Source organism: Mangifera indica, unplaced genomic scaffold (genome assembly GCF_011075055.1).
Source record: "Mangifera indica cultivar Alphonso unplaced genomic scaffold, CATAS_Mindica_2.1 Un_0003, whole genome shotgun sequence".
Taxonomy (NCBI): domain Eukaryota; kingdom Viridiplantae; phylum Streptophyta; class Magnoliopsida; order Sapindales; family Anacardiaceae; genus Mangifera; species Mangifera indica.
In genome coordinates, this window is record NW_025401095.1 from 398,530 (window position 1) to 459,477 (window position 60,948).

Sequence of the window (60,948 nt, forward strand, 5' to 3'; positions counted from 1 at the left end):
AGGATAAATATTAAATAGAATTAAATACCTGTTGACGTAACCGGGAAAATTTTTGAAGACAAACGATACGGGGAACGCCGCAACCCACTACGATTTCAATTCGTCTTCACACTCAAAATGGCGCTTTAAACTTCACTGGCATGGCTCAAATGGGGATCTGTCTGTAATGTAAGTGAATGAAGGACGAGGGTTGTTTTGATATTTTCACGTTTCATTGAGGGTATTATGGTCATAACATTTTGTATATGCCTATAGTATTGCTCTTTCTTTTAGAACTTATTTCTTAAACAGATAAATGGGGCAAAATAGTTATTCCCACGGATGGTTTAATACATTCCCATATCTATATTTATTAAGTTTCAAAAATTTAAAAAGCTATCTATAATCATTAAAATTAATAAAATTTATTAATTTTATAAATAAAAATTCATTTAATTAGTGATTTAAAAAAAAAATCTATTATATTTTTTTCTTTTAAACCCTAAAAATAATATTTTCTTTATAGATTAAATTTTGAAAAATTACATTTTCCTCTTTAATGTTTTAATTTTTCAATGACAATTTTCTAACGAATGACTGTCTTTTGTGACGCTCTCCTAGCAACGTCTCTCCCTCTCTAGTGCTATCTCTCCTTTCTAATCATCTCTCTTAATGCAACGCTCCACTCAATCGTCTGGACGATGAATGATTCGTCCAAACGAAGATGAAGACATCTTCATCTCTAATGCATTTGTTGTTTCACAACCATTATCGAATTGAGGCATGGGTCGATGAAACACATGACCTATGTTTTGATTCGATGATTCTTCGATCATTGTTCTTTAGGAAGAGCACTAGGAGGGGAAGAGAGTGTCGAAGAAGAAAATGGATGAGAAGCTAAAGTCGGTCGATGACAAAAAAGGTTGTTAGAGAAAGACGGAAAAAAATAAACCTTAGGAGGAAAATTGAAGTTTTCAAAACTTAGGTTTGGGGATAAATTGTTATTTTTTTAAATTTAGAAAGAAAAAGGAGATAAAATTTTATTTTTTAATATTAAATATTAAATAACAATTGTACCCTTCAAACTAATATATTTTATTAATTTTAACAGCTAATAGATGAATATTTAGATTTTTAAAATTTAACAGATAAAAATTTGAAAATACACTAAACTTTAGATGGGAATATGTCTTTTGGCCTGGATAAATGTCTATAATTGACACTAAATTAAATATCTCTTTTATATATTTTGTGTCTCGACCCATAATAAAGTGACTTAATAAAAAGATTGATTCACAGATTGAATGATTTCAAACGATATGATATAATTAAAATTTTAAAACAAATTTTAGTTATATATTATTAGTGTGACAATCAAACTAGTTTAACTTTAGGATTGAACTGTAATTCAATATTATTCACTTAGGTCAATTCAATTTAATAATTAAAATAGGTTTTAATTATAATCAGACCAAAATCCATCTCAGTTTCAATCCTACCGAGTTTTAAAACAGTGGTCACCATTTGTATAAAATGACTGTTTCTTCGCCATTTAGGAACATTCTCAGCAATTTTCTGTCTTATTAACAAATTACCAAGAAATTTTTGATTACATTTTTTTTTAAAGGAATTTTTGAACACTTAGGAAATGTTTGGTTTGGATAATATTTTATTATCAAAATAGAAAGATTATCTTAAAGATAAATTATTTAAAAGATTATTAGATATAAATAATTACTATGTTTGATAAAATTTGATAGGTAAAAATAATTATTGTGTTTGATTAAAGGTAATAAAAGATTACTAATAAATTATTTTACTTAAATATTTTTGAATATAACTATTTTTAAATTTTTTTATATTATTTAACATATTAATTAAAAATAAATTTATTTTTATCTCAAAAAATTAATAAATAATAATATAATTATAATAAAATCAAGATTACCTTGATAATATTTAAATACCTAAAGTGAAGATGAAAATTAGATTACTACTTATATTACCTCACATATTAGCATTGATAATAAAATATTACTGTAATATTTTATTACTGATAAATCAAATAAGAGAACAAAAGATATATTCCAAAATAATTTTAAAAAATTGGAACCAAACACCTTTATAACCCGCTAATTTCGATAATGATGGTGCATAAGCTCGTGCCTTTCCCGTGAGTTTTACCTTATAAAGTTTGTTTTAACCTAGAATGACAATCTTTGCATCAAATGAAGAGTTTTGATCTACCAAATTCGAGGCGCTGGGTTGTGATGCCATTTTATTATTAAAATTAAAAATTATTATATATAAAAATTATTATTATATTTAATTAAATATAATAAAAAATTATTAACATATTATATTATTTAAATATGATAAAAATTATTAAATATAATTTTTTATATTATTTATTATATTAATTAAAAATAAAAATATTTTTTTCTTAATTAATAACCTTTTTACCTTCAATATTACCTTTTATGTATAAGGTTAACTTATTTGTAATTAATATAAAGAGTAACATATAAAATATTTTAAAATAATCTTTAAATCATTTAAATAAAATAAAATCTTAATATTTTTTTATCATCCATGCTTTTTAATTTTTAAAGGGGATATTAATTAAAATAGACAGTAACATTTCCTCCTAAACTTTTTTCGGCAACAATTTTTATGTTTTACTTTTTTAAGCAAATCGTTATTTTTATTTTAAAAATACCCCTCGTCTAATTTCTCAAACGCAACGCTTGCCTTTCACTGATTAATTGATTAATTTTCACGAAAAGCATTAAGATTAAATTACGTGTAATGAGTAAAATTTATAAATTGAAATTCTTATATATTGAAAATAATGAATATATAAAAAATAATATATTTTTCTTTAAATTATCTGTAATGAATAAAATTTATAAATTAAAAAACAGATTAAATTTTTATAAAATAATTGATTTTTATATATCGAAAACGGTATGTTTTTTTTGAAACTATGCATTTTCTTTTCAAAGAGGTTGCAGTGAAGAGATCTGAGATTTTGGAAAGGGGCGCGAGAAAGGAATGGGTGCTTTTAAGAGGTGCGAAAATTTGAGAAAGGATATGGAAATGGTCGATAATTTGGAAAGGGGTGCAGAAACCTTGGAAAAGGGGTGTGGGAATTTCTGAAAGAGTGCGGCTGCGTGGAAGGTGCGATAATTACGGAAATGGTGTGTCAGTTTCTGAAAGGGTGCGATAATTGTCGAAAGGGTGCGAAAAGTACTAAAAGGGTGCGACAAGTGCCGAAAGAGTGCGAAAATTTCTGAAAGAGTGCGACAGTTTCTGAAACAGTGTGGCAAACATTGCGGGGTGCGTGAAAACCCTAATGTGTGGACGTGTGTATGCATGCATAACTTATCATCTTTAATGAAAACCTTTTATTAAGAAAATTTAATGATTAATTTTAATAAGATGAGAATTCAATTCTTCATTAATATTTAGTTAAGGTAGATTTGCGGTAGATAAAAGTATTTATTGCAATATTAATAAAACTACGATAATTTACTTCTTCCATAAAGAAATCCTTATTGTTATTTTACAAAGATCTCTTTCTTTCTTCACTTATTTTTAAAAGTCCAAATCTACGTTATAACTCCAATCTCATCTTTTTGTTCTTGAGTCCATCAATCAAAAAGAATAGTAGGAGTGATGTTTATGCTTGAATTCGGTGGAGAATGACACAACGAAGAGGGTAATAATCGCAAATATATCGGTAGATTTCAGAAATTATTTTCGGCCAATAGAAGAATCAATTACGAAGGATTTATGGAAGAAGTATATTCTCGTTTAGATATCAATCAAAGTTTTAATGAAATTAAAATTTATATGTCAAATCCAACAAAGTTTAGTGATTCGTCTTATTTATTGAAAGATGATTATGATATCCGAATGATGATGCAACTATGTAAGTCTCGCAAAAAGTCTCCATTTTTTCTTGAAGTGGTTTTACAGCAAAATGAATTTCGAGATAATTATCAGCAACATTCACAACTAGATCGAGAGATTCAACAAAACCCATCAACCGAAATTCATTCCATGGATAACATATATACACAACCAAAAAATATACCAGAAAGTTGCAGGATAAATATAGATCGTATTGAGAACGATATTGGTTAAAATTTTTTTTCTCAAGACTTGACACATGATGAAAACGGCCAGAACCAATATAAGGTACACCTGAAGGCTGTTATCAAACAGATGATTTACCAAAAAATAATATTAACCTTAAAAAAAAAAGATAAATATTGTGCTTGTGATAATGAGGGCGATAGAAATTATAATGGTGCGAAAATGTGTGATGATGTAGGGGTTGGTACGTCAGTGACAACACCTGAAAGCTTAGTTGATATTACTTCAATACATCATAGTTGCAATCCATTTTTTGGTGGTCCAGAACCCTATAGAGATGTTGAAAATGAAGGAATTGAAGTTCATACTGTTGCACAATCAGATGACAAATTCAAAGTGACAGACCAGTTTGCATCTAAACAAGTTTTAAAAGATATATTATATAGAGATGCAATAGAAAATTGGTATCAATTCAAAATCTCGAGCTCAAATAAGAAGAGATGAGATATAAAGTGTTTACATCAACAATGCAAATGGAAAGTGAGAGGGGTTAAGTTAAGTAATAGCAATATATTTGTGTTACATAAATTAAGAACACATACATATCACAGTGATATCATAAAACTTCACCACAGACAAACAGGTAAAAAAACACTAGGAAAAATCTTACAAACTTTATTTATTGCTAGTGACCGTGTGTATAGACCGAAAGAAATTTTAACAGATATGACAAATAGGTTTCAAATTGATATATCTTATGCACAAGCTTGACGTGCAAAGAATTAGGCGTTGAACGAGATTAGAGGTTTACCAGAAGAGTCATTTCGATTATTACCGATATTTTGTTATAACCTTCAACAACAAAACCCTAGTACTATTACACAAATTAAAACTGACTCAGATAATCGATTCCAATTTGTTTTCATATCTTTAGGACGCTCTATTAAAGTATTCCGTGAGTATTGTCGTTCTGTTATTTGTATTGATGGGGTATTCCTGAAAGGACAATATTGGGGTACTCTTTTTATTGCTGTGGACAAGGACGAAAACAATCAAATTTACCCAATTACTTTCGAAGTTGGCAGAAGGGAGGAAACGATAACTTAGATTTTGTTTCTCTGAGCGTTATATAGATGTATCGATGATCTCACAAATCTAACAATCATCTCAGACAGACCCCATACGATCACTCGTTCTATGAGAGAAGTGCTTCTAAATGTGCATCATGACTGATGTAACCATCATATAAAAAGATATGTGCGTGCTCGGTACAAGCAAACAAAACATATAGAGGGATTATTTTGGAGAACGACGAAGGCTTATCGAACAGAAGATTTTGAGGAAGCTTTGCATATGATTAAAGTTGAAAACCCACTGCAGCTGCTTATTTGGAAGGAATTGACAACACATGATGGGTTTGTGCTCACTTTCCTGGTATCCGATATAACATTATGACCATAAATATTGCTTAATCATTTAATGTTTTGGCACGATATGCACATAAATTGTCAGTGGTGATGCACATTGAATTCCTACGTTCGACCTTACAAAAATGGTTTTATACTCGTCGCAATATAGAATGTACAAACTATCATACATTTGTTACTCTTCGCAATATAATAGATACAAACCATCAATTTAGTTTTTTTAATTTTTTTAATGGTTATAATATCTTTCAGATACTTGCACTCATCCTCTGACTCCGTTGGCTGAAGAAAAGTTAGCAAATCACATTTGCAAATCAGCTAATATGATTGTCAAACTAATAACCATTGATAGATATGAAGTGTATAGTTTCGGTATACCTATTGCTATAGTTAATCTTGTAACAAAAAAATGTAATTGTAAAAAATTTCAACTATCACAAATAGCATGCACACATGTTGTGACAATTATCAGATTTCAAAACCTCTCAAATTGTTATCCTTGGGTAAATAAATATTACTCAACTGAATATTAAAAAACTGTTTACCAAAAGGTTGTTGAACCTTTGGATGATTCTTCAGAATGGGTGCAACCTGAAGATATTCGTATAGTTAATTCACCACAAATGCAACGACATTCTGGTCGTCCCTCAGAACATAATAGAAGACCATCAGAGGGAGAAGAAATACGTCAAATTGAATGCAGCAGATGCAATAAAAAAGGGCACACACGTTTAGTTTGTAAAAATCTCTTAACTGCGGCTACAACATCTTCAGCAGGTGTAACATCCCTCCGTAGAAGTACTATCCATCCAAGGAGAAATGTTACGAATTAATATTCGTAGCATTTATTTTTTTTCTTTTAAAAAATACTTTAAAATAAATGCATCATTAAAAGTGTTTAGAAAATATTCCAAGAAAACTGAAAATCTGGAAGCGAACAAAAGATATATATACTCATATGAAAACTCATCTAAAAACATCTGAAAACAAGGAGTAATCATATGCAACTGTACCATAATCTCAAAAAGTCAAAAGTCGATAAAAACATGCCACTATAACCAGAGATAACCCGCTCCAGCCGGATCTACCTACGCTGACCTGACCCTGCCTCGCAGCTACCTCGATCACCTGTACCTGCAATCAGGAAAGAAAAGGGAGTGAGTGATAAGAACACTCAGTAAGGGGAAAAATTAAGTAAAGTATCCATTTTTCCTGTTCTAACTCACTTTTGGGACTCAACCTCACATCCTAACCTCTATAAGAGATTGAAGGGATAATTTAGTTCACTTTTTACTATTTGGGTCATACTTTGTCCCATCTGGTGTCTATTTAATACTTTCTGGAAGCTAACTATAGGGATTTGACACTTTTCTAAGCTCAAGCTGTTTTTCTTTCACTACACTATTTCTGAATCTGAATTGAGCTCTACTGCAAGTATGCTCTACTGTGAGCGGACCCTACTAGGGGTCTATGTCCTACTACGGACGTGTCCTACTGAGGACGTGCCCTACTACGGGCGGTGTAGTGTAAAGTGCCCCTTCATAGTTTATAGCATGCATGCGAGTCTTATATCTTACTAATTCCGCTTCCATCTAAATTTATTCATAATTCACCATACATTACTCTGGGGACGACCCTTGAATCTTGAGTCCCAACCTTTTCCTACTTTTATTTCTTTTCTTTTTCTCTTCTTTCTTTTTTTTTTCCTTTCCTTTCTTTTCTTTTCCTTTCCTTTCTTTTCTTTCTTTTTTCCTTTCCAAACTGTGAAATACTGTTCACAGCCTTGTTCATTTGACAGGGCAGCCTTCTTTTTCATACAATTTCACAGTCCAAACGGTTCCTAATTCATACAAGCTATATATCATTGAAAAGAAGATTCAAATAGCTTTCTAACAAGCTATAATAGCACTCATAATTCATTCAATCAGGCAGTCAAAACAGCAGATAAATTCAGTGGCAAAAACTGCCTCCCTTGTTTATTTGATAAAATAGTCCTTGTGTTTCATGCAATATTTAACAATTCACATGATCCCCAATTCATACAAGCTATATATCATTGGAAAGAGGATTCAAAGAGCTTTCCAACGAGATATAATAGCACTCATAATTCCATATATAAGGCAGTCAAAACGTGAGATAAACTCAGTGACAAAACTGCCTCCTCTGTTTATTTAGTAAAACAGTCATTTCGGTTTATACAATCTTTAACAGTCCAAATGATCTCTAATTCATACAAACTATATATCATTGGAAAGAGGATTCAAAGAGCTTTCCAACAAGATATAATAGCACTCATAATTCATCAGATAAGGCAGCCAAAACATGGGACGAACTCAGTGGTAAAAACTGTAAATATTATGCAACTTTCTGCCATAAACAAAATCACATACATAGACATCCCAAATGGCAAAACAATATTCCTCAACATCAAAATCAACATCTATAACCTAGATCTAAGGAACCAAAAGCTTAAAACATGTCACATATCAAGGATGAGATCCCTTACTTTGTTTCAAGCCAAATCTTTGTAAGTTGGCTTCCTTTTCCTTGTTTTGCTTCCTTTATCACCAAGATCACTTTAAATCAATACCAAAACACATTAACAAATTCACATAACATGTATATAAACATAGATGAAAGGAAAAGGAAGGAGATCTTTGGTTACCAAAGCTTCCAAGGTGCTTTTTTTTTTTTTTTCTTATCTTCCAACTCCTTCAAATCCTTCCTTTTTCTTCAAGAAAGCAAAGGAAAATATGAAGAATGGTGACTGCTGGAATGTGGACGAAAATGATGAAAAAGTCTTGGTTTTGCCTTTTGTTTTTCTCCCTTGATCTTATCTCCTTTTCTTTTTCTTTTCCCTTTTTTTTGACTTTTTGCATATATATATATATATATATATATATATATATATATATATATAGTTATTTATGCATATGTATATATATATGTATATAAAAAAACACATCCATATATATATATATTTAAAATGAAAGATCTCAAAACAAGATCAAAAGACATAATTGCCCCTGAAATATACCTGAGGGTATTACAGCAGGTATGAGTTTGTCAAGAAGAATATAAATTCAGATAATGTACGTACTATACAGAAAAAATAAGAATATTCATAAGTTTATATATCAAGAAAAGATTGAATTCCCGCCATACTTTCATATTTTGGATGCACGCATACAACGCATATAAGAAACATTTTTTACCCTAAAATTTAATCTTTTGTCAGTAGCAAGATACTCTAAAATATATAATGAAAATATCCCGCAATCACCAGAGGCAGTGCCTTGTTGTGGTACATCCACGTTTCTCGTAATAGTTCTAACTTGGCTTAAGACCCCGTGACTCCCAATAGTTGGTCACATTAATAATAACCGGAAGATAAGAATAACGTTTCATAGCGTCCAAAAACCTCTCTGTAGAGTTAAAAAATGCTTTTGATGAGTCATACATGATCAAAGTTCACACATTTAGGTCCAATTCACCGCATGCACAATATTGACATTCATAATTGATCGAAATATAAACCTGTAATACAATAAATTCATTACTATTAATCAAATATTGTCTATATACTTACCAAAATAATATATAAATATCAATTTAGATAATACAAACTCGATCAACGTCAGCGCATGAGATATAACCTCTATGTAAGTCTGGATCATTTATCCTTTTGATCGGATCTAATAATAATCGTGACCATTGATAATTATCTAACCTATATTTTTTTCATTATTTTATTATATGCAGTAACCACCATCAAAAGAATTTTCGACACAAGTCCATTTAACTAATGAAAATATATATCGTAGTACCACAAAATAACTATCAATATATTAAAAAGTCAAATACTATTACTGTAAGTGAACAAACATTATAAAATAAAAATATAATTAACTTTTGCCTTTTAAAGATTAATATACTTGATCTAATAGTCATCGGTTATCTTCACATATTAGCTTCCACCACATAATTCTATCACATGATCTCTATAAATAAGTGTTGCCCCAATTCGGTTCTGGAGGGTCCTCATACCATTACAAATATTCCCACATTATTTTCTACATCCTTTTTAGAGGATGAGTAATACACCGCCTATGCACGACGATGTTTGAAAGGATCAGTGTATTGGCTCTGAAGTGTTTTACCCTTCCACGTAATAGAACGGTGTTCTAATTGAGTTTCATTCGTGACATTCGTTGTTTGTTAGATAACCACATCAAACTGATCAAAATACTCAAACAATACTTCTGTTGCCTCGTCTTGAAAATAAAAAACAAAACACTTGTCAATTTTCAAAATAACATTATTCAATTATTCAAAAATATAATATATCAGAATATAGTTTAAAGACATACCACTTCTGTTGGGCTTGCATGGTATGTATGTTGAAGCTCTATCAACTTGACTTTCATGGATGCTTGATATGCTTCAAATAGTGTTTGCCACTCATCGATATTTCCAAGTAGTTCATCAACTTTTTACATAAACCCTTGTAGAAGCTCTTGAAGTCTATCAAATTTATCATCATCTATCCGGATAGATGCACTTCAAATATTGCAAGTATGTGTTTCTTCAGCCAACTGAGGCGATGATGTAAAAGCACCATGCTCATATTGCTACATAGCCGATGACATACTTGCATGGTGCTTTTACATCATCGCCTCAGTTGGCTGAAGAAACACATACTTGCAATATTTGAAGTGCATCTATCCGGATAGATGATGATAAATTTGATAGACTTCAAGAGCTTCTACAAGGGTTCATGCAAAAAATTCATAAACGACTTGGAAACATCGATGAGCGGCAAACACTACTTGCAGCATGTCGAACATCCATGAAAGCCAAATTGATAGTGCATCAACATACGTACCATGCAAACCTAACAAAAGTGGTATGTCTTTAAAGTATATTCTGACATATTACATTTTTGAATAATTGAATAATGTTATTTTGAAAATTGACAGGTGTTTTATTTTTTATTTTCAGGGTGAGACAACAGAAATACTGTTTGAGTATTTTGATCAGTTTGATGCGACTATCCAACAAACAATAGATGTCACGAATAAAACTCAATCAGAACACCGTTCCATTACGTGAAAGGATAATGAGAAGGATAAAGCACTTCGAAGCCCATACACTGATCCTTTCAAACATCGTCGTGCACGAACGACGTTTCAACCATCCTCCAAAGAGGATGCAAAAAATAATGTAGGAATATTTGCAATGATACAGGAACCCTCCAGAACTAGATTTGAGCAACACTTATTTATATAGACCATGTGATAGAATTAAGTGGTGGAAGTGATTATGTGAAGATACACAATGACTACTGGATCAAGTATATTAATCTTTAAAAAGCAAAAGTAACATTATTTTTACATTATATTTTTATTTTATAATATTTGCTCATCGACAGTAATATTATTTTACTTTTTAACATATTGATAGTTATTTAGTGATATTACGATATACATTTCCATAAGCTAAATAAACTTGTCATCTTTTTTTGATGGGTGATTACCGCATATAATAAAAGAACGAGAAAATTATGGGTTAGATAATTATCAATGACCACGATTATTATTAGATCCGATCGAAGGGATAAATGATCCAGACTTACATAAAGATTATATCTCATGGGCTGACATTAATCGGGTTTGTATTATCTAAATTGATATTTATATATTATTTTAGTAAATATATAGACAAAATTTGATTGATGGTAATGAATTTATTGTATTACAAGCTTATATTTTAATCAATTATGAATGTCAACACTGGGATGCGGTGAATTAGACCTAAATACACAGACTTTGATCATGTACGACTCATCGAAAACATTTTTTAACTCTACAAAAAGGTTCTTAAAGGCTATGAAACGTTATTCTTATCTTCTAATTATTATTAATGCAACAAACCATTGAGAGTCACCGGAGCTTGAGCCAAAGTTAGACCCATCGACCATTACGAAAAGCGTGAATGTCCCACAACAAGGTACTGCCTTCGGTGATTGTAATACCCTCGGGTATATTTCAGGAGCAATTATGTCTTTTGACCCTGCTTTGAGATTTTTCTCATTTTAAAATATATATATATGGGTGTGTTTTTTTTATATACATAACTATATATATATATATATATATATATATATATAAATGCAAAAAGTCAAAAAGGGGAAAAGAAAAAGAGAAGGAGATAAGATCAAGGGGGAAAAACAAAAGGCAAAACCAAGACTTTTCCATCATTTTTCGTTCAAGCTCCAGCAGCCACCATTCTTCATGTTTTTCCTTTGCTTTCTTGAAGAAAAAGGAAGGATTTGAGGGAGTTGGAAGATAAGAAAAGAAAATGAAGCACTTGAAAGCTTTGGTAACCAAAGATCTCCTTCCTTCTCCTTTCATCTATGTTTATATGCATGTTATATGAATATATTAGTGTGTTTTGGTATTGATTTAAAATGATCTTGATGATAAAGGAAGCAAAACAAAGAGGAGAAAGCCAACTTGCACAGATTTGACTTGAAATAAGGTAAGGGGTTTCCTCCTTGATATATCACATGTTTTAGGCTTTTGGTTCCTTAAATCTATGTTATAAATGTTAATTTTGATGTTGAGGAATATTGTTTTGCCATTTCGGATGTCTATGTATGTGATTTTGTTCATGACAGAAAATTGCATAATATTTACAGTTTTTGCCACTGAGTTCGTCCCATGTTTTAGCTGCCTTATCTATGGAATTATGAGTGCTATTATATCTTGTTGAAAAACTCTTTGAATCCTCTTTCTAATGATATATAGCTTGTATGAATTAGAGATCATTTGGACTGTTAAAGATTGTATAAACCTAAAGGACTGTTTTACTAAATAAACAGAGGAGGCAGTTTTGCCACTGAGTTTGTCCCATGTTTTGACTGCCTTATCTATGAAATTATGAGTGCTATTATATCTTATTGAAAAACTCTTTTAATTATCTTTTCAGTGATATATAACTTGTATGAATTGGGGATCATGTGAATTGTTAAATATTGTATGAAACACAAGGACTGCTTTATCAAATAAACAGGGGAGGCAGTTTTTGCCACTGAATTTATCTGCTGTTTTGACTGCCTGATTGAATGAATTATGAGTGATATTATAGCTTGTTAGAAAGCTATTTGAATCCTCTTTTCAACGATATATAACTTGTATGAATTAGGAGCCATTTGGACTGTGAAATTGTATGAAAAAGAAGGCTGCCCTGTCAAATGAATAGGGTTGTGAACAGTATTTCACAGTTTGGAAAGGAAAAAAAGAAAGAAAAGAAAGGAAAGGAAAAGAAAAGAAAGGAAGGGAAAGGAAAGGAAAGAACAGAAGAAAAAAAAAGAAAGAAAAAAAAGAAAAAAAATTTGGGGCTCAAGATTTAAGAGTCGTCCCAAGAGTAATGTCTGGTGCGTTATTAATAAATTTAAATAGAAGCGAAATTAGTAAGATATAAGACTCGCATGCATGCTATAAACTATGAGGGGGTACTTTATATTACACCGCCCGTAGTAGGGCACGTCCGCAGTAGGACACGACCGTAGTAGGACATAGACCCCTAGTAGGGTCTGCTCGTAGTAGAGCATGCTCGCAGTAAAGCTCAATTCAGATTCAGAAATAGTGTAGTAAAAAAAAAGAGCTTAAACTTAGAAAAATGTCAAATCCCTATAGTTAGCTTCCAGAAAGTATTAAATAGACATCAGATGGGACAAAGTATGACCCAAATAGTAAAGAGTGAACTAAATTATTCTCTCAATCTCTTATAGAGGTTAGGATGTGAAGTTGAGTCCCAAAAGTGAGAACAGGAAAAAAGGATAGTTTACTTAATTTTTCCCCTTACTGAGTGTTTTTATCACTCACTCCCTTTTCTTTCCTGATTACAGGGACAGGTGATCGAGGTAGCTGCGAGGCAGGGTCAGGTCAGCGTAGATAGATCCGACTGGAGCAGGTTATCTCTGGTTCTTATTACATGCATACAATAACATGTTCTTATCGACTTTTGACGTTGTGATATTATGGTACAGTTACATATGATTACTCCCTGTTTTCAGATACTTTATATGAGTATATACATCTTTTGTTCACTTCCAGATTTTCAGTTTTCTTGAAATACTTCCTAAACACTTTTAATGATGCGTTTATTTTAAAGTATTTTAAAAAAAAAAAAAAATAGACGCTATAAATATTAATTCGTAACATTTCTCATTCGATGGGTAGTACTTCTAGGAAGGGATGTTACAGTGATTGCCGGGTATTCTCATTATATATTTTAGAGTATCTCGCCACTAGCGAGAGATTAAATTTTAGGACAAAAAATGTTTCTTATATGCGTTGCATGCTTGCATCCAAAATATGGAAGCATGACAGAAATTCAATCTTTCCTTGATATGTAAACTTATGAATATTCTTATTTTTTCTGTATAGTATGTAAATTTTATATATATATATATATATATATATTTTGTATTTATTAGTTAAGGCGTATTAGGGTTTCGTTGTATGAATGAATTGATTAATTACATTTCAGGTAATTTATATTGCATATTTTGATTGATATGTTGATGTGGATGAAGTTTGGGTAAATATATATATATTTGAGTGCAATTTTTTTGGATTTGTTATATACAGATTGGGAATTGTTAAAATTACCGAAGAGATGCGGCCCAAATTTTTACGTAATTGTGTAACTAATTGGTTAAATAATTCTGTTAATTTGCTAAGTTTGTATTTCTAATCTTTATTGACAAAGTAATGAATTATTTTCAGATTTAGAATAACGAAGAGAAAAAAATAACAGGCCGAATGAGTACGCTTTATTTTTCGCTGAAGAAATAGAATTTATATTTTGTTTATATTCACAAGACATTCAACATATATACCATATGCGCAAAAACAGTTTAATATACCTATTCAATATTATCTGAATTTATATTCTTCCTAACAAATTCATACCTACTGAAGATGTTGTAACCTTAGTTAAGAGATTTTTACAAACTAAACGTGTGTCATTTTTTATGACATCTGCTGTATTTAACTTGACGTATTTCTTCTTCTTCTGATTGTCTTTTATTATGTTCAGAAGGACGACCAGAACATCGCTGTTATATTTGTGGTAGATTAACTATACATATATCTTCAAGTTACACCCATTCGAAAGAATCACCCAAAGGTTCAACAACCTTCTGGTAAATAGCTTTCCAATATTCAATTGAATAATATTTATTTACTCAAAGATAACAATTTAAGAGATTTTGAAATCTGACAATTGTTGTAACATGTTTGTTTGCTATTTGTGATGGTTGAAATTTTTTACAACTGCATTCTTTTGTTGCAAGATTGACTATAGCGACAGGTCAATTGAAACTATGCACTTCATATCTATCAATGGTTATTGGTTTGACAATCATATTAGTTGATTTGCGAATATGATTGACTAACTTTTCTTCACCCCACGGACTCAGAGGATAAGTGTAAATATCTAAAAGATATAACCATTGAAAAAATTAAAAAAATTGAATTGATGTTTTGTATCTATCATATTACGAAGAGTAACAAATGTATGATGGCTCGTACCTACCATATTGCGATGAGTATAAAACCATTTTTGTAAGGTCAAACGTATGAATTCAATGCGCATCACCATTGGCAATTTACGTACATGTCGTGCCGAAGCATTAAACGATTTAGCAATATTTGTGATCATAATGTTATATCAGATATTAAGAAAGTGAGTACAAGCCCACCGTGCATAGTCAATTCCTTCCAAATAAGCAACTGCAGTGGGGTTTTCAGCTTTAATCATATGCAAAGCTTCCTCAAAATCTTCTGTTCCATAAGCCTTCGCCGTTCTCCAAAATAATCCCTTTATATGTTTTGTTTGCTTTTATATGATGGTACACCACCCATGATGCACATTCAGAAACACTTCTCTCACAGAACGAGTGATCGCATGATGCTTGTCTGAGATGATTGCTAGATTTGTGAGATCGTCGATACATCTATGTAACGCTCAGAGAAACAAGGTTCAAGTCATCATTTCCTCCCTTCCGCCAACTTTGAAAGCAATTGGAAAAATTTGATTGTTTCCGTCCTTACCCACAATAATAAAAAGAGTACCCCAATATTACCTTTTCAAGAATGCCCTATCAATACAAATAACAGGACGATAATACTCACAGAATGCTTTAATAGAGCATCCTAAAGATATGAATACAAATTAGAATCGATTATCCGAATCAGTTTCAATTTGTGTAATAATACTAGGGTTTCATTGTTGAAGATTATAACAAAATATCGGTATTAATCGAAATGACTCTTCTAGTAAATCTCTAATCTCATTCAACCCTCAATTCTTTGCACGTCAAACTTGTGCATAAGATATATCAATTTAAACCCTATTTGTCGTATCTGTTATAATTTCTTTTAGCCTATTCACACAGTCACCAACAGTAAATAAGGTCTGTAAGATTTTTCCAAGTGCTCTTTTACCTGCTTGTCTGTGGTGAAGTCTTATGATACCACAGGGACAAGTATGTGTTCCTAATTTATGTAACACAAATATATTACTATTACTTAGCTTGACCCCTCCTGCTTTCCATACACATTGTTTATGTAAACACTTTATATCTCATCTCTTCTCATTTGAGCTCGAGACCTTGAATTGATAATCATTTTCTATTGCATCTCTATATAATGTATCTTTTAAAATTTGTTTAAATGCAAACCGATCTGTCACTTTGAATTTGCCGTTTGATGGTGCAACAGTATGAACTTCAATTTTTTCATTTTCAACATCTCTATAGGGTTCTGAATCACCAAAAAATAGATTGCAACTATGATGTATTGGAGCAATATCAACTAAACTTTCGGATGCTGTCACTGACGTGCCAACCCTGCATCATCAACAACATTATCACACATTTCCGCACCATTATAATCTCTATCGCCCTCATTATCATAACCACAATATTCATCTTCTTCTTGAAGGTTAATATCGTCTCTATCGTCATCTGTTTGATAACAACCTTCAGGTGTAACCTATATTGGTTCTAGCCCTCTTTCACTATGTGCTAAGTCTTGAGAAAAATAATTCCAACCAATATCGTTCTTAATACGATCTATATTTATCCTGGTACTTCCTGGTACACTTTCTAGTTGTGTATATATGTTATCCATAGAATAAACTTCGGTTGATAGATTTTGTTAAATCTCTTGATGAATCTCTCAATCTGGTTATAAATGTTGCTGATAATTATCTCAAAATTCATTTTGCTGTAAAACCACTTCAAGAAAAAAACGGAAACTTTTTACGAGACTTACATAACTGCTTCATCATTTGGATATCATAATCATCTTTCAATAAATAAGGGGAATCGCTAAACTTTACTTGATTTGACATATAAATTTTAATTTCATTAAAACTTTGATTGATACTTAAACGAAAACATACTCCTATAAATCTGTCGTAATTGATTCTTCTATTGGCGGAAAATAATTTCTGAAATCTACCGATATATTTGCAGCTATGACCCTTTTTGTTGTCCCATTCTCCATTGAATCCAAGCATAAACATCACTCCTACTATTTTTTCCTGATGGATCGATTCAAGAACAAAAAGATAAGATTGAAGTTATAATACAGATTTGGACCTTTAAAAATAAGTGAAAAAAGAAAGAGATCTTTGTGAAATATCAATAAGGATTTCTTTATAAAGGAAGTAAATAATCGTAGTTTTATTAATATTGCAGTAAATACTTTCATCTGCCGCAAATATACCATAACTAAATATTAATGAAGAATTGAATTCTCTTCTTATTAAAATTAATCATTAAATTCTTTTAAATTTTCTTAATAAAAGGTTTTCATTAAAGATGATAAGTTGTGCATGCATGCACATGTCCACACATTAGGGTTTTCACGCACCCTGTAATGCTTGCCGCACCGTTTCAAAAACTGCCGCACTCTTTCAGAAATTTCCACAGCCTTTCATCAAATTCACACACCCTTTCGACACTTTCGACAATTGCTGTACCATTTCTACAATTTCCGCATCCTTTCAGAAATTGCTGCACCTTTTCCGCAATTGTCGCACCTTCCATACATCCTTCCACGCACTCGTAATGCTTGTCGCACTCTTTCAGAAATTCCCACGCCTCGTTCCAGATTCTCGCACCCACACCCCTTTCCAAGGTTTCTGCACCCCTATCCAAATTATCGACCATTTCCGCACCCTTTCTCAAATTTCCACATCTCTTAAAAGCACCCATTCCCCTCCCGCGCCCATTTCCAAATTCCCAAATCTCTTCACTGCAACCTCTTTGAAAAAAAAATGCACAATTTCAAGAAAAACGTACCTTTTTTTATATATCCATTATTTTCGATATATAAAAATCAATTATTTTATAAAAATTTAATATATTTTTTAATTTATAAATTTTATTCATCACAGATAATTTAAAGAAAAACATATTATTTTTTATATATCCATTATTTTCGATATATAAAAATTTCAATTTATAAATTTTATTCATTACATGTAATTTAATCTTAATGTTTTTTCATGAAAGTTAATCAATTAATCGACAAAAGACAAGTGTTGCGTTTGAAAAATTAAACGAGAGGCATTTTTGGAATGAAAACAACGGTTTACTTAAAAAAGTAAAACGTAAAAATTATTGTCGAAAAAGGTTTAGGTGAGAATGCTGCTGTCTATTTTAATTAATATCCTCTATTTTAATTAATATTCCTTTTTAAAGGTAATCTCCGGACCAAAGGCACCTAGATTGAAATTTTTAAACAACCAAAACCGTCCCAATAAACTTTAGATAAAAGTTTCACTTAAACTAAGGATAAATTCGAACTGAACCAATCCTAAGCAAAAAGGGACTCAAATCTCATCTTGAATTCAAAAATTCTAGCCAGAGGTGACAATGAATTTGCTAAATAAGTCATCAAAATGCATTAAAAAAGAAGGGTAGTCAACAATGATGAAAAGGAAGAATCATCGAAAATAAAGAAGAAAAATTGTTATGCAACTCGAGTTCAATCTATTCAAACCAAACATAAAAATATTTCAACTCGAAACCACCCTAACTAAAAGCTCAAAGTGAATAAAGTCTCTATCAAGTAAAATCATGCAGAAACCTCTTCCATTAGACTATAGACATACAAAGAAGCGGTTTTCTCCATGATGAGACATGATGGACATTTTCGTGACAAAAAGAAAGAATGCTGATAGACACCCTCTTCTTCATGTATAAATGGACCCTTTTTGGTTACGACTATGGTAAAATACAGATTTTAAATTATTACTACAATTAAAGCTTAAAATAAAAATATATAGCAGTAAAATAAATCGATGGAATGGCCCATGTGATGATCACCTGTTTCACCATGAAATTTATCATACACTTGTTCACAAAATATTGACTTTCAACAATTTTATGCATGCAAGGTCAATTTATATTAAATATTGATAAACTATCCAGAATATTTAAACACCTAATTGAAATTTTAGGTACAAAACTGAAACATAAGTAGAACTTGATGTTTGTCACATTCACAAAGCCTCATGTTTTATCTTGATATGTTTTCTAGAGGTGAGGTCAGAAGTTAATTGCTGGCTCTCTTGAGTCTGCAATCAACTCCTAAAATATATATGAAGTGTGAGTGATTACCGAACACAGGATTCTCTATAAACCACCAGTAAGGATAGAAAGAAGTATGTTCAAAAATGAAAGATTATGGATCAATATCAGTAACTTGATAGCCATCTCAAAACCCAGTAAGGTAACTCTATTACCTATTGAGCAAGTAGATTCTCACTTCTTCCCACCCCCGGAAACATTGAACTTGAAAAAGATTATGTCTCCATCTTGGACCACATAGGTTTTCCCTTCCTGCTTGTACTTTCCAGCAGCCTGCACAATATTGTTAGTAAAGATCATAATTCCCAAAGTTTTACACCACTGAATGATACGACACAGGCAAAAAGTCTGAACTTTACTCTGGTTTAATGACATTGTATTAACTTCTTCATAATAGAACAGCAAACCACCCATATAGCAAGAGGTTTTGATGTTAAATCCCCCTCTCTTGGAGGGGTGATTAATTTGAGTTTGTGCTGAATACCACATATAATTTTCCATATTCTAGTTACTTTTCTTTTAAGTTTTAGGCATAGAAGGATCTACAACTAGAATATGCTTATTGGTCTTGTCTATCCTGTGTATACTAGCCTCGCATAGGAATCCCAAGAGCAAATTTATACTTCTAATTTCACCACAATTTCTTCTGCAAGTTCATTAAAATATTCTCCAGTTATTAGCTCAAAAAGATATCATTCTCAACGGACTGAGCAAACTCAACAGGGATGTCTGCTGTCCTCAGTAGTCATTTCCATCACTTGTATCAATGCCTTGTAGACTAGTCTCAAGTGTAAATTAATGTGTTCTCATCACAAATCATTTTGCAAGATCCTTCAGATGTTCTCAAGTCCTCAGCAGAAATAATATTATTCTCAACTACAGAAACTGTAAATTCAATGAGGATGCATAAAGTACACTAATCATACGACTTTAGATTATGACAAGTACCTTAACAGCTGCCTCACTACCAAGTTCCTTCAGATCGTCATATTTCATCACCTAAGCAGAATGAAATCCAACTCAGAAACATTTAGAGATTCCACACACACACACACACAAACATCAACAAAGAAGGCTGTGAAAATAAAGTATAAACATCTGCCTAGTTCTGAAATGATAAAACTCTCTTAAGTATTTTAGAGGCAACATAGAAGATAAGTCAATAATTCTCTCTCCTTTTAACAATAGATCAACACAATAACATGTATTGGCAATAGTGGAGATGCAGGTAATGCTGATGCTATGCTTAATGGTTGAAAGCAGGATAGCATCATGCTCATGGAGGTAACAGTTGTTTTTGTAAGGGTACCACATTTGAAATAATATAGGCACGCATGTAGGTAGCATGGCCAACAGTCAAGCAAAGTAGAAAATGCACTAGAGAAAATCATGGACATGAAGCAACCTCAGCACAAATAAACCCTCTCTCGAAGTCAGTATGGATGGTCCCTGCAGCCTGAGGAGCCTTTGTCTGCCGTCTAATTTGCCAACACTTCACCTGGAAAAAGGAAAAATTATTTAGACATTTAATTACTCATTCTGTGGAGGTGATGAAACATATTGAATAAGGAATTTTAATTTAGAGGAATGCTTATCAAAAGGGGAAGAGGGCATTACAAAAGAAGATTCTTATCATGCAAACCTATACCATTGCCTCATAAAAGGAAAAAAAAGCCTATAATAAGATTTGCTTTAATATAAAACCATGAAAAAGAAAACCTAGAAATAAATTTATGACTAGTTGCAACAAAAAGGAGTTGCTTTACAATACCATGAAAAAGAAATTAAACTTAATTTTGGTACACACTAACTGAAAAAAAGAATAATGTGATTTTTCATATAGAGAGATTAACCCCAAAAATAACTACCAAACTTGATGACAATAAATCAAATATTTTGAGCTGCTCATCTCGCATCCCAGCTCAGAAAGCATCACCCTTATCACATCAGATCAAAGGAATAACAAACACTAGGATGAATTAATGAGGCATTAAACAAATTTAATTTCCAGCAGTTGTACCACAAATTGCTGTATATACAGATATGAGAAAATTGACAACCATAAAACTTAAGGTATCCATTTTACCTCATCAGGTCCTGCTGTGAAGAAGTATATGAGATTAATCGCTGAAAAACCAGTCTTGATGATTTTTGGAAGGGCACTGTTGCATAGAAGATTGATCAACTCAGATATTCACCCATTCCAATTGTGTTCCTTGTTTCTATTGAAAAACTGAAGGAACTTTCTCAGCTAAGATTTTTCTTTCACTCTTTGTTTCTCCAAAAGATTAGAAGAGTTTGAAAATTGCATAAACAAATTATTTGAATGGATAAGAGAGAAATACCAACAAACTCTTAAGAAACTTAATTTAGAAATTTCCATAGAAAATCCTTCATAAAGAAAGAATGACCACACTCTCTTAATCAATAGATACAGAAATTTACATAAGATGACATTTTATGTTGGGAAATCAAGAAACCTATTAATAGTTACAACTGGGTCACGATTATCTTTTAACACATCAACAATCTCTTGTGATGGCTTCCTAAATTTTTTTTCCAATCTCAGTCAGTTCAACTAACAACAAATACTTACTTTTATATCACTTAAACTGACAACAGATACCGTTATAATACTATCAAATAAACTTATTTTTCCAGTCTCAATCAGTTTAACTAACAACAGATACTTTTATAATACTATCAAATATAATTCCTTCTTAAAGCTAAATCATTTTCAAGTTTATTAAGTAAGCATCCGCCCCTCATTTTTTATTTTATATAAGACCCCTCATTTGTTGAGAGATATATTTGAGTTTAGATGAACTAACCTCTGTACCTTGTTCTCCTCACAATATTTTGCAGCTTCATCTGGCGGCATATCAGCAAGATTTCTCTCCAACACACAACTGAAAGGAATAATTTGTTCACCTCCATGCTCCTGGACCCTAAAAAAGGATAATGTACCTCTAACTCCTTTAGACAACTGAATGTTAGAGCTAATAAATTTCTGATGATGCCCCTTTTTATGTGGCTTAGATAAATGTTTCAGAAAAATATGACATACCAAGCATGAATCTTTGGTAAGAACTTGTTCTTTTTTCTTTGGTAGTCTCTCTCATTCATGTTCACCTGTGGATAGATTAAAGATATGATCATGAAAAAATCCAAGGCCACATCCTTACAACTGCCTGGATGAGATATTCAAACATGGATATGGTGACATAAACATATAAAGAACCCTGAAGATAAGGATTTAAAACTACAATTCACAGGTGCAACAACCTGTATGGATTTTTTAAAACAAAAAGCTATTTATACCCAAACAAATAGCAAACTCAATCCATGGGTGCAGTAAGGAAAACACCAACAACTTTCTTGCTTTTTTATCCCTCATAAGAAGATATTCTACAAATTTTTTTACTTGTGTGGATTAACACTCTAGATAACTTCGTTCCACACAAAGATTTTAAATACAAAAAGCTGTGTGCAAAAGGATAGAGAAAAGCAGTGACAAGTATGGCTTGCTCCATTAATGGTAAGCAGACTTTTCTCATATTCTAAGAAGAAAAAGGATTACCAAGTAAACCACAGGCTTTGCAGTGAGTAGTTGAAAAGTATTCAGTATCTCAATATCAGCAGCTTTCCAATCCCCTAGACGAACATCCTTTCCATCCTCAAGCCAGGCCTTGACCTATAGATGCCAAGAACCAGTATTATATAAGTTACTTCATAAGAAGAGAACTGAAAAAATAAAAATGAGCTTAGTGCATTCAAGTCAAAATCATTATCCCAGCCAGTGAAGCACTAACCTTTTGACATAATTCATGTTCTATTTTTAACTGTTTATCATTGCTCCTTTTCATGCTCTTCTCTATATCTTCTACCCTCCTTTCCATGAATTCAATATCCTACAAGTCATACAGCATATATAGCAAGTCCTTTTATTTCAATGGAAAAGTTATAACCACAAATATAGTCAATAAAACAAGACAACATAATGAGAAACTATAAGCCAAACAAACAAAGTTATCGGGCAAAGCTACACCACATACTTAAAATGAAATTTATGAACAATCAAGAATAAAAAAATAGGAGGAAAAAAATAAATGACCAATGAAGAGATTCTCGTTGTGAAATTTCTAGAACTCAAATAGATAGGATGCCTTTATAAATTTTAAAATCATTTGAGAACAATGATATTTTAGTACATGAGAATGGGCAAGAGAGTCTCAAATTCATGTTGCTAGTATAGAACTTTGACATAGAACATGAACCAGCGTAAAACCCCCAATATACATGTGTTGCTCGTATAGTTATAGTTATTAGAATACTTTTCCTTTGTATAACTTGTGACTTCATATTCAATAACTTTGTAAGAATAAATCAGCAGCAAGAGAAAGAGAGAAGAAAACTAATAAACATGGAAATCCTCACCAAGATATGCATATATCTTCTAGAAACTGTAGGAAGAAATTTTCATTTAAGCTTACCCAACTCAAAACCAGGTAATAGAGCAGAAATCCTTATCTCAGACAAGCCCTCCCCATTAACAAGAAATTAGAGCAGTCATAATTGAACCTATCTAATACTTATCATCATAGTTCAAATCACTGACTACACGACATCAATGAAGATAATCAGCTTGAGTTTCAAAACAAGCATACCTTTAACCGTAACTCTGAACTAATGACCTCCAAGTCCCTCACAGGGTCAATGGAGTCATCAACATGGATAATGTCTGGATCTTCAAATGCACCTACAAAATATAATTTAAAAATTAAAAAGATGAATTTCACAGTAAAAACATTAAGAGAAGCAAATAAGCAGATAATGCTTCTCAAATAAACTATCAGTCTGAATGTAGGTCATACAAGTTATACAACCACCAAGAAATGAAGTTACCACAAAAATGTGCAAAAGGAAATTTTTGTCATAACAAAATAATCTATAAAGTCAGTATTCATCCCATCAAACCTCCCCAGTTACTTATGGAGAGGTAAAAAACCACATGGTCTACTCTAACAAGAGCGAACGACATACACCATCACTCTACTCAAGAATTATTTATAAAGCATTTGTATGACACTAAAAATTTAGTGCATTCTAGATCCTATATTATTACTGCACTTCCACAACACAGAACATAAGTAGAAGAGAAGTAAACACACAGGTGCACATACAAAAAATAATTTAATAAATTGAGCAAAATAGACCTGAGTTTTTAGCAAGTCACTTGCAAACCCATTTATTAAGTCTAATAATTCATAAACACATTAAGTCTAATCATCAAAAAATTTATGCACGGATATGAAACAGTACAAATAAAAGCATCTTACGTAGCACATGGAAAATGCCATCAACTGCACGGATATGAGAGAGGAAACTGTTGCCCAACCCCTGTCCTTCATGAGCACCTCTAACTAGTCCAGCTATATCATGGATCTCCAAGAAAGCTGGAACCTGAACATTGAAAATGAAAATATTTTAGCACACAAATAACACAAGCATCCCTGCAACCTAAAGCTACAACAAAATCTTAAAAAAATAGTAACAAACCTCGCTTTTTGGCTTAAATAATTTGCAAAGCCACTCAAATCGCTCATCAGGGATATTGACACGAGCTTCATTAGGCTCAATGGTGCAAAAAGGGAAGTTCTCAGCAGGGATTGACAACTTTGTAAGTGTGTTGAAAAGCGTAGATTTGCCAACATTTGGCAATCCAACCTGAAAGCAATCACCAAATATTATAAAAAAAAAAAAAATTATAGATTCTCTCAGGTGCTACTAATATTACTGAAACAGGACTATAAGCATTCATTTGATCACAAAGAAATTCAATAGAAATGAAAACTAAAATCACAAGCATAATTAACATAGAAAAAAGAATCAAAGAAAAAAACTAATTTTCCAGATTCTCTGGGCGTTAACAACATTTCTCAAACAGAACTTCAATTATTTTCTACGAGTACGATCCTAACATTATCCCAAAACTGGTATTCATTTAATCACAGACAAATTTATTAGAAATGAGAACTAAAATCACAAACTAAATAAATACAGAAATAATAATTAAAAGATAACGAAAATGAGCGACAGTGCAGGGTTGAAGAAGAAGATTACGATGCCAATCTTAAGGTGAGAAGAGAATCGACCGAGAATAGGTCGCTCAGTTGGTGCTTCTTTCGATTTTGAAGCTTTTGGAGGCATTATTATTTAAATTTTATTCTTCTTTTAAGGCCTTGCGAGACGCAGAGATTTTAGGGTTCTTAAACAGGAGAAGAGAATAGAAGAGAAGAGAAAGAGAAGAAGACGCGACTGCGTGTGGCGCTTACTCACTGCCACCGTACTGCTCGCATTTAACAAATAATAAATAATAAATTACCATTTTTCGCCCAAAATTTGTCTAAAAACGTTTCTATCATTTGATGGCACAAAACCACTTTTTTCACCCGTTTAATAAAAACTAACATTTACAAAAACAAAACACTAATTTCTTAATAAAAAAATTTGAAAAAATTAGAAAATAATTCTTTTCACATCTTACCTTGATATAAAAACTTATAATTCTGTCTACGTGAAAGTTTGAAAACCTAGCCTTATCATCAATTGGAATCTCTTTTTTATCGTCAATTTAAACGTATAATCGAATTAAATCAAACCAAATATTAACTAACTCAATTACTTTAGGAGGGGCTTAAACTTGTCAAAATAATAAGATTTAACTCGAACTCAAATTCAACACAATTTTAGGTAATTTATATAAATTTAAGCTTTCTTCGTTAGAAATAAACTATCCCTTTAAAAGGGAATAGTAAGATGATTGTATTTTCTTGTTTAAAATTATTTTTAAGTAATTGAATGCATTAAATATATTACAAAAATAAATCAGTTCCCTCAAAGTGAACAATTTAATTACATATATGAAATTAATAAATTTATTTAAAAAAAGAAAACTTTTTAGTCTTATCCAAAAGTCAAAAGGTCACGTGACGTTAAAAATGAGTGATGTGGTTAGAAACGAACTATCCCACATTGTTTAGTTGCGAAACAGTGCGCTGGTTTATAAACAAAGAAGAAGCGGCTGGAGAGTGTCTCTTCGGAGACATCCGATAAAATTGGAACGATACAGAGAAGATTAGCATGGCCCCTGCGCAAGGATGACACGCACAAATCGAGAAATGGTCCAAATTTTTTTCTCTCTCTCTGGGTTTGAATTTTCTCTTCTTCTCATTGGTGGTGCTTCTGGGTTTCCAGTAAGGCGAAGCTGCAAGCAGGAACAGAACAAGGGCTTTGAAAGGAAACTAGCCATTCATCCATAAAACTTGTTGGGTTAGCATGGCCCCTGCGCAAGGATGACACGCACAAATCGAGAAATGGTCCAAATTTTTTTCTCTCTTTCTGGGTTTGAATTTCTCTTCTTCTCATTGCTGGTGCTTCTGGGTTTCCAGTAAGGCAAAGCTGCAAGCAGGAACAAAACAAGGGCTTTGAAAGGAAACTAGCCATTCATCCATAAAACTTGTTGGATTAGCATGGCTCCTGCGCAAGGATGACGCTCACAAATCGAGAAATGGTCCAATTTTTTTTCTCTCTTTCTGGGTTTGAATTTTCTCTTCTTCTCATTGGTGGTGCTTCTGGTTTCCAGTAAGGCAAAGCTGCAAGCAGGAACAGAATAAGGGCTTTGAAAGGAAACTAGCCATTCATCCATATAACTTGTTGGATTAACGTTTCTGAAATATCTTTGAACGGAATTTGACCATCTCTCAATGCAAACCAATCTTTTCAAATGCTTTGACAGTCGTTGACAAGTTGAACTTTCTGTCACCTTCCTGTGAATGCATTCAATTCAATAGTTGAGACATGCAACTAATAAACCTAATATAACTGGAGGGGTTAGACTTTAATATAAGTTAATTAATTTTGTATAATATGAGTTTTGTTCGCTATATTTATAGATCTAATATATTTTTATAGTCTTGCTCTAACAATTCATTATCTTCAATTATTTTTGGCTTGTTGAGCTGAGATTTCATCCATTTACTGCTGATTTTAAAGGCGGTTGTTCCTAAGCTCAGTTTGTAAAACTTATATTTGATTTGATGCCTTACTAGTTATAGGTACCGGATGAAATACACTTTTTTTTACCTTCAGGACATAAATTACAATTTTTTGTAATTTAAAATTAAACACCTTTGAAAACCCTAGCGTTAGCCACCTTCACCAAATTCTAATAGGTGAACTTACCATTAACATGAACTCATTACAACCACCATCTCATTGTTTCTCTCATCTACGAACTGACCATTGCGACAAACTCATTATTACCATGATCTCATCAATTTTACTCGTGTTTAGCTTATTGGCATAGGTCAACTCACGGGAGAAGTTGCCACAATCATGTTGTTTTTGTTTGTCAAGTTGGAGATCTCATTGTTTCTATCATCGGCTTGGAGATCTCATCGTTTTTGCATGTCAACTTAAAAATTTCATCGTTTCTATTGTCAACTTGGAGATTTTGTCATTTTTGCTCATCAACTTAGAGATCCTGACATTCATATCTCTTACTTTTAAGGGATAACACAATCCACATGTTTTCTAAATTTTGGGTGTATCCACTTATATAATCACTTAATAATTTATGCCTCTTGCTCGATAAATAGCATAATTGTACAAGAACAATGGGACAACATATTTTATTCTCATACCTTCAACTAAAATCATTCTCGAAAGGTTAATAACATAATAATGAACAAAGAATTTAGCTTACTCAGTTAAACTATTATAAATTTTTCATTTTGTTCCTCTTTGCTTGCTTAAAATTACATCTTTAATTTTATTTTATTCTCGATGGCAGATAGAGTAGATGTAGGGCTCAAATTTGACAAGTTTGGGAGTTACAACCTCAAGCTTGGGCTCGAAAAAAAGAATTATTAACCGGAACTTAGGTTGAGAAAAACCATCAAACCAAATTGAGTTTGAGCATAGGCAAATTTAGTTTGAGTTTGAAAGTAAATAGGAGGAGTTCGAATATGAAGCAAAGTGAGAGAAGAGCAGGTGGATTTAAAATTAGAATTGCACTTCTAATTTTACCCGGCTATCCTTGATAGATTTTTACTATAAAAAGCTTGAAATGTTCTGCAATTTGATTACGAAATTGAAAACCAAAATCGAACATATTCATCTACGTAAATAATACTTTTATTTGGCACAACATATATTGATTGGGTAGGACATATTCTCCATCATACCACTGGTTAGGACTTGATTATAAATATCAACCTTTACCTGCCCTTTCTCCGATCCACCCCAATACAATTCCAAATATACCATCAACATTTTCCTCATCTTCCCCGATGAACAAGTGCCATAATCACATATTGCATCATTCTCCCCATGCAACACTAGCATTGGTACCTCCAACTCCCGGCAATGCCTCTTTATATACTCACACACCCTCAAGAACTCCAACGCAGTCGCTGCCAGCGGCTTCCCCGACGTCCGCTTATTAGGGTTCCTCGCTGCCAACCTCCTCTTCCACTCCTCCTTGTTAACTTGCTTGCCACTGGCTTCGACACCACAACTTTCCACCTCGGTGCAATCAGTGCTGCCAGTGGGAGAAGCTTTTCCCATGGCCACATTGGCTTAGATTTGGCGGAGATTCCACACATTGAACCGCTCAAAATCAAACCATCCCATTCGTATTTTTGTTCTAAACATATGAGGATTGAAATTGCACCACCGAGGGATTCGCTGTAGAGAAAAGGTGGCAACTTGGGGTGGTTTGTTTTGACGGAGTCGAAATATTGGATGCAATCTTGAAAGATGGGGATGTGGCTGGGGTAGCCGTCGGACGAACCGTGGCCTTGGAGGTCGAGGGCGCATACGAGGAAGCCGTTTTTGGCTATGGCCACAGCGGTGAGCTCGGATATCCAGCTGCTGTCGCAGGTGTAGCCGTGGATCATGGCGACAAGGCCTTTGAGGAGGCCGGGGGAATCATGGCGCCATGTTTGAGTAAAGATCTTCATGTTCTGTTTGTTGAACATGAAGGACTCTTGGTGGAGGATTCGATGCTTTTTGAGGAATTGTTCTCTGGTGAGGTCTCCATGTGGGCTGTTTTCGTTTGCTTGGTTGATGGGGTGAAAAGCCATTTTCGTGAGAAAATGAATTGTGTTTGGATAGAAAATTTGTGCTTGATTGAAAATGGGAAGACTTGGGAAGGAAAAAAATAAATAAATAAAATGTAAAAATATTAATTGTTTGATATAATTTCTAATTTTTATTGTTAAATTTCACATACTTGAAAGATTATATATTCTTTTTCTTAATTTTGTAATAAAAAAATTGAAATTTATATGAAATTCTAGAGAGAATAAATAAAAATTTAATTTAAAGATATACAAAAGAATATTTGGTGATAAAAATTACACACAACTTAAGAGAATTTGAGAGAATTAATTAGGAGGCGGTTGGCACGTCACAATTTGCACAATTTGACATCCACAGTCGACAATTCTTTGGATTTTGGTCTATTCATCAACCTTTCTATCACTCTCTTAACTAAAATGTTTTTATATTTTCCTAACATTTTATTTAAAACCTTAATACATTGTTTAATATCAAAATACCCTCATATTTTTCTAACATTTCATTTAACACTCTAATATATTATCAACTATCAAAATGCCCCCTTTATATAAGATTTGAACTTAATTTAATAAATAAAATTAAGTTTTGAATTAAGATTCATATAAATATTTTGATCTCACGAAGCAATTTTTTTATTCGAATTCAGAAATATAAATTTTCTTCCTTCCAAGCAAACCCACTGTATCAAATATTGAGTAAAAAGTGAAAGTGAGAATAAAAGTTTGAATGATGTGAGAAAATTATAAAAGTAAGAGTTTATATAGAAGTGGTGAATGATAGTCTTGGTATTTTTAAAAATTTATGGGGCATTTTTGCTTGAGGCTTTGAAAAGGGAACATTTTTGTTTAGGAAATGGAAAAGGGGCATTTTTGCTTAGTTTAGGGTAGGATGGGTTGTTTAATTTAATTTCCCAAAAATTTATTTCTTGATTGCTTAATCTTTATGATTGAGTAATTGATTTCTTGTCTATGGGATTGATTGATGAATGATTGTTGGTTTGATTAATAGGATTCCTTGACATTTGGATTGATTGATGATTACTTGCTTGATTGATGATTATGTAACATCCCTCCCTAGAAGTACTACCCATCAAAGGAGAAATGTTACGAATTAATATTCGGAGCGTCTATTTTTTTTTCTTTTTAAAAATACTTTAAAATAAACGCATCATTAAAAGTGTTTAGGAAGTATTCCAAGAAAACTAAAAATCTGGAAGCGAACAAAAGATGTATATACTCATATGAAAACTCATCTGAAAGTATCTGAAAATAGGGAGTAATCATATGTAACTGTACCATAATCTCAAAAGTCAAAAGTCCATAAGAACATGCTATTGTATGCATGTACTAAAAACTAGAGATAACCTGCTCCAACTGGATCTACCTACGCTGACCTGACCCTGCCTCGCAGTTACCTCGATCACCTGTACCTGCAGTCAGGAAAGAAAAGGGAGTGAGTGATAAGAACACTCAGTAAGGGGAAAAATTAAGTAAACTATCCTTTTTTCCTGTTCAAACTCACTTTTGGGACTCAACCCCACATCCTAACCTCTATAAGAGATTGAGGGGGTAATTTAGTTCACTCTTTACTATTTGGGTTATACTTGTCCCATCTGGTGTCTATTTAATACTTTCTGGAAGCTAACTATAGAGATTTGACACTTTTTTTTTTTAAGCTCAAGCTCTTTTTCTTTCACTACACTATTTCTGACTTTGAATTAAGCTCTACTGCGAGCATGCTCTACTGCGAGCAGACCCTACTGGGGGTCTATGTCCTACTACGGACGTGTCCTACTGCGGACGTGCCCTACTGCGGGCGGTGTAGTGTAAAGTGCTCCCTCATAGTTTATAGCATACATACGGGTCTTATATATTTTACTACATTTGCTTCCATTTAATTTTATTCATAACTCACCAGACATTACTCTTGGGACGACCTCTAAATCTTGAGTCCTAAATTCTTTTTCTTATTTTTCTTTCTTTTTCTTTCCTTCTTTTCTTTCCTTTCCTTTCCTTTCTTTCCTTTCTTCTTCCTTTTCTTTCTTTCTTTCTTTCTTTCCTTCTTTCCTTCTTTCCTTCTTTCTTTCCTGCCCAAAATTGCAAAACACTGTTCACAGAACAGTCATTTAACAGGGCAACCTTCTTTTTCATACAATTTAACATCCCAAACGGTTTCTAATTCATACAAGCTATATATCATTGGAAAGAGGATTCAAAGAGCTTTCCAACGACCTATAATAGCACTCATAATTCAATAGATAAGGCAGTCAAAATGTGAGCTAAACTCAGTGATAAAATTACGAAATACTGTTCACAGAACAGACATTTAGCAGGGCAGCATACTTTTTATACAATTTAACAGCCCAAATGGTTTCTAATTCATACAAACTATAAGTCGTTGAAAAGAGGATTCCAAGATCTTTCCAACAAGCTATAATAGCACTCATAATTCATTCAATCAGGCAGTCAAAACAGCAAATAAAGTCAGTGGCAAAAACTGCCTCCCCTGTTTTTCTTTAGTAAAACAGTCCTTTTGGTTTATACAATCTTTAACAGTCCAAATGATCTCTAATTCATACAAGCTATGTATCATTGGAAAGAGGATTCAAAGAGCTTTCCAACAAGATATAATAGCACTCATAATTCATTCAATAAGGCAGCCAAAACATGAGACGAACTCAGTGGCAAAAACTGTAAATATTTTGTAACTTTCTGCCATGAACAAAATCACATACATAGACATCCCAAATGGCAAAACAACATTCCTCAACATCAAAATCAACATATATAATATAGATCTAAGGAACCAAAAGCCTAAAACATGTCACATATCAAGGAGGATACCCCTTACCTTGCTTTAAGCCAAATCTTTGAAAGTTGGCTTCCTCCTCTTTGTTTTGCTTCCTTTATCACCAAAATCACTTTAAATCAATACCAAAACACTCTAACATATTCACATAACATGCATATAAACATAGATAAAAGAAGAAGGAAGGAGATCTTTGGTTACCAAAGCTTCCAAGTGCTTCATTTTCTTATCTTCCAACTCCCTCAAATCCTTCCTTTTTCTTCAAAAAAGCAAAGGAAAAAACATGAAAAATGGTGGCTGCTGGAGTTTCTTACGGGAGAAGATGTAAAATGATGGAAAAGTCTTCTCTTTCTCTTTATATCTAAAGCTTTATCTCTTTCTCTTTTTTCTCTTTTCCCTTTTTGCCCTTTTTTGCATTTATATATATATATATATATATATATATATATATATATATATATATATATATATATATATAAAGCACACCCCTACATATATATATTTAAAATAAGAAAAATCTCAAAACAGGGTCAAAAGACATAATTACCCCTGGAATATACCTGAGGGTATTACATATTATTTGCTTAATTCTTTCTTGATTTATGATAAATTGGATATCTTCAACACCTTCCCCCTCAAACTCAAAGAGGCGAAACAAATGTCATTTTGATTTTGCTAACTAAATCAGAAAACTATTCTGGAGGTTAAGACTTAGTAAAAATATTGAGAAGTTGATTAACAGAAGGAACTAGGTGAAGGCATAGAATATCCTGAAACAAATGTTGTCAAACAAAGTGACAACATGTTTTGTACATTCATGAAAAACATTATTATAAGCTATTTGGATAGCACTCTGATTGTCACAACAAAAAGAAATGGCAGATGTCTGAGGTAAGCCTATATTATGCAATAAACACTTTAACCAAAGAAGTTTTGAGGTGGTGTCAACAAGAACTTGATATTATACCTCAATACTAGATTGAGAAACAATAGACTGCTTCTTATTACTGCACTAAGAAACCATAAAATCTCTAAGAAAAAAAAACAATATCTTTTAGTGAAGCATCTATTAGTTGGATCACTAGCTAAATCAACATCAAAATAAGCTCGCAATACTAATGATGATAAAGAGGAGAAATATATGTCGTGGAACAAATTTCCCTTGAAGTATTATAAGATACCAAACACTGCAACATAATGAGTAGATTTATGAGCTTATATGAATTAGCTGACAGGATGAACATCATATGCAATATCAGACAAGTTATTGTGAGATAAACTAAACTTCTAACTAACTTACGATAGATACTTGGATCTTGTCATAGTTCACCATCGGTAGCATGCAACTTGACATTTGTTTTCTAAAGGTGTATTGGTTATTTGAACATTAGTTAGTCTAACTCTAGAAAGAATATCAGAGGCATACTTAGCTTGTGAAAGATAATACCCATAAGAAATTGAAGATACTTCAAGTCCTAAGAAATAATTGAGAGATCTAAGATATTTCATTTCAAATTGTTGACTTAAGAAAATCTTGAGACAAAAAATTTCTATAAGATCACTGCCAATAATAATCATATCATTGACATAAAGAAACAATAAAACAATATCATAAGTAGAGTTGTCAACAAATAGAGCAAAATCACGAGGACTAGAAGAAAAACCCATTTGTCTAATAATGTTGTTAAATTTTGAAAACCATGCACGTGAAGCTTGTTTTAGTTCATACAAGGTTGTTTGCAAATTGTGAACCTTATTGGGAGGATGATCATACCCTAAAGGAGGCTTCATATAAATTTCTTTTGTAAGATCACCATTGAGAAATGCATTTTTTATATCCATTTAAGATAGATGTCAATGCTTGATAGGTACACCTGCTAGGAGAGTTTGGACTGAATTGAACTAAGCAAAAAGTGCAAATGTCTCCTCTTTATCAATGTCATACTATTGGATAAAACCATAAGCCACCATTCGAGCCTTGTATTTTTCAACAGAGCCATCAAAGTGAGTTTTGACCTTGCAATCTATAGAGGACATTTCATTAGGAAAATCAAAAAGCTCCTAAGTTCGAGTCTTGATAAGAGCGTTAAGTTCTTTTGCCATAGCTTGCTACCACAAAAGGTTAGAGGAAGCCTCGTGAAAAGTGTGAGGTTCATGTAGGGAGGAGATGGTAGCATAACAATGATAATCACAAAAATGAGAAGAAGGTTGTTTTACCTTGATATGATGCAAATGATTTATGAACTCAAGAGAATGATCTTGTTGTATGGATTCCACAAACTGCTCAAACAAATCAAAAGGCTCTAAAGTAGGGTTACTCAAGGTACATGTAATAGAATCTAGAAATTTATTATTTAGACTTCTAAAAAATATCAAAACTCTAACTGACTTTAAAATATTGTGTTATGGTTAGTTTTTTATGTTAGAATAGTGCCTAGAGCCAATTGGTTTAGACATTTGTAATGATACAATTTATTATTTATTAATGAAAAGTTTCTTTATTATTCATGCATGTTAGTGTTAAACATAATGTGTTAGTAAGAATAATATGTCCTTAAATTGGTGATAAGGGCATAAGATGATTGATCGTGGGAACCCTCTGACACATTAGATGAACATTTTAGAAACATCAATAATCTTGATATTATTATAATCAAGGGAACAAGTAATAATAATATGATTATTATAGTGTTAAGTGACTCTACTAAAAAGTGGTGACAATTCTCATGTGTCAAAACTGTTAGTTGACAACTTGATATAACATATGAGTGCATGTTGTTGACTTGTTTATTGGACATACCCGACAAGAGGATTTCTAGACAGATGTTTGCTTTTGTGTCTATAAGAATAAATGTTGGGGTTGGTGTCCTAGTGCCAATCCCTATAATGATATAAGTTCATTAATAAAGGTCATATTTGTAATTTTTTATTGCTTTCTTTGTCTGTTATAATATATTAATATATACTCAAACAAATATGCTAAGAATAGTTGAATCATGACGAGGGGCTTAGTGCATGGCACTTGATCGTGAGAACCCCATATACAAATTAGGTGGTTATTCTTAAAACGCATGTAACTCTGATATTACCATAACCAAGAGCACAAGTAATAGTGATAGTGTTGAAAGACCTCATTGAAAGATGATAACAATTCTCATATGTCAAAGTTGTTTATTGACGACTTGGTATAATACATGGGTACATGTTGTAAACGTGTTCACTAGACTAACTTGCTAAAAGGATTTCATATGGATAATTGCTCTAATGTCTATAAAAAGTATCCTCTTAGTGAACGAAAGTATATGTGATCCTTAAACTTATGGTCACCGAATCGTCTTGTAAGAGAATTGATATAGTTTGACACAAATCCAACATAATCCAATTAATAGATTGTCAAAATGGTGGTGATTGGTCACATCGTGATTGGTATAAAAGCTATGGTAGATCAATAAAAGATTTGTCACTCCCAAACATAGGAGGTGATATCTCAATAGGGTTTATTGATGGATGTCAATAACCAATTAAATCTGTGGTCATAGTAAGATTGAATTGTTATTTGATTCAATATTATCTAGTCATTGACTAAAGTCAATCTATGCAATTCGAGGAGTCTTGAGAGAGATAATTAATATGTACTTGTAACATCCGAATTCAGGTGTGTCAGTAAACTCCACTCCCAAAATTACCCCTAGAATGGATTTTACAACTTGTTGTGTAAAGAAATTGTAAAAGAATTAGAGAAAACTACTAAATGAGCAATATTTTTCAAAGGGGGTAAAATGGTCATTTTATAAAGATTCAAGGGACAAAGTGGGAATTAAAATTGAAGGGCACACTTGAAATTATATGGTGGTGCTAAGGGTTTTTGGTAATTGACTAAGGATAAAATAGTAATTTATGGAAAAGGTTAAGGGCAAAATGGTCCAAAAGGCTTATAAATTATATAATCTATTCATTCTCTTCAACAATTGCCGAGAGCTCCATTATTTTTTTAGCTAAAACTTCCCTTAACCAAAATTCGTCCAAAAACCTAGCGAAACCACCTAATTTCCAGAGGCCCCAGTTATAAAAAGTGTAGATCTGTCAATTCTGGTCAGTTCTAAGGTAAGAAATTTAATTTTTAAGATATGTGAAATTTGGGAGTTTGATGGATGATCATATTTTTGGTTGATTAAGGTTGCCAGAAAGAAGAAAAGAAGGTGAATAAGCATAAATCATCTATATAGCCAATAAAATGTAAGAATTTCATACTTTACATACTTGAAGTAAATTTGAGTTAGGTTATTTAAATAACCTTTACTTATATCAGTATGTAAGATATTAGAATTAAGGTGATTTATGCTTAAAAGGATAAAGAAATTCATTATGATTCAGGATGTAATTTTTGGCCATAAGGGTAAAAAGGTAATTTTGGCCATAAGGGCAAAAATGTCATTTTATGCGATATAGGTTAATGTTGTTTAATTATGTGCATGTTATGTGAAATAACCCTTATATTAAGCCTATATTGTATAATTGAAATTAATTTGAGACATGATATATATTTATATATAAATGCATGAGAAAATAACATGATGTTTGAGAAGGAATGAAAAGAATAAGGGAAAATAACAAATGCGCATATTTCATAATATGGATATATATATGCATACATGAGGAATCATAACATATGCATGATTTAGAAAAAAAATAAAGAAAGAGGAAAAATATTTTCTAAGTCATGCATGCTTTCATAATGACTCATATGATACAGGAAAGCAGAAAACATACTTAAAATCCTTACACGCCAGCTGTACTGTGTGGACAGCAAATAAAATAATCGGTTGTACTGTGTGGACAACCAGCTGTACTGTGTGGACAGCAAATAAAATAATCGGTTGTACTGTGTGGACAACCAGCTGTACTGTGTGGACAGCAAAAGAAAAATATCAGCTGTACTGTGTGGACAGCAAAGAAAAATATTAGCTGTACTGTGTGGACAGCAAAGAAAAATATTAGTTGTACTGTGTGGACAGCAAAGAAAAAAAAAATGCGTGTAAGAGAGAATTATACTTGGTATGGTGACTGCAAGTACTATCATATGTAGTCTAGATCGATCAATGAGAAAGAGAGAGAAACAAATTAGTAAATATTTTATGAAAGTCATTTGCATTAGAATTATGCATACAAGCCTGTGTGGCTGATAAAGAGTTAAGAAAGATGTACGAACAGAAAATAGAAATGTCATGACACTCATACATGCATAAATCATAATGAGTGATTCATATCTGTATAATAAGGAAATGAATAAATGTGTGAAAGAAAAGAATTATGATATGTGTTAAATGCGTGTTCTGTGTCAATTATTTTGTTGTAAATAGTTCAGACACGCTGAGTATGGAAAAGATTATAAAAGATTAATACTGGTATAAAATACTTTAAGTGTTTAGTATGATTTTCTTACTGAGCCATAATCGCTCACTCCGTTTAATTTAATATTTTACAGGTAAAGAAATGCAGCAAAGGTTCCCGGGGAGTACTAATGAGACATGAGGCTAAGGCAGGAAGGCACCATAATTTTGTTGACTTAAATGTTATGATGTATATGTAATATATATATATATATATATGACTAGTTTGGAAAATTAGTTATAAAGTTTCTGTGGGTGATAATTTTTTTTATGATAGTTATTATTATGTACTTATTTTATTTATTATGATTATGTGATGAAAATCCAGTCGATTGGTAGGACTGGTTTGTGTGAATTACAAATTGGGAGTGTTACAGGGCATAATGAAAAAGAGAAAAATATTCCCCGGGCCCTCTAAAATAGGGGAACTCTTGCCATTTTTCTGTAACACACCCAATGGTTAGGAGAGGTTACAGTACTTTAGTCTTGATGAGATATCATATAACCAAATAATCGAATTGTATGAATAACCATATCACTAATAGGTTAAAAGAAGTCAAATACTAACCTCTACTAATCAGGTGACGACGATGTCTTGTTAAAGGTTAATTTTTGTTTGTGTTCAAACAAATATCAGGTTAAGAGCCTAACACAAATTTGGACACTACTAATTTAGTGGAAAGCCTATTGGTCATACACAAAAGGTTTGATGAGCTCTAAAGGTGTAAGGATTGTCTAAGTTGGATTCAGTTCAAATTTCGGATGAAAAATTTAGAGTCTTGGAAAGACCTAATGACCTTGAAGTGTATTTTATTATACTTTGGGATCTTAGTGTAATAATCCTAAAGGCAAAGGGTATTTGCAAGAATTGGTGAGATTACATTTATCCAATTAGGTAATCAATGTCTTAGTCTGATAATGCAAAATTCAAACTAAGGCAAGATATGATTTTATCTTATCCAAATATGCATCCCTAATTTTAGTTAATTACTAAAATCATGGTATTGAAATATTCATGGATTATATTTCACCTAGATATACGCATAAAAATCACTGAGATTAATTGAAAAATATATATGCATTAAAAAACATTGACTGTATATACAACTACTGTGAATTATATATTCATGTGCAAGGGTGGGACAATTCCCACCCAAGTTGTGCATGCTTAGGACACTCATTAGTCCTAGACACACATGGAAGAGTCACCCAAGACAATCAAGTCCTGGGTGGCACATGTTTTTGTGTATATATATATATGCTCTTCTTGCAAAAAAAAAAAATAATAATAATGTTTTATTTTTACACAGAACCCTAGTCACTGAGTGAGAAATTTCCCTCCCTTTCACCACAAGACTGTTCTCAAGCTTTAGTAAGTTTTGAGTACAGTCAAGCTTCCTTTTAAGTTGTTGCTTCTGTGGATTCCAAGGACTTGGCCTACAATTGGTTCTGAAAACACGATTTCTCAACCTCTCATCATCAGAGATAGACAAAAGAGTCGCCAATGCAGGTATATGAATACATCTTATGTGTGTTATTTGTATGTGTATAAATTAATCCTATAATGGGGATGATTTAGAAAGAAAGTTTTGTAGAATGTTTGCATTGTTAAGTTGAATTTTTAATTTGTTATTCTACTGTCGAAAACTGCAAATTCCCTATAATAAATCCTTTAACTTCATGAATACATATGGTCCTTAGATTTGAAGTCGTTAGACTTTCTTGTATAAGAATTGGTATAGTTCAATACTATCAAATGTGCTACCATAAAAAGGGTGTCATAAAAGGTAGTGACTGACTATATCATGATTTGTATAGAGACTATGATGGATCAATAGAGAATTTATTACTCACTAAGCACGAGAGGTGATATCTCATATGAAAATATTGAAAGACATAATAACCACTTGAATCTATAGTTACAATTGGATTGGATCATAGCCTAGTCTAAGTCATTCGGTTATTGATGTGTATAGCTCATATCGAAGAGTCACTAGAATAGGCATGCATATGTGTCTCAGCCTTGTGATGTGTGGTGTTTGGTTTTGTACAGGTCACTATAGGGTGTATATTAGGTGGGTTGTTTCTGAGTATGTAATTTTGTGGGAATGAGAGATTGTGAGTATAAAAGAGAAAAACAATTTCTTCTTTGTAGGCTTTTGCCGATTTTCCTTAGAAAAAAACTATTTCTTAAGTTGCCAATGGAGGATGCAGTGTTATATTAACAACTAAATCTCTTTAAATATAGTGTCTTGATTTCTCAATCTCCATACTTAATTTATTATTACTTTTTTCTTGATTTAATCTCACTGCAGGTTTAACATTCATCTTTCACTTTTTAAAAATATTTTAGAATTAAGGAGTTAAAAAAAAAGGAAAATGAGTATAACTTATTTACCTTTTTTTTTTAAGTTTTGTTAATTTTGGTATATGAGATTACGAATTGAGTTGAATTGGTTGTAGGATTTTGGCTTGTATAGTTGTTGTGGAATTACAAGGTGCATTTTCTAATTGCAATGGAAAAACATATTGTGTTGGAGAATTTTAGAGTCGGAAATTATAAAGTGAATTCTAATGTTGGTGAGATAGTTCATGAATCGATAATGGTTGACAATGATGGTAAACTGAGTGAAAATTTGGGGAATGAGCTGCTCGAGGATTTAGATTCATATTAGGAAGATATCAATGATCTTTTGACCATTTCAAGGTGGTAAGCGATTCTATTATTAAAGGTATGATGACTGTAGTTGAACGGGAGGCAATTGAAAAAGAACTAGAGTTGGCTAGATTGAAGGAAACATTGAATCTTTACCATACTGGTGCTGATGAAAGTGAATCGTTTGGGTTTCGGTGATGTAGGATGAGTTAAGAAGTGAAAAATCATATTCTAGTCTGTCAAATTGGTCATTTGATTCCATTGCAGAAGGAGAATCTCTAGGTAGCCTTAAAAATGTGGCTAAAAAGCAGTTTAAGAACCTTAGAAAAGAAATTGATTACATAAAAGGAAGATGTTTTATTAGGAGAATAGATTCAGGTTCCAAGATGGTATGATTGGCTAGTATTCTACATGACAAGGTATCTAACATAAAATGGATGGATGTAGACAAATTACTTGACTTCTTGAGAACTATGTTGTACACCATATGCAAGCAGGTGGATGACATGGTTTACTTGTCAAAAACTTTAATCTGTCAACTGCAGCAGGAAAAAGAGTTTCAATGAGAGATTGAAGATATGGTAATGATGTATTCTATTTGGGGTTTCAAAAAAAAGTTTGAAGAAACATTAGAGGATCAAAATGGTCAGTTTTATGATAATGAAAATTTAAGTTGGTTTGAGAAACTCAAAGAGATTTCAAGTTTAGGTCAGGAATTGGATGCCAGTTCCAAATCACTAGCTGTTCTAGAGAATTTGAACAATGCTCAATTGAAGCACATAGAAAAAGAAGAATTGGTGAGTTTTTTTAAGACCGAAATGACAAAAATAAAGAAAAATCACCAACTTAAAGTGCAAGAGATAACTAAAGATATTTAAGCTTTAAGTGAGAATACGTGAGAGAAAAAGATCTTTTTTGACATTTCAGTAATTTTGAGATTAAGTGACATTCTTTCAGAGAATGAGAAGTTAGATCCATTGCAGTTTAAGGGATAGATTGAAATCCCTTCTCTTAGAAAATCACCAATTAAGGGACTTGATAAGACAAGAGAAGTTATACACCTGCCTTCGCAAGTTTCTAATACTGCAGAGATAATGTTGCAATACTCTGTCTTTGAGACAAACTTGGTAAAGAGAAATGGAAATCTTCAGTGTGCCCTTAAAGACACTTGTATTGAAGCTTCAATAAGTGAGGATGTGTATAAATGCCTTCTTAGTGGCATGATGAAATCTAATCGTGGTGTCCATAGATTACATATGCATCAATTGATGATTTACTAAATGACTTATGTTGATGCTTTTAATATAAGAAAAAATGGGTTCCTATTTAGAGATCTCTATAGCCTAGGTTATTGATTGTTATGTATGACTTGCCTAAATCTTGAGTGAGTGGAAATCATGTTTTACCTTAGAACTACCTATGTTTTTTACTTTTTAGTCATTTGAACTTTAGACCCTATGTTCACTACTTTGTTTTCATATCGTATTTGAGTGAAGCATTTGTTGTAACTTACACATACACACACACACACAAAAAAGTCCTCAAGATGATAACATAAATATTTCTTATTTTTTGATAAGGAAGAGTAATTCTTTTTAGATAGGACAATTTGAGTTGTCAATTGAGAGCTCCTGTCTAGAAGGCTAAAAGAGGAGTTGAAGTACAAACAGAGGCTTTAAAGGAGGAGTTTTGACCTTCAAAAAGTCGAAGCTGCAGTATGTTGAAAAAGTCTACATTTGTCAGAAATACGACTCATTGATCTATTTAATTTGATTTTGTGTTCTTTTTATTCATATTTTTTGTGTGAGGCATAGAGCAATGTTGGCTGCTAACTGTAAAGAGGCATGTTGGCTTGAAAGTACTTTAAGACTGAATTATAAAGCTTAGTGTGTAAAATTGGTGTTGATGTCAAAGGTAGACTATACTTACAAAATGTTTTCATAATTTGACCAAACATTGATCAAGTAAAAAGGCGGTGTTCAATCGATGATCGAATTGATTGACTAGTGATTGGATTGGTTAACTATTTAAAAATAATATTTTGTAATATTTTGATATTAAAATAAATTTAGTTTAATGCTATACATGTTCAAAATTGATAGGTGAGATATTGGGTTCAACTAATAATGATTTTTTATTAATTTTAAAAAAAATTTATGTTAACTGGGGCAAACTCGATTTTTATTTAGTCTAACTAAATAGTTCGAATGGTTTAATCCGGTCTAAAATGGCTTAACTCCAAAAAACGGTTTTTAAGCAAACTAAAACTGTTTTGGTTAGTGAGTCCTAATTCAACTAACTAGTCTAATCCGATTTTCAAAACCATGCTTATAGATGTCAAAGAATGAAGTATTGGTTCTGATCACACAATTTTCCAATTTGGTTGTATAATGTTGAATGTGCTATGAAAAAATGTAGTAGGTATCTGCTACCTCTATTATTCTGTTGTTCTTTCTTTAATACGTATCATTGACTTCCAAATAGCAAAAAGAACTTCAAATTTGATGATTATATCTCGAGAAATTGAAAATTTTACTCTAATTTGGGCCCACATATATATTTATACCACACTTTTTACACTCTAAATAATTTTATCATATACCTAAATTGTTCTTATTTTCAACCTTGAAAAACCAGAAAAAGGTAGCAGTATTATTTCTTTCTTTTTATGCACTGTAGAGAGAGAACATGTGTAGATATTTAGTATCAATATTTGAAACAAGATTTATGTATATGTGTTAGATAAGATCAAGTGAATTTAAAATTTTTAAGTTTACATTTTTTAGATTAAATCTACAAAAATTTTAAACTCACTTGATCTTATCTTCCTAAATTTTGGTTGAAGTTATTCTCATATTGAAGTAGCATATGAAAAGATAATCCAATTAGCCACCTATGAAAAGCATGCACTAAAAGCCTTGGCGTTGAATATGTAAAGAATATTTGTCCCTTAATATATATATATAATATCCCAAGAAGCAAAGCAAAATTTGTAGGGAATACTTGTCCCTTAATATATATAATATGACAGAGAATATTTGTGCAGGAAATATTGTAGAGAAGCATACAAGGGATACTTTCAAATGCTTGTTTCCTTCATTCATGTGAATGTACAACAAACTTTTGCAATTATTTGCAATAGTGTTCCCGTAAAGATCATATTATATATAGTATAGATATATAACATATAAGAGTTAATATATATAGTACATAAGAGAGTTAACATATTTAGCACAAATTTGCACGAAGAAAATTTAGTGACCAATCGACCAACGATGAAACTTGTTGGATTTGCAACGGCGAAGTAATGACATGACGATAGGTGAAGTTTCCATATAAAACAAAAGCATAATTGTATTGTACCAAATTTAATTTAATCTGAATTCAATTAAGTAATTCAATGTAAATTACAAATACCAATTAAATTTAATTCGATCTGTAATTCAATGTAAATTATTAATTAAGTAAATGTAAATCTTGATTCAATCTTAAAATATTGTTAATTAGCTAATTGTTGCAATTTTAAATTGAATTTTTTTCATGAGAAAAAAATGAAATAACCTAGAAAAGGTTGGCAAGGCTAAATGCCAACCTTTTCCCAGTTTGTTTCATTTTTTCAAATGTTACTCAGGCAAAAATTCATTTTACTTGTCACTTATCCATTTTTTTAAATGTTACTCATGAAAAAATTTATTTTAATAATGCTAATTCCAGTTTTTTATATTCAAATGTTACATTAGTTAATACGAACCATGTTAATTTAATAATGATAATTCTATTTATTTGATTAATCTTTGAATAAAAATAATTGTCTTTCATTAACCTTTCATTAATGTAATTAATGAATTAATATATTTTACAGGATTTGCAATCAATTACCAGAAGGGGGTATATAGGTTCTATGATGCATATAGATTTCGAGTGCACATGTCGCTTCGGACAAAGATGGACATCGTGACTATAATTAGGAATAAACTCACATTTACTAAGAGAGCTATTTTCTGAACAACCTATTTTGGACACTTATTAGATTTGATAGAGCCATGGTTTAATGTCGTTTTTATAAAATCAATGTTACTTCATATGATTAACCATGGAAACTCAAATAGAGAAATGTGGTTCAGAATAAATGGTGTTGAGTTTCGATTCAGCCCTATGGAGTTTGTGCTAATCACTGGTCTAATTTTTGGAGAGGACATGTACATGTCTAACTATGTTGATTGCGTGGGGACATCTCAACTGAGAGAAGAATACTTCTCGAACATTCATAGGTTGTTATCCCATGAAGAGATTGAGCACGTAGTTGGTGATCAAATTTAGGGAGATAATGACAATGACATATTGAAGTTTGCGATATTTTATTATGCATTTACAGGATTATTTAGGACGGACAATAGAACAAAAATATCTGATAGTTTTTTGCATTTAGCAGATAATCTAGATGCATTTAGTCAATACCCATGGGGGACTGTGACATAGAATAAAAAGTTGAATCGATATGAAAAGGTATCCATAACAAATATCAATCTTGTGTTGAACACTACTTGTCTTACACAAGTCCACTCTCATTTCTTAGTTACAATATTTTAGGATACTCAATTGCTTTCTAGGTAAGTATCGCATAATGAATAAAGTTAACATTCATCCCGATGATTGTAAATACTAACCATAAATGTTATATATTATACAATATTAGATTTATGAGATGATTCACAATCTATCGCCTTATGTTCGTCTAGAAGCAAATGATCAAATCTCTCATATCCTGAAGTAAAAGACAATTGTACTACTGACCTAGGATGACATATTGATACTTTGGGACACTCCTTCAGTAACTTGCTCATTGATAGATTTATATTTTATTATTCCATCTATTATTTTATTAATTTTTATAAAATTCCTTCATGTTCCAAGAAGGGATTACAACTACATTACATCTGACTGAAACTGAGCACAACTCTGAATGGTTCATTTAGGCTTTAGAGTTTATGGGAGAATAGGCACCACCTGCATCATCAAATGATGGGTTTATATAATTAAACAATAATAATGATACTCCACCGATTCGTCCTGTTGCCTTTTAGACAGCCTCTAGAGGGTCTTTATGGTCCTCAACTGTTAGGTCATAAGTTTCCCATGTCCCTATGGCATCCCTGCTAGTACAAGATTTCCCTACCTGTATGGCCAACCCTCAAGTCTCTACCGTTTTTGTAAAGATATCTTTATCATGAGGGCCCTGACTCGTTCTTCTTGGGACATCTTTATTAGAAAGACATCCCTTCTACGAGTGTCATCCTCTTGCACTATGTACCCCTAAGAGTCACATAGGGCCTCTAATCATATATGTGTATCCCTTCTATAGATGTCTATCTCTCACACCTCCCATCTTTGAAAGTATTAGAGGGACGAGCTTACAAGACACTCAATTCACGGGATATCGTATATGTAACATCCCTCCCTAGTAGTACTACCCACCGAAGGAGAAATATTACGAATTAATATTCGTAGCGTCTATTTTTTTTTCTTTTTAAAAATACTTTACAATAAACGCATCATTAAAAGTGTTTAGGAAGTATTTCAAGAAAACTAAAAATCTAGAAGCGAACAAAGGATGTATATACTCATATGAAGACTCATCTGAAAGTATCTGAAAATAAGGAGTAATCATATATAACTGTACCATAATCTCAAAAAGTCAAAAGTCGATAAAAATATGTCACTGTATGCATGTAATATAAACCAGAGATAACCTGCTCCAGTCGGATCTACCTACGCTGACCTGACCCTGCCTCGCAGCTACCTCGATCACCTGTACCTGCAATCAGGAAAGAAAAGGGAGTGAGTGATAAGAACACTCAGTAAGGGGAAAGAATCAAGTAAACTATCCTCTTTTTTCCTGTTCTAACTCACTTTTGGGACTTAACCTCACATCTTAACATTTATAAGAGATTGAAGGGATAATTTAGTTCGCTCTTTACTATTTGGGTCATACTTTGTCCCATCTGGTGTCTATTTAATACTTTCTGGAAGCTAACTATAGGGATTTGATACTTTTCTAAGCTCAAGCTCTTTTTCTTTCACTACACTATTTCTGAATCTGAATTGAGCTCTACTGCGAGCAGACCCTACTAGGGGTCTATGTCCTACTACGGACGTGTCCTACTGCGGACGTGCCCAACTGCGGGCGATGTAGTGTAAAGTGCCCCCTCATAGTTTATAGCATGCATGCGGGTCTTATATCTTACTAATTTTGCTTCCATTTAAATTTATTCATAACGCACCAGACATTACTCTTGGGACGACCCCTAAATCTTGAGCCCCAAATTCTTTTTCTTGTTTTTCTTTCTTTTTCTTTTCTTCTTTTCTTTCCTTTCCTTTCCTTTCCCTTCCTTTTTTTCCTTCTTCCTTTTCTTTCTTTCTTTCTATCTTTCCTTCTTTCTTTCTTGCCCAGAATTATGAAATACTGTTCACAGAACAGTCATTTAACAGGGCAGCCTTCTTTTTCATACAATTTAACATCCCAAACGGTTCCTAATTCATACAAGCTATATATCGTTGAAAAGAGGATTCAAAGATCTTTCCAACGAACTATAATAATACTCATAATTCAATAGATAAGACAGTCAAAACGTGAGCTAAACTCAGTGATAAAATTACGACATACTGTTCACAGAACAGACATTTAGCAGGGCAGCATTCTTTTCATACGATTTAACAGCCCAAACGGTTTCTATTTCATACAAACTTTATATCGTTGAAAAGAGGATTCAAATATCTTTCCAACAAGCTATAATAGCACTCATAATTCATTCAATCAGGCAGTCAAAACAGCAGATAAAGTCAATGGCAAAAACTGCCTCCCCTGTTTATTTGATAAAGCAGTCCTTTCGGTTTATACAATCTTTAACAGTCCAAATGATCTCTAATTCATACAAGCTATATATCATTGGAAAGATCATTCAAAGAGCTTTCCAACAAGATATAATAGGACTCATAATTCATCAAATAAGGCAGCCAAAACATGGGACGAACGCAGTGGCAAAAACTGTAAATATTATGCAACTTTCTGCCATGAACAAAATCACATACATAGACATCCCAAATGGCAAAACAATATTCCTCAACATCAAAATCAACATTTATAACATAGATCTAAGGAACCAAAAGCCTAAAACATGTGACATATCAAGGAGGAAACCCCTTACCTTATTTCAAGCCAAATCTTTGTAAGTTGGCTTCCTCCTCTTTGTTTTGCTTCCTTTATCACCAAGATCACTTTAAATCAATACCAAAACACACTAACATATTCATATAACATGCATATAAACATAGATGAAAGGAGAAGGAAGAAGATCTTTGGTTACCAAAGTTTCCAAGTGCTTCCTTTTCTTTTCTTTTCTTTCTTCTCTTCCAAACTCCTTCCAATCCTTCCTTATTTTCTTCAAGAAAGCAAAGAAAAGTATGAAGAATGTGGCTGCTGGAGTATGAACGAAAAATGATGGAAAAGTCTTGGTTTTGCCTTTTGTTTTTCCCCCTTGATCTTATCTCCTTCTCTTTTTCTTTCCCCTTTTTGACTTTTTGCATTTATATATATATATATATATATATATATATATATATATATATATATATATGTATATAAAAAAAAACACACCCATACATATATATATTTAAAATGAGAAAAATCTCAAAACAGGGTCAAAAGACATAATTGCCCCTGAAATATACCTGAGGGTATTACAGTATAATGGTGTATCATATGACTATCTTCAACAAATCTTAATAGAACATGGAAGAGGTATCAACTCTTAGATGTAGCGGTAATTGGACCACCACGCTACAATGATGAACGCAGAGTGAAAGCAACATGTATCGACAATTCGTGGAAAGATATAGTGGCAAACATCGATGCTTTGAGGGGAGATGCAAGAACAGTGACAGTAACAAGCATCAATGTTTCATTGGGCGCTAGAAGAGTGGTGGTAGTAATAGGCATTGATATTTCGTAAGGAGCTGCAAGAGTAGTGGCAACAATAGACATCGATGTTTCGTGGGGATATGCAAACGTAGTGGCAACAACAAGCATTGATGTTTCATAGGGAGATGCAAGAGCAATGTCAATAGTAGGCATTGATGTTTCGAGGGGAGATACAAGAACTACAATCATTGTTAAATAATTGAATTACGAGACTTGAGGATTCCTATGTTCAAGTATCATGATCAGTATAGGTTATTATCCATTATACTTTTTTTTTATTTCAATTAATTATGTATAAAATAATGAAAAAAATAATTTTTTTTTCCAATTGGATGACTCATTGAACGATGATGTTCAACAATAAGAGCAGGACTAACCGACAACTATTCAGAAGCCGATGACAACCAAAAAAGTGTTAACATTCAGACGTGTGCTATGAAAAGGAAAACAGTTGGTAAGTTCATTCATAGATCTAATGAAGCAAAAAAGAACAAACAACCTGTACCTGAGGATTGTCCTCTAGACTCGCGATAGGTTGAGGCCTACTCAAAGTTCTTATTATAGTACCACCATGGGTCAGATAATGGCAGTCGATGTGTCTTCCTTGAAGGACCAACCGGAATGACAACTTATGTGAGCAAACCATAGTGGACCCAAATTGTAACTTTGAAATGAAGAGAATCACAGTTAGCTCACACAAACAACCAATGCTTTGATACGAAACTGATGCGTACAACCATGCATGAGTAATAAATCCAAAAGGGGTGAGCTAGAAAATACTATTCACTCCAAATTGCACTACTTTACAATTTTTTCAAATTAAGCCCCAAATGCAACACCAATGCAACCAAGTTTTATACACACGTATTTATAACACATTAAACTATCATATTACCAAGTGATGTACAAATATTGATCAAGGTAAGACAATAGAAAATGAAAGAAAACGACAGTGGTAATTCTGTAATTTTTTATGCAACTCTTTGTCAAGTCAAGGAAAGCAATACATACACACACTAAAATAGCACCAAATTGGAATAAGCAGGGCATAAAAGATAAATCCACCAATCTTGGAACCTCACAAGAGAATGAGATAAAGGAATTGAATAGAATGGAAGAAAACAGAAAAAAAAAAAAAAAAAACTCAAAAGGGCCCCAGAGGGGCTGGCATTAATGTTAACTTGTTCTTCGTCTGAAATTTTTATAGACCTGAATTTTATTATTTTATAACCGTCAATACAACATTAAACAACATTATAACAACTTTAAACAATAGAAACAATATGAAATAACAGTATTAAACAATCTAATAATATGAAATCACAATAAAATTAAATTTTACATGAAGTCATGAACATGAATCTACTATACATTATTTCATTTTCAATTGTTTATAAAGAAATCACAAAATATATGGGCTTGAATCAAGACTGACCTAAATGTGGATGATTTTGCTGTGAAATCTTTGCAATAAATTTTAATTCTCTAAATAAATTTAACAATTTTCGTCTCTCCTTCCCTTATTTCCAAGTTAAATCCTTTATAATGGATTTCTCATGGGTTTTATTGTTCAATTACGTGTCTTCTCTATTGAAGAATTTTTTTCATACTGTAGAGATTTCTTTCTTACTTGAAGGCTGAGGAAAAAGAGAGAGGTGATATTCTCTCTTTCTATATGAATTACATCAACGGGGGTATTTTGAAAAATAAAATACTATTGTGGTATTTTCATTTAGGCTTTGAAATGAGTGATATATATATATACACAGTTTAAAAAAGGGTAGAAATTTTAATTTCCCTTATATCTCTGGTTTACGTAAGTTATTAAGATTTAAAACATCAAAAAAGGTATGTGGCATAGCTTTTAGAACTAGAAATAGATCCCATTAGAAACTTCATTCATGACACTTATGTGCATCAGTAAGAAGTAACTTAGAAAAAAGAAAAATAAAAAAACTGAAAACCATGGAGGAAAGATATTTGCATTCATTTTTGTTTTGCAAATATTTTTTGATATGACCTTATACTTACTTGCTCACTGGATTCTCTTTTTGGACTTGAGGTTGATCTTTTAGGGGATGAGTGGATGCACTTTTGAGCCTCCCAGAGAAAATATATATAGTACTTGATCATTATTCTCCAATATTGCAACAGTGTCTCAAGGCAAGTTTCTTTTCATGTTTTGAGATATATAGGCATAGTTCTTAAAAAGAAAGAAAAAGGTTACTGCTTTTAACCCCATGCCATGCATATAAATCTTGTTAACACTATCAATGGGATAACAACTTACATGATGATGTATCAACTCTTTTTGTTTTGAGATGATGTTTCTTATGGTAGCTTGCTTAATTTCGACAGATTATTGGGTGGAGAATCTACAAAACCAGCTTCATCTGCTATTCCATACGATAACTTTTCGAAATCTACTAGCATGTCACCAACAATTGTCCCAGAAATTTGGATCTAGAGAGGTTAGTGTTTGTGGCATTAGAGTTGTGTCATATTCATTTGTTATGAAGTCAAGGATGCTTACGGTCTCCTCTGAACCAGAATTGATGGTTGTTATTGACTAATTGGACCATCGCTAGTCAATAACAATGGTTCTAATTCATTTGAAAGTCATTTTTAAAGTTGGACTAGATTGGACTGTACTATTAAAACAATTCGATCGAATTAAACTAGTTTGACCTTGTTTGTATAAAAAAAATCAATTTTAAAAAAATTCAATACTGAGACTGATTTAATCTATCAATTTTGAGTATTTATATAGTCAAATTAAGGTTATTTTTTATATTAAAATAATTCATATTATATATTTTATAATAAATTATTTTAAATATCATTTTTAAATAATTAATTAGTTGAATCGCATTGCTCCTCTATCGGATCGAATATCAGATTGATATTCGATCCGATTTAAAAAAAATTGTTTAGAGGGACATTGAATCTGTTTTTATATTGCCTTTCAATTTCATAAGAGATTTCATGCAATTTGAGAGTGATTTTCCATTTCCAAAGAAGATTTGAGTAAAACTATATATATTTAGAAATAATAAACTATATACATGTATAATTTTGTCTGCAATTCAAAATTAACAATAACTCATCATTGGGGATAATTTAGTAGACATATCAATAGGATTAGACCAACTCGCGACATGACTAAAGCCCTATTATTTTTTGGCACAACCAATTGGGATGACAGTTGTGTTAGGGCCTTGGTAAAAATTTATTAGGAGTTTATTAAATATTAAAAAAATTATAATTCGACAAACTAATTAGCAAAAACATGCAAGATACTCGACCAAAAACTCACAAAGAGATGACTGAAGAAATTTTGGATTATATCACAAACCCTCTAATTTCAATAGGTCAATCTAGCTCGTTAGGTCTGACAAATGACATATTTATGTTTGATATAACTTTTAGGTACAATGAATCACATCATAAACTATTGTCATCCTTATAATTCAGTATTCATCGTTAACGCAAGTTAGTATTTAGATTTAACTATGATTTAGAGTGGATTTGATGCCCGTTCCAAGTTCTCCGGTCGGAGGGTGAGGGAAGTCAGGCTGAAAATTAGACATGGAGGGATTTAAGAGAATAATTAATTAATAAAAAATATAGCGATGATGGGAAGCACAGTGTCAAGAGATTCAGAAGGTAAACCAATTAATTAAAATTATAAATATAAAAATGAAAGGACAATAATTAATAGTGGATGCATGCACGCACGATCCGGTGAATGGGTACTTGCAGTACGGAATTGGCTACCTAGTCAACAGCACTACGTCTTTTAAACAAATTTACTTCACACTCCAAATTTTTATATTACCAACCACTCCCTACATGTTTCTAAAACCTCAAAAATTCCCCAATACCAACAGCCACTTGTCAATCAATGTTTTTAAGCTAAGATCGGATTTTGACAGGATCAAAAGGTTACTCTATTTGTTGATTGATTTGATCAATAAGGGTGGATTATTAATGTCGATATGATATAATTAAAATTTTAAAATCTCATGATAATGACAAAAAAATTGTCAAATCTATTTGATTTATCAATTGATTTATCCAATTCAATTTCAAGTCAATATAATTTAATGGCTAAAATGTGTTTTAACCATATCTCGAATAAATTTTATCATTGATTCTTGGGTTGATCAACTAATACACTCCAAGGTTTGAAACACTATCGTCAATGCTGCAAAACTACCTAGTTTTTCGGGTTAATAAAATTTACCCCCATATAATCAAAACAAAGACATATATATATATATATATATATATATATATATATATATATATATAAGGTCGATTTCTATAGAATGACCTTTTTGGGCCTTCAAATTTTAAAATAATCAACTTTAGATGACACCAAGAAAAATAAAAGGATTTATATATATTTTTAGTTAACCAATAAATCCTCATATATTAACAAACAATAAAATTATGTACAAAATTTTTATGTATAAATAATAATTTATCATTATGTGATTAGATATTATTTTATCTTTAATTTTTAATTATCTAATCACATAATAATACATCGTTATTTATACATAAAAATTATATATATAGTACTACTTATTAACAAATGCTAATAATGGGTATATTTCTAGAGACCTTATTACCCTTCAAAGGTAAAAATACAAAAAATAAAAAATAAAAAAATAAAAAACTTTCTAAGTGGATAACACCACAAAGATTGAAGGATTATATGTGCATTATTTGTTTAAACCCCAGCAAAATTAATCTTGAACTTCAAATTAATTAAGTTCTTTTATCCCAAGTAGAGATGTCAGTGGCTGGATTGGTTTTGGCATGGCTCCGATGGCCTAAGTCCTACATAGTTGTAGGTCTTTGAGCCAGACCAACCCAAAAATGCATAAGGCCCATGGTTCGACCCTATGTACCCGACTCGTTTAAACAAATTTTTTAATTTTTTTAATAAAAAAGTTTAAATATAAATTATTTTTCAATTATTAAAACCAATAACAATATCTCAAATATTTCATTGACAATCTCTTACTTGTTGAGAAGGAATACAATAGTTACATAATAAAAATATTATAATATAGTACAAATAAATTAATTTACATAATATAAAATTACAAATATAAATATGATATATATATATCATCCATCTACTCGTCCTCAATGTCCAAATTATTAAATTTTTAGAAGATATCTTCTACAATCTTATTATGAAATTTGAAATCAATTTTGACCCAAATTTTCATATACATGATCGTTTTGACTATGTTTGAGTATAAATTAGATTGTCTATCATTTAGCATGCATCCACCTGCACTAAAAATAAAATTTGATACTACAGTTGACACCAGAAAGGTTAGTAGATCTTGGGCTATGACAACAAGCACAAGAAAAATTTTTGCCTTTTTTATCCACCATCCTAAAATATTTAATTTCTCAGCACTATATCATTGAACAATTTTTGGATAATGTTCAATATTGATATAATCATAAAACTCACCATAATTTGTCCTCTAACCCATGACCTGCTTACATTTGTGTAGAAGCGACCATATGCATGACTTTTTTCTGTTTGAACTACTGAAACTTACCATTGTTCTAAACTTTATCCATCTCTTTTATATTTTAATTCATAAATACTATACATTTTCAATAAATATTTTTTTAATATTGTTTATGTAATTAACAATATTGGTAATTAACAAATTATCATTAATAGTATCAAATAAATTTTTTACTTCTAATATTTTTACCTTAGGATCTAAGATAGGGGCAACAACATAAAGTAAAGAGATTTCATTAGAACCATAACAATCTCCCAATTATGATCTGTAAAAAAAAAAATGTTCCGAATCTTTTAGTTAGATATTGAATAACTGTGTTATAAATATTTTATGCTCTTCGCATACTTTTAATATGGAGTATGTTGAATTATACCTAGTTTTAATATCTGCTTTTAATTTTTTTCGTCTTAACCCCATTAATTTACATAATTTATGATATGTTTGTATCTATGATGAGGATGATGAAATATATGCAATGACTTGTCTAATTGTTGATATCTCATTTTTAGTCATACTCAAATCATCTTAAGTTATTAAATTAATAATATAACACACATTTAATATGAAATAATTTTCCATCAAATGAAATAGGTATATGATTAAACATTAATTCAATAACTCTGTCATTATTTTTTGCATTATTAAAAGTCATTATAAAAATAGAATTATTAATTTTATATTCATAAAATTTTTTTGCTAATAATCTATAGATTGTAAAACTATTATACGAATATTCTAAATTTCTAAATATAATAATTTTTTTTCACAACTGTCAATCATAATTAATGTAAAGAACAGTTGCATATAGGTACCCTATGTATTGATTTGTAGTTATTTATAAATCTGAAAAAATTAAAATTACACTATTAAAATTATTAAGTTCTCCAATAACTTTTAATTTTATTAATTCATAATTTTTAAGAATATGACCTAAGAGTTGATTTATGAATTCTTTTAATGCGAGTTGAACACTATTTTATATCATCTATTCTAAAATTTTATCTTCAACGTAAGAAAAAGATTGGTTAGAAGCAACAATATACGTGACCATGTAATCTTGCATTTTTATTTGATTGTACGTGAAAGTGGATATCTCTCTCATGTGTTTGGAATTGCTTGGATCTCCTACTGCATTAGCATCGGACCAACGCATCGTGATCAAGTGAAGATAATTTGTTTTTGCCTTCTGAACTCGTGTAGAATTGTTTTACAATAAGTAGTAATATATCAGGAAAGATGTCCCCATGCCACCCAAACTTCCACATGCCAAACATGAACCGCAATATTTGCACATTGTTCAACGAATTACTTTTCCTTCGATTATTTTCTATATTTGATCAAAGTGATCTCACACCATAGACTTTGGCTTTCTTTTGGTCTTTGTTGAACATGTAGCTATCTTACTTTCACCTGTTGGTACTCCACCTATTCCACTTTGATCATCAATAATATCATCAACGCTAGTATAATAATATTTAAATAAATTGAATTCATTTGACCCTAGATTCATTTGTAAAATATTTTTGATAAATTAAATTATAACAAACAAATTATAATTGATTGACAAAACTGAAATGAAAAGGAAATTATAAATACATAAATTTATTATTTGCAAATTCAGAGTATTTCAGAATAAGAGTTGACAAGAGAATATGAGATTGAGAATTGTGAGTGTGAGTGTATATGAAATTTGAAAAGTGGAGAGGGTTTATATAAGAAATTTAAAATGGAAAAAAAATTTGCCAAACAATTACTAGCAGACTTAACAACTACTGCCAATAGCTGTTGTGACTTATGGCAGAAGCCAGAATGACTTCTACCACAACAAAAGTCCCTATGGCTTCTATTAGAAATTTAATATTTTTTATTTTTTTAGTTTAGTGAACAATGCACAAATCAAGCCGTGAGCCTAATGCCCAAGCCCAAGGCCCATAGGCCTCACATGAACTATTACAATAGCAAGTTGTGCCCTTTTAGGTCAGACCATTTGCCATGTTTAATCCTAAGGGAGTAGTGTTAGATTTGAATCGAGTCAATTTGGTTTAGTTAGATGTTTGATTTGATTCAAATCAAATTTAACTTAAAATTTCACTTTAGTAGTTTGCGTAAGCTTAAATCACACTGCAACTCGAGCTCTATCAGTAATACTATTTATTTTATTGATGATCTTTTATAGCATCTTTGATAAGCTCAAATGAGCTTGAGTTAGTTATTTAGGATTCGAATCAAACTTGAGCTTGAGTTCAAGCTAACTACTGAACTAAGTTCGAATCCAACTCTATAAGGTAGAATCAACAATTTCCTTACCAATTTTATGAATGCATTTAGAGTTTTAAGTTATCATCATAACTAAATCACTTAAATTTCAAATATTATATATCAAATTGATATTAATGTACAGGGGTACTGGTTTAGGTTTTTTAATACTATAAAACTATAAGTGTCTAATTAGATGCCTATATTATGTAATATATAGAATTGATTGATTTTGAATTAAGAAAAAAATAACATTCAGTTATATAATGACATATCATTTGAGTATATAATTGAGTGCTCAAAACTGAGCACATATAAAACTACTCTTTTCAACAACTGAAAAGACTAACCTACTATTATGAGATATTATTTATTCATTTCATTTCTACATTATTTGAGTTGATGACACTAGCCATAATCCATTAGAGTAAACAATTTAACATATTGAAGTTGGGATTCTTTTTATTTTTTATTTTTTAATAATTTAAACAAACTAGTCAATTTACCCATGGTTTACTAGTTCGGTGGTGGAGCTCTATCCTAAAAAACCTTACATTATAATTTTCAAAGAGTTTGGGTAACAACATTTGTTGTGTTTGTTTGTCATTGCATCAAATTGTAAAGGATCAAGTTGTAATTTTTCCTTTTATTTGTTAATTTGTTCCAATAATTATTTGGAGATAGATTCAAATCAAATTAATTTAAACTTAATTATTAATTTAGCTCTAACAAGTTTGGTTTAATTGTGAGGATTTGTATTATCGAACTTAATTCTTTTAAACCAAATCAAACTTAAACTGATTCAAATTCAAACTCAATTTAAATAAATACATAGGAGTTAAGTGTCTATTTCACAACCCTTTGCATTGTATGTGATTATATCAAGCCTCAAAGGGTTAAAGGTCTGAACCTTACTGTTTCAACTTTTTTTGTGGATATAATACAAGCAAATTTTAGGGGTGTCAATATGATACTTACAAACACTCGGTGCAAATGGCAAAGAGCCAAAAGGGTAGTTTGGGAATAAGAAAACAATAATTGCTTTGCAGCTCAGGTCTGGGGCAAATGCAGGTGACCCACCGAGCAAAGCAAAATAATGCTGCCCCATCACTCACTGGCACCAACGCGGCAGCAACTGCTAATTTATATTTTAATTCAATGTGAATTGTAACAGACAGACAAAAACAACAGTTACATTTTAGTATGAATTAAAGTAAGTACATTAAATGAACGCAACTTAATATTGTGTCAGAAACTTCTGGCTGATTTTGTGATGTAAAAAAGAAAAATTCATGCACAAAACGGGTAAAAGCACATTGAAATGAACCTTTACAATCTGTTTCCAACAGCCACCCCTGTTCTGCTTTCCTTCTAAAAGATAAGTTGATAACCCTTATCATAATTTTCAGTAACTCTTTATTTTTTAAGTTTCCTCAAGTGGGTTTAGTTTTTTTCTTCTCAGATCTGGGTTTTTTGTCGGAGATTGGTTGATTCGTGAAAAAGTTTCAGGTGGGTTTTTGTTTATTTTATGAATTTGTTTGGTGGACATTTGGATATAAAGTTTTGATCTTCTTCAAGCATTTTGTAAGTGTTGTTCCTTGTTGAATGTCGTTTGCTTATATTGTCATTCAATTGGGATTTTATATTGAGAAAGTGTAGTGATGGAGAAGAAACAATGCAGGGAAGTAGTGAGTTTATTTTTTGTGGTGATGATATTTGTGTTTATAACTACTGGTGAAGCTCAAGCTCAGCCTTTTCTGATAAATTGTGGTGGTAATTCTACTGTTAGTATAGATGGTAGAAAATGGATTGGTGATTTGGCCCCTAATAACAATCTCACTCTTAGTTCTACTGGTATGGCCGCCACTGCTAGCTCATTGAGTGGTGATTCAATCTATGAGCCAATTTACAAATCTGCTAGAGTTTTCACAGATGGATTGAACTATACGGTTGAAGTGATTCCCGGCAACTATATTGTTAGGCTCCATTTCTGTCCCTTCACCTTTGACAATATGAATATCAATGATTCATCGTTTGGTGTTGTGGCGAATGGCCTAAAATTGTTGACTCAGTTGAGTGTACCTGGTGAAATTGCACACAAGAACTTGTACTTACAAAGTTCAGGTGGCAATGGAAGTTCATTCTCTTTGATTAAGGAGTATGTACTGGGGATCAATTTGGATGTGCTTGTGATTGAGTTAATCCCCAGTGAAGGATCTTTTGGGTTTGTAAACGCCATAGAGATTGTCCCTGTGGGAGATAGGCTTTTCGCAGATGCAATTCGGAGAGTGGGTGGAAATGACATGAATTTAAATTTGAGTGGTCAAGGGATTGAAACCATGTATAGGTTAAACGTTGGGGGTCCTGAGATCAAACCCAATCAGGATTCAGATCTTTGGAGAATGTGGGAGGTTGATTCCAGCTACATGATCACAGCAAATGCTGGGGTCGAAATCCGTAACAGTTCTAACATTACCTATGCCTCTATGAACGATTCTTCGCTGGCTCCTCTCCTTGTTTATGAAACCGCAAGAAGCATGTCCAACACTGAAGTCTTAGAAAAGAGGTTCAACATGTCATGGAAATTTGAAGTACATCCAGATTTTGACTACTTAGTTCGGTTACATTTTTGTGAGCTGGTCTATGATAGTGCAAAAGATAGGATTTTCAGAATCTACATAAACAACAGGACTGCAGCAAATACTTTTGATGTCTATGTGAAGGCAGGGGGAAAGAACAGAGCATATCATCAAGATTACTTTGATGTTGTGTCTTCTAAGACTGACACACTTTGGATTCAATTGGGTCCTGACACTGCAGCTGGTGCTTCGGGAACTGATGCTCTCTTGAATGGGCTTGAGATATTCAAGCTGAGCCGAAATGGGAATCTTGCATATGTAGAAAAGTATGATTCTTCAGGAAATTCAGTTGGCCATTCAAAGAGTTGGATACTTTGGGTGGTAACTGGAGCAGGCATAGCCTCTGTTGCCATTCTTGCAGTTGCATTTACTCTCGTCTTCTATATCTGCAAAAACCAGGGAGAAAAACCTATTGACATGAAAAACAACTCTACTGGATGGAGGCTACTGTTCCTTCACAGAGGCATTGTAAATAGCAGTGCTAATGCCAAAGGAATGGGAAGCCAAAATCCGAATGGATCTACAGCCTCTACCAGGTCTGGCAAGCGGTTTACATTGGCAGAGATTCGTGCAGCGACAAATAATTTTGATGAAAGTTTAGTGATTGGAGTGGGAGGTTTTGGCAAGGTGTACAAAGGAGAGATCGAAGATGGCTCCCTTGCAGCAATTAAACGTGCAAACCCTCAGTCTGAACAAGGGCTGGCTGAATTTGAAACAGAGATTGAAATGCTTTCAAAGCTCAGGCATAGACATTTGGTGTCCTTGATTGGGTTCTGTGAAGAACAGGATGAGATGATTTTGGTCTATGAGTATATGGCAAATGGGACTCTTAGAAGCCATCTATTTGGGAGTGATCTTCCTCCTTTAACTTGGAAGCAGAGATTAGATGTATGCATCGGTGCTGCACGGGGACTCCATTACCTCCATACAGGAGCAGAGAGAGGGATAATCCACAGGGATGTTAAGACAACCAACATCCTGTTAGATGAGAACTTTGTCGCAAAGATGTCTGATTTTGGGTTGTCAAAAACTGGTCCTTCCATGGAGCACACCCATGTCAGTACTGCAGTGAAAGGAAGTTTTGGATATCTTGATCCTGAATATTTCAGGAGGCAACACTTGACTGAGAAATCGGATGTCTACTCATTCGGTGTGGTGTTATTTGAAGTCATTTGTGCTCGAGCTGTCATAAATCCAACCTTGCCAAAAGATCAGATCAATCTTGCAGAATGGGCAATGAAATGGCAGAGGCAAAGATCACTCCAAACCATCATTGATCCACGTCTCAAAGGAAATTATTCTCCAGAGTCATTGGAAAAGTTTGGGGAGATAGCCGAAAAATGTCTTGTTGATGAAGGAAAGAACCGCCCCACGATGGGGGAAGTTTTGTGGCACTTAGAGTATGTCTTGCAACTGCACGAAGCTTGGATGCATGCCATCGATCGAGAAAATTCGTTTTCAAGTAGTCAGGATTTATGGGAGCTGGAAGTAGAAGACACAGATATCAAAAATGGCAAAGAAATTACAAGTCTAGAGTGAAGATATAGCAATATGAGAGGTGGATTTTGCAGTGAACATGAATTAGTGTGTTTAAAGCTGCAGTCTTAAACATTTCTAATTTCTTTATACTTGTGAAATGAATTTAATGTGAATTTTTTGAATTCTTGTTGTAATATCTTAATTGAGAGGGGATTGTTCCAATTTTTATTCTTTGTAATATACGCATTGGTTACAGTCCTCAGTTTTATGACTGTGGAGGCATATCTTGTTTATTAGCTATATACAGTTTCTTGATTTTATATATTTTCCCCTACCCTTTTACAATCCTTCAATGTGAACTGGAGCTTCATTATGCAATTTACACTTTAATTGAAAAAAGATTCAGTAGTTGGGTAATTAATTGTTGCATCGTTCATAGAGTTAGGAGCTCAGATTTCTTAATTTTCTATATACCTACTAGATCCTCAGGCTTTTTGTTTTATTTTATTTATTTTTCTTTTTGCAATCTAACTAAGCAATTACATAAAGATTTCTTTCCTTCAGTTGGCTCTTAAATAGATTCTTCTCTGGCACAAGTGGATTCGAGATGAGTCGAATCTAAATAAGGGTGAGTTTAAGCTCGAATCCTAATATGCATTAACCCTTAGGATTTCCAAACACTAGTGATTTCTTGATAATTGAAGAGTGGTTAGAGGTAATAGTAGTGTCATGTCATTGCTCGTAATGTATAATCAAGAAAAAGTTAAGTATGCAAGCTACCTATTGGAGGGAGATATCAGGGTGTGGTAGAGGATCACCATAAAGACAAATGAGGTGACAAGTATTACAT

At 32.2% G+C, this 60,948-nt stretch overlaps 3 protein-coding genes, 1 non-coding gene and 3 pseudogenes across 6 annotated transcripts in view; 4 read left to right on the forward strand and 3 right to left on the reverse strand.

The window, feature by feature from the left end:
- LOC123205275 (V-type proton ATPase subunit D-like) overlaps positions 1–183 on the reverse strand; it is a 2,641-nt gene extending 2,458 nt beyond the window's left edge. The window contains exon 1 of the mRNA XM_044622195.1: positions 29–183. The gene's annotated coding sequence lies outside the window, so the exon portion shown is untranslated. The remainder of the gene's footprint in view (positions 1–28) is intronic.
- Positions 184–18,510: 18,327 nt separating this feature from the next.
- Positions 18,511–25,531, reverse strand: LOC123205316 (obg-like ATPase 1). Of its 3 annotated transcripts, none has more exons than XM_044622263.1 (13): positions 25,306–25,531; positions 24,742–24,909; positions 24,522–24,645; positions 23,850–23,941; positions 22,995–23,093; positions 22,763–22,876; positions 22,250–22,314; positions 22,014–22,130; positions 21,269–21,344; positions 20,588–20,680; positions 20,131–20,181; positions 19,338–19,455; positions 18,511–18,918 (listed from the first exon to the last, which is right to left on the reverse strand). In XM_044622263.1, exons 1-12 carry the CDS (start codon positions 25,390–25,392, stop codon positions 19,357–19,359), a joined length of 1,185 nt encoding a protein of 394 aa, XP_044478198.1. In that variant the 5' UTR covers positions 25,393–25,531; the 3' UTR covers positions 18,511–18,918; positions 19,338–19,356. The 3 variants fall into 3 exon arrangements, with proteins under 3 accessions (XP_044478198.1, XP_044478197.1, XP_044478196.1); XM_044622262.1 differs by lacking the exon at positions 18,511–18,918 and adding an exon at positions 18,980–19,182; XM_044622261.1 differs by lacking the exon at positions 18,511–18,918 and having other exon boundaries at positions 18,980–19,455.
- Positions 25,532–26,275: 744 nt separating this feature from the next.
- Positions 26,276–26,378, forward strand: LOC123205352. The gene has a single exon (XR_006499840.1). It is a non-coding gene; the product is annotated as a U6 spliceosomal RNA (small nuclear RNA).
- On the reverse strand, positions 26,321–29,330 carry LOC123205346 (annotated as a pseudogene).
- On the forward strand, positions 26,513–26,573 carry LOC123205355 (annotated as a pseudogene).
- LOC123205356 lies at positions 26,672–26,767 on the forward strand (annotated as a pseudogene).
- Positions 29,331–57,171: 27,841 nt separating the features above from the next.
- Positions 57,172–60,420, forward strand: LOC123205272 (probable receptor-like protein kinase At1g30570). The gene has a single exon (XM_044622191.1). The coding sequence runs from the start codon at positions 57,642–57,644 to the stop codon at positions 60,156–60,158; it is 2,517 nt and encodes an 838-aa protein (XP_044478126.1). The 5' UTR covers positions 57,172–57,641; the 3' UTR covers positions 60,159–60,420.
- The last annotated feature ends 528 nt before the right edge of the window (positions 60,421–60,948 follow it).

What these genes read in the sequence shown, in the direction of transcription:
- LOC123205316 (XM_044622263.1), bottom strand. Translation starts at nt 25,392, where the DNA reads ATGCCTCCAAAAGCTTCAAAATCGAAAGAAGCACCAACTGAGCGACCT. An exon ending in TGGCATTTTCCATGTGCTAC is followed by an intron (nt 23,942 to 24,521) that starts GTAAGATGCTTT and finishes TATATTTTGTAG; the next exon opens with GTGCATTTGAAGATCCAGAC. An exon ending in GAGGAGAACAAGGTACAGAG is followed by an intron (nt 21,345 to 22,013) that starts GTTAGTTCATCT and finishes TCTATGCAACAG; the next exon opens with TGCCCTTCCAAAAATCATCA.
- LOC123205272 (XM_044622191.1), top strand. Translation starts at nt 57,642, where the DNA reads ATGGAGAAGAAACAATGCAGGGAAGTAGTGAGTTTATTTTTTGTGGTG.